This window comes from Solanum dulcamara, chromosome 4, assembly GCF_947179165.1.
Source record: "Solanum dulcamara chromosome 4, daSolDulc1.2, whole genome shotgun sequence".
In the NCBI taxonomy this organism is placed as follows: Eukaryota; Viridiplantae; Streptophyta; class Magnoliopsida; order Solanales; family Solanaceae; genus Solanum; species Solanum dulcamara.
The window spans coordinates 11,945,427-12,007,778 of record NC_077240.1 but is presented as its reverse complement, the minus strand read 5'-3'; the positions used below and the strand labels follow the sequence as shown (position 1 = coordinate 12,007,778).

The following is a 62,352-nucleotide window of genomic DNA, read 5'->3' as shown; positions in this document are numbered from 1 at the left end:
GGTTAAGTATATGATGGGTGCGAAAAAGATCGAAATGCCTCTCACTGAACTAAAAAACATACAATATTTTTTACACAAATGCGTCAAATGCGATTTATGTACAAAAGTCGTGCAATACATAAAACGCACTTGCCAAATGCATTTTATGAACAAGGTGAGAAAATGAACTAGGTGGGAGCAGGTCTGCGACTCGGAACTGTCGCGCACTCTTCTAATTAGGCTGCTTTTGTCCCAAAAAATTAACTTTTGACCCGATTGGTATAAAATTCAATCGAGACCACTTTTTCAAAAAAAAATTCCCAATCGATATTACGGCCTCAGATTGGCTAAAAAAATAAGGGTGATATATTGTGCGAGAATTCTTTCATTTAGGGGTATTTTGGTAATTTCTGGGGTACAACAAGGACTTACCTTTAAGTTTTGGTAGCACATTTCTATCACACAAGACTTTGGGTGTGAGTCTTAATTTCATCCACTCGACACCAATAAGATGTGTAACATTATCTCATCACTACCATGAATAATAGACCCAAGATACTTAAAACATTTTTAATTGGATGATTTGGATATCAAGCCTCACTTTCACGTCAAGATCATGTGAATCAACACTGAATTTGCAACCTAGGTATTTTATCTTAGTTATGCTCTACTTGACCCCCTTAGATTCTAAAGTTTGTTATCAAACATTAAGCTTATCGTTTACTCCGTCACGAGTCTCGCCAATCAAAATCATATCAACTACAAATAATATACAACATGATACTTCATTATGGATTTGTGGCAATAATCCATCTATTACTGAGACAAATAACAATGCATTGTGAGTTTATTCTTGATAAACCACATCTCAATTGAAAAGTATTCTAGAGTCTCCTTCCATTATTCTTATTTGTATATTGATTCTGTCGTTCATGTCTTTAACCGCCCTAGTGTATATCACATGTACATCTATAGCCTTTAGGTATCTCCATAAGACTTCACTCAAAACTTTATCGTATGTCTTTTCTAAGTTAATGAACATCATGTACAAATTTCTCTTTCTCTCCTTATGTTGCCTCGTCAATATTCTTACAAGACAAATACCTTCGATTGTTGAATACCCCTACACGAATTCTAAATGATTTTAAAAAATAAGCATACCCTCATCTTCCAAATTTTCATAGTGGAGTTTAGCATCTTAATATATATTGCAATTCTAAGTGACTCTTTGTACATATACATCAAAATCATTATACTTCACTCCATTATTAAGATATTTTATCCATCTTAAAAAAAATTAACATTAAAAAACTAATCAGTTACAAAACCTATCTTACATATTTTTTCAAAATTTCTTCGAAATTTTGTTTGGCCAAATTTTTTTACCCTACACATCCTACAAACAACATCCTTAATCTCCTCCATGTTTATGTACATATAATATTTTTCAAATTAAATTTTGTGCATCTTTATCTATTAAGCACCCTTAAAGAGAGATATCTATACAAATGATATTTTGTTTTAGGATGCAATTTATCTAGTCTAGAAGAATATATTTTGATTTATTAAAATGCAGAAATGTAAGCTTTAGATATAGATTCAACGTAACCCAATGGGTAGTATTCTTTTTTTTTTCCGAATTTTGTTCACATCTTAGATCTATAAATCGACTCATCTCCATAAAGGAATCGAAGTGCATATATAGCATATTTGAGGACAGTTATTTTATGCACTATCGAAGTTCATCGATTTTTTTATGTTTAATTGTTTTAAAATCAACTCCAAATTCACATGTCTGGAATTTTAATCAAATTTAAATATATGAATTTAAAGTTAAATTTGTTAAAGTCTAACTCCATTATATACACGAATCCAATATTTTAATGTGTCATATTTGCATAGAGAACGAAGTCGACATGAATCAATATCTTCAACGTATATTGATGGATCAAATTTTTTCCTTCCCCTTTGTGAGGACATGCTAAATTTGTATAAGCTGCAAAAAAAATATAATGATTTTTTTATTAGCTTTTCACAAGTTTAATATATATTATTATATGGGATTATGTGAAAGTACAACCCACAACATTACATTGCACATACGTAATCAAGTTTCCACTTACATAATCCACTATTATTCAATAAAAGTGTTTAAGAACTCATATAATATTATACACTCGATATATAATACTATACATATTTTTTTATAATAAATATTTAACAACTTAGTATGTAATGTTATACAAAAATTTATTTTATTTTATAATAAATATTTAAAAACTTAATATATAATATTATATATCCAATATACAACACTATACAAAATTATAAAAAGTGTTTATACATCCTTATTACAATATTATACAAGAAGTGACTTTATTTTTTTCTCTGAGCCACTTATAAAATTTTACTCGAATTTACTCCATGTCACTTAAAATTTTGTTTCCAATTGACGTGTATATTCAATTGGAACAACACTAAATCCAAATAAATAACAAACTCAAAAAAAATCATATATAAAATTTAACTCAAATCTAATTTAGATCTACTCCAAATTACTTCACGTTTAAATTTTAAACTCCTCTGAAATATGTAACTTGTTGTAGGCAATAACGAGGAGCAACAATAACAACTACACTAATACTACTATTTGTATCGACGTTCATGGTAAGATTTCTAAAATTTCACTTCACAACAAGCTTAGCAAACAGGAAAGGCCCATATGAATTAATTTTAGTAGCATTTTGAAACGTGGGTCAATTTTAATAGCATTGATATTTTAATTATATTTATTTGTAATTCTGTTTTATTATATTCTTGTGTTCTACATAAAAATATTTTAAGTTAGTCTGTTTAGTTTCGAAATTCTAAAGTATAAAATTAAAAAAAAAAGTATATAACATTGACTATAAATTAAATACTTGAAGAAAAGATCTGTGTCCGTTTGAATTGGCTTATTTTAGATTTTTTAAGTCAAAATAACTTTTAAGCAATTTTGAAGTATTTGGGTAAAATTAAAAATACTTATAATCACTTGATTTTAAGCCAAAATAACAAAAATAAGCCAAAAGTCAATCCAAACAGACTCTTAATATGACTTAAATTGGGAGAAATACACATATAACTGATCTCATAACCTCTTTTAAGGCATAAATTAAAATTTATAATTTTTTGCAAGTTTAATCAAAGTCTATCTCTAAGAATATATACAAAACATTCAACCATCCTAATCCGTTCTACCCCAAAAAATAGACTCCACTGTATTACTTGAGTTCTTTTTTTTTTTTGCTACTTTGTTAGTTATCTAACACACTAACTATAATTTTGAATATTAGCATATTTTTTTTTTTGAATATTAGAAAAAAACTTTATAGTCATGAGTTGAAAATAATTATGAGGAATTATCCCTACCCTTAAACCTTCCCTGTAGGTTGCTTCTCAAAGTTTTAGGTTTTGATTTTATTTATTTCTTTGCCAATTTTATTAATTAACATAATATCATTGTCTAATAGCATGACCCATCACATTTGTTGCTGGTTAAGCAAATATAGGCTCAAGGCAGATCACTCGTTCATAATCAATTCATTGGTCTTCCTAATTATTACTATTAGTTTCATGGTACTTTCATTGTATCTTGTATCACAAATATATATTTTTTAAAAATCATATACAATATTTTTTTTTAAAAAATGTGTCTTGGGTTAAAAATAAAATAAATATTATAAATTTCTAATAACAATGAATATTGATCTTGTTTAGCTACTTTTATAAGAAAAGAAATATTGCCTCAAAAAAGTCTTTATATGCCTTATTGAAAATTCTAATGTATAAGATTTTGCATTGGTTTAGAAGTCCAACGAAAAAAGCACAACATTTTAAAATGATTTCACTCATGATAATATTCATTCCGTTTATGACTTTTAGATTTCTTTTAAAAAAACAATTATAAATGATAAGTTTGAATGTTGTTAGTTATTACAAAAATAAAAAATAGAAACAAAAAGAAATCATCACAATTATAAGGTTACTATAAGGTCTTATGATATGCCTTGATTTTACTTATCATTCATTAAAAGTAACTTTATTATTTTGTCTTTTCTTTCGTATTGGTGGTCTATAGAATTGAAAAATATGGTTATTGATTTATTTTTAAGAGTACATCACAATTCATATTTTAATATGTTTGATTTTCGAACAAGTATTTAATTACTTTAAATCTTAATTTAATAATAGAGTTAAAGACAATCTAAAGATTTTGTCTAATGGGCTATCCAAATAACTTACAAATACAAATTCAAACTATAATAGAACTTTCCAAATTTTATTGAAAAGTACTCATTGCAACAAAAAAATAGAAGATATTAGTATATCATTTTTATTGAAAGAAGTATTTTTATTTATATAAGTGAATTAAAAATTCGAAAGCAGTATATATAAATTCCGAGGAAAAGGACTTTTCATTTGTGTGTAATTAATTTTTGAAAACAATATATTCTAATTTTACTAAACGAATCTTACTTATTTTATTAGAAGAAAAAAAAAATTAAAGGGGAACAAAAGAGAATTGTAAAATATGGGAGGACCTGAGTAAACAATTCAAACCAAAGCAGAAAGAAAGAAATTATATTATAAAAAGTGAAATATTGGTCCCCAAAATTCTGAAAATCTTTCATTTCTCGGTTTTTCCCCCACTTACTCCACCGACCACCATTGCATTCACTTTCCTCTCTCTGTCCCTCTCCCCTGTAACCCCTAAAGGCAAGTAACTGACATCTCTGCTAATAAACCCTTTTCAAGGTTTCTTCTTCTTCAATCCCTTTTCAAGTATAACTTCAAGAATCTATTGAAGCATTAAAATTTTAAGAAGATGGAGGAACATGGGGCAGCAAGCAATGTAGCTCGTGCAATAGTGGCTGCCCTTGATTGGAACTCTTCTCCTGATGAACGTAAAGCCGCTTATGCCTATTTAGAATCTGTAAGCATCACATAGGTCATATTTATCTTTTTTTTTGTCCCTTACCCACAGCCCACTTTGTTGTATTTCCAATTCTTGAAAGTACTTATGAGAAAGGAGAAAGGAAGAAAGTAATGTTTTTTTTTTTGCTCCATTTTGAATTAGGTTTAGAAAAAGTTTGAATTTTTAATGGAAAATTTATGTACGTGACTTGATTTTTGAGTCGTATGGTTCTGTTAAAGGTAGGAAAACTGTGATTCTTGATCGCCATATTTGTGTTGCATGAAGGATTCTGTAAGAGTTGGGGTGTTTACTTGCTAAATGTTTATATGTGTGTGTGGTTTGTAGCTTCACCCAATGGGAGTTGAAGTTGATTTTTTTTTCTTGGCATTTTCTTGAAGAAAAGGTATTATAGGGGTTTTTGTTGAATGTCTGGTTTAAATTGAATATAAAGAAGTTGCTATATGATATATGGGAGTTCTGCTGATAGAAATTGCTTGGGGTATAATAATTTTAATTGGATCAGTGGATTCTTGTAAGGTATTCGAAGTAACAGTTTGCTCTTTGAATCATAGGGTTTGGTTGAGGGGTTTAGGTTCACGTGGTAGCTAAAGGGTGGTTTTTTATCACATTTCTTTTTCTATCCGTATTCTTATTTGAGTTGTTGGTAGGTTTCTGATGTAGTTGGGGTATTGTAACTGCATATTTTTATTGCAGATAAAAGCAGGGGATGTACGTGTCCTGGTGAGCACATCATTTCTTTTAGTAAGGAAAGAATGGTCTTCAGAAATACGACTGCAAGCCTACAAGATGCTTCAGGTTACATTATGATAACTCTGCATTTAGTTCTTATCTTTTAATCCTTAGCTAGGCCACCCAAATTTTTTTTTAGAGTTTTCAACTGTTTCTTTGGTGGAGATTCAACAAGTAGAACTTATTTTTCTACCAATTGCATTGTTCAGTAAGGGCTTCATTCAAAACTGGATGCAAAGTTACAAAGGTACAATTTCAAATTTCTATTGTTCAAGGAAAGAGAAAAAGACACTGGTAATTAGCTTTTGTCTTCAGTACAGAAGTGAATAATTAAGGTTTTTAAGCTCCACTATGCCCTCTGGCCTCTACCCCCACTTTGTACTCTATGATGTCCTTCTCCAAGAAGATTTGAGCCAACCTGTCTGTAGAAAGATAACAAAAATTAACTGCTGGGGAAAACAGTGCCCTGTCCTAAATGGGCATAAAGTACTTGACAACAAAACACCAAAATATGTTAGAAAATGGCTGAGCTTCTTTGCTTCAATATTTTTTGTGGTTGAATTTTGCAAAGAAGGTATGACACTTATTTGAAATTTGGACCCAAGTGTCCTTTACCCTCATCTTTTTGAAATTTCATACAATTCCACTCTGTGATGTTAATGTCCCAATATTGTCTGAATGACATAAATGTTGAGCTCCTTCTATCCGTTTCTCAAGTTTTATTAACTTTATAGCATTTGGTGCGGTTGCGATGGGATGAATTAAACCCTGATGAGCGAAGGAACTTTGCAAGTGTAGCTGTTGATTTGATGTCTGAAATTACTAATTCCAGTGAAGAATGGGCTTTGAAAAGTCAGACATCAGCTCTTGTTGCTGAGGTATTTCTGTGTTTCTTCGTCTTCTTTTTTTTTTCTTTTTGAAAAAAGTTTTGCTCATTTCATTTGATGTATTTATAGTTCTTAGGACCACACAATTATATATGTTTCAGATAGCTAGGAGAGAAGGTTTAAGTTTGTGGCAGGAGCTTTTTCCATCTCTAGTAGCTCTTTCTAATAAGGGTCCTGCACAAGTAAGTTTCGTCTTTCTCCTATTTGGTTCTGTAGTGTTTCTTTTCTACACTTATTTGAGGTCTGCATCAGTTAATGCAGCTGGGTTTTCTTTCTCATTGCAGGCAGAACTGGTCTCAATGATGCTAAGGTGGCTTCCTGAAGATATAACTGTCCATAATGAAGATTTGGAAGGTTTGTGGTTAAAATACACTGATTAATCAGTGCTATTCTGTAAACTGGATTACGCGTTGACCAACTTATTTTATTGCAAGAAAAAGAAATAATAGTACTATTATTTCTTTGATTGAGGTGCTTAGGTGAGAGAGGCACATGATTCAGTGTTTTAGAATATTGTTGTAACTCAACTCAACTCAGCTGCGTGCCAATACCCAAATTAGTGTCGGCTATATGAATCTTTTGTATCCATTCTACTCCTTATTCTATGCATCCACTTTGTATTAAAAAGATTGATCATAGTTTGATGCTTTTTATATTGACAAATAACCTACAGTAACCTTTCTCCTTTACTCGAGCTTGGGACTGGCTATGCTTTTCATATTGGCAGAGTTTAGAATGTTATAAAATTTAACATAATTTGTGTGTGTTTTCGTGCTGGAAAAAAAACTTGATTCTAATTATTTCTATTTTCTTATTACCTGGTGCCTTTTTTGTTGATTCAGGTGATCGCCGTAGGCTATTGTTACGTGGACTTACCGACTCTTTGCCTGAGATTTTTCCCTTACTGTACAGTGTAAGTTTTTGGTTGTGAGTACTTTTGTAGCTGGGATATTTTTGCATCAGTCTGAGTCTTACTCTCATAGCCAGTTACTAGAAAGGCACTTTGGAGCTGCACTAACTGAAGCAGGAAGACAACAATTAGAAGTTGCAAGACAGCATGCAGCAGCTGTAACTGCCACTCTAAATGCTGTTAATGCATACGCTGAATGGGCTCCCTTGCCAGATCTTGCAAAATATGGAATAATATATGGGTATGCTCTCTGTACTTGCAAGTGTATAATATGAGTTTGGTATAGTGTATTTATTCCTCTTTTGCAAATAGTTGTGGCTTCTTGCTCTCCTCTCCGGACTTTCGTCTTCATGCATGTGAGTTCTTCAAGCTTGTCTCCCTGAGGTATGTTGCACCAATGATATCTGTTAATGTAAACATTACATACTTAGGTCAAGAAATTTTTAAGTCATTCCTGAAAAACTACTTTCAGGAAAAGATCAACTGATGCTGCTGTTGAGTTTGATTCTGCAATGAGTAACATTTTTCAGATTTTGATGAAAGTCTCTGGAGACTTCTTGCAAAAATCTGACTCTGGTGCAGTCATTGATGAGAATGAATTTGAGTTTGCTGAGTACATATGTGAGAGCATGGTTGCTTTGGGTTCTTCAAACTTGCAATGTATTGCTGGTGATAATTCAGTTCTATCATTTTACCTTCAACAGGTGATTAGTTGTTCCTTTTATTTTACTCTCACAACAGCATATTTTGAACTCAATTTCTTTTGAGAATAAGCATGTGTTTGGACATGCATTTCCATATCATGATTTGAAATTATGATTTCAAATCAGCGTTTGGACATCCTATTTGAAATCATGATTTTATATCCCAAATTCTCCAAAAAGCATGATTTCAAGTTTTTTAAATGTAAAACTTCACCCACAACTCTATATTTTGCAAAAAAAAAAGACCCATCATTTTAAATTTTGCGAAAAAGGCTCATGCTCGGCGGCTTGAAGAGATTATTTGTACCATGTGAAAGGATTATATTAAATAACAACTATTTACTTCTATTGTTGACAGGTGGATTTTTATAAAATTATTTGTATTTGGAAGTTTGTAACCGCTAACATCTATTTATAAAAGGAATATGGAGATATGCAATTTCTTAATGTTGTGCCTTAGAATATTCCGATATCTTGTTTTCGTGAACTATGGTTTGTTCATTGGTAAGATTATATAAAAAATGGGGAAATTTTGATAATTTTTACAAATTGTGGGGTTTTCATGTTTATATTGTCCATACCAAGTGAAATAATTATATTAAAGAATAACTACTTACTACTATTATTGACTAGTAGATCTTTATAAAATTATGTGTATTTGAAAGTTTGTAATCAATCGCAAACATTTATTTATAAAAGGAACATGGAGATATGCATTTTATCAATGTGGTGCCTTAGGATATTCTGGTATTTGTTTTTATGAACTATGGTTTGCTCATTTGGTAAGGTTGTATAAGAATTGGGGAAATATTGATAGTTTTTACAATTTGTGGGGTTTTCATGGTTATGAAATAAAATACAACTTAAAAAATCCAAATTGCATGTCCAAACAAAACTTCAACTTCAAATCAATCAGATTTCAAATCATTATTCCATATCGCATTTCCAAACATGCCCTAAGAAAGTTCAAGTGTGAGACCTCAATCATTTATTCTCTTAATTTTCTTTTGATTCGCGGGGGTTAGAGTTGGGGTTGAACTTTGTTTGGCTTCCTAATTTTGGATCATCTTTTGAGTGTTGGAATTTAGAAATGGGCTTGAGCTTGGATCGCTCAGGGGTGAGGTTAACTTGGAGGATAATTTTTCGAGGCAATGGAGGATAGGGTTGCTATGGAATATCAATAATGTCTTTTAACGTTATTTAGAGGGAAATTGTATCTTTGAATTTCTTTAGCATAATAGGGATTTGTAGAGAGATTCTTGCCTTCGATGATTGGAATGCCAGGTATCAATTATATTGAATAGAGTCTATAAGTCTTTTAGATGGTGAAGAATTATCTTTTTATCTTCCTGCAGAATGATACTAGGTTCTCGTGCAACAAATTAGTCGGATAGATTAAGGATATGATGCAAGGTGGTAAGGCCGTAGGTTTACTTCAGGGTTACCATTTGTCACTCTTGATAGTGAGATCTAAAGATATTTGATATTTATGCAACTTTCTACATGAATTACAATTACCTTCTTTCCTATATCATACAAAAAGAGTGGGAATGGCGGATTGTTTGTACTTTATAGAGTCTTAAGAGATTCAAGTATGGTGGATTTATCTTTGTTTATGTTATTTGGTAGCTAGACGCGTGTAGTGGAAAATTTTGAGATGGCTTGTGCTGGTCAATGATGGGGTCGAGTGTTGGCAAGTCAAGAACTCCTATGTTGAGAAGATGCAAGTGTGGAAATAAGGATGTTGAGATAAATGCCTGGACATACTAGGAGTGATAGAATTAGGAATGAGGATATCCAGGACAAAGTGGGAATGGCCGCCGTGGTGGAGAAGATGAGGTAAGAGAGATTGAGATTGTTTGGGAATGTGAACTGGAGATGTGCAGATGCCGTTGTGAAGAGGTGTGAGAGGTTGGATATAGCGGGGGTCGAGGAGAGGCAGAGGCCGAAGAAATATTGGGGAGGGGTGATTAGACAAACTATGGCACAACTTTCCGAGGACATGACTTTAGATATGAGATGTGGAGGTCACAGATAAGGGTAAAAGATTAGCACGTAGTTGAGCGTTGTTTTAGTATTAACCTATTCATATAGTCTTTAGTTCGTTAGTAGTCTAGATCACCTTATTTGTCGTATTAGCCTATTCATGTAGTCTTTGGTTTTTAGGATCTCTTATCCTCTGTTGTTTACTATGCTTAGCTGATCACACCTTATTGTTGATGTTACGGTTTCTTGCATATATGATGCTCCGCATTGCTTTCCTGTTAGTTGTCATGTTTTTCTTCATTGTCGTTTTTTCTCTTTGTTACTACTTTGATTTGCTTCACTTGATCTGAGGATTTTTCGAAAACAACCAGAGGTAGAGGTAAGGCCTGCGTACACTCCACCCTCCCCAGAATCTACTTTGTGGGATTTCACTACTTTGTGGGATTCCACTGTGTATGCTTTTGTTGTTGTTGTGCTAGGCAATGTGGGACCATGAAGGAGGCACTGTTTAGCTGCATTTTTAGATAAACTTTATGCAGTTGAGGATTAACCTCTTATCCCTTATATATTCTTTGGTCACCCATTCCAATTTATGTAAAAGAGGGGCGTCCTTCCTAGAGAATCATATGTTTTTGTAGATCTTGTACTTTTTGGTGTACCAATTGTGAATGGGAGATCTCCCCATCTTTAGTAGAATTCATTTAAAAAAGGAGACTCAACTATGATTGGTAGACTGATTTCTAGGAAATGTCTTCTGCTGCTATTAAACGTCATTTAAGGCACTGATAATGTAGCATGTTTGAGTCTTTGGTACATCATCTAGCATTCGATAAAGAGTCTGAGTGTATATGCCCAGTCTAAACTAGTTTGATATTTGCTTTTGACCATTGGTATGTGCATGGTTCTATGAGCGCTGGTTTATTTGAATAACTTAATGTTGCAGGCCTTTGTTCATTTTGTTAGGTGAGGTGAATACTTGAGGTGTCCACGACTTCAAGTATTTAAATTTGAATGATTTGGTTTTCTGCATCACTTGACTTTGCATGCTTATCTCAGCTCATTTTAATAATTTATTTGCTTAAAATATCTGAATCTTGATTCAGTACTAAAAGCTAACTTCTTCTGTACTTTTCAGATGCTCGGATTCTTCAAGCACCATAAGCTTGCTCTTCATTATCAATCTCTACTGTTTTGGCTGGTGGGTACCATAAGTGTATTTGTCACTGATGTGTATGAAATCTTTGTACAACTTATATTTCTCTGACCTTTCACATTTCATTTCCTCGGTAGACGCTTATGAGAGATTTATTGTCAAAGCCAAAGATTGTTGTGTCTGGGGAAAAGTCAGCTACCAATCTTGCAGTGGGATCAGGACAAGATACAGAGAAAAACAAAATATTGGCTTTTGTAAATGATGATATCTGCAGTTCTATATTGGATGTATCTTTCCAGCGATTACTGAAGAAGGAAAAACTCAATCCTGGAACATCGCTTTCTGTTGGGACATTAGAGTTGTGGAGTGATGATTTTGAGGGTAAAGGAGATTTTGGCCAGTACCGTTCAAGGCTGGTATATTCCTGTGGCTCATTTCAATTTTTCACTGTCTATGTTTTTTACCCCTGATAAAGTACAAAATTATCACTGTTTTATGTTTCCAAATGAGTACAAGCTTTTGATATCAAAAGGGAAGAAAATTTAGGAATGGTGATACTTTTCCTTTCCACAGTTTCTCCTTTCTAAAAAGGGTAGAAACTGATATGTAGCATGCATGAAGGTTACAATGAATTACTTAAGCTAATGCTTAAAAACTATGACTATCGTTATTCTGCTCATGAATCGGTAAACAATACACCTACAGCTTGTTTGAAGAGATGCCCATCTTTCTTCCTTTTGGAGTTAAAAATGCTTCAGTTGAGAAAGGAGTTTTTGTCTACTCCACTAGTGGGCTTTTAGAATATGGACTGGATTCTGGATGACTATAATTGCATGTAGTAAAAATGGGATAATGATGGATTACTTGGGATTATAGTACAGGGCTATAAATGTTACTTTCTCAATGATAATAATAATAATAATAATAATACAGGATTATAGAATTTGGTTAAAATACAGTTTGATTAATGAAGGATTATGATTGGATTATAATACTTATTAGGGATTTAATAAGGTAGGGGTTTATTGGAAACAACGTCTCTATCTTCACAAGATAGGGGTGGGCTGTGTACACACAACCCTAATGCTCGAGAAAAATGTGTAGATGAATATGCCCAACTCCTCTTTTTTTCCAGCTTTAATTGTCCGGACTCTGGTATTATGCTTGTCTTGGCAGATCCTTCATGCTGTGATGCCAAATCCTCGACTACCCATCAATATAAGATCTAACAAAGTTTAATGCGGCTGCCTTGTAGCCATGAATGTAAGAAGCATTCAATCACGTGTCTTTTTTTGTTTGATAAGTTAATATTTAGCCATGTGTCCTTAAAGTTGCTCTCACTTTATTGTGTATTGAAGAGGGTTGGACTCTTTCTCATGACTTGTCTTCTTCTCTTGTATTGTGCTTATTCTATTCTTCATAAAAAGAGGAGATCTTTTCCATTGAAGGGTTTGGATAATCCCTTGGTCTAACACCCTTAACCTTCATGTGCTAATGTTTTCCTTTCATAGTTGCTCTATCCTCATAACTTGAAGAATACAACTTTTGGGATTCAAAATATAACTGACTATTTTTAAATTTCTTGAGAGCATCAGTGGTGAGAAATTTTATTGTCTTCTGAAACACAATAATGGAATTAAATATCGATAAAACTATTTTGTTGGGTGATTATTCAACTTATGGATCTTGAGAAACAAAGTTAGTTGAATGGTTTGCTATGTATGTTGCTATAAACACAATTGCTGTAAGTTTCGGTCCAATCCCTTGATGGGATGACATCTAGCCAATAGACTAAAATACTTTAGCCCTACCACCAGTTTTTTTTTCCGATTTTTTTGGGAACAGGTAACATTTTTGTGTATTAATAACAAACTACACAAAAGGTGTGTAGTCCCCCATATTTACATCCTGATGAGCAAAAAAATAAAGTTCCTAGTCCTTAATCTTCTCATAGGGAATCTATTACATCATAAATTGATTCTAACTCTTCCATTAAGCTATGTTTACACAAAAAAAGAAAAGCCCTAAACATTTCATCTTTAGTTTTTGTATACTAATGGCCTTTCTTCAAAACAAACTTGGTTTCTTTCTCCCCACACAGTCCACGAAATGCAAGCTGGGACAATTTTCCATCTCTCTTTTTGATTGGAGGGATTGGTATCACTGTTTCAGTATTTCATTACGTCAGATACTCTTCCTGGCATAGTCAAGCTAATGCCCCATCAGTTGTAAAATTGCATTTAGACCCCATAATCACTCGCTAGATAACACTCCTTAGACTATTGATAAAGTTTTTCCATGTAAAACTACCTAAGATGTGCAAGTTATCAACATTTTTTTTGTTTGCCTACTATTCATTTATTTAATATTCTAGTTATCTAACACATCATTACTGTTTACTTACCAAATGACCCATCATAACTAGTTAAAGTTGGTGTTTTGTATATCTTTACGTTTCAGTGGTAAATGTGCACAATATTGAGTTACTCTCTTACTCTGCTCAATCATGAACTGCAGTTGGAGTTGATCCGTTTTGTTGCAGCTGTCAAGCCTATGGTAGCTGCTGCTAAAGTTTGTGAGAGAAGTATGACTATTATTAAGAGTCTCTTCCTTGCTCCTTATCCTGCTCAGGTTGGTTCATGAACTATTGTCTTGAACTTGTAATATGAAGCAAATGACGTTCCTTGTTTTTCCCTTTCCAAATCTCTCACATCCTTCATCCTAAATTCAGGAATTGGTTATACTTGAGAGCATGCAGTTGGCTTTAGAAAATGTTGTAAACGCAGTGTTTGATGGATCAAGTGAAACTGTAAGGAGCAGTTCTGAAGTTCAACAGTCATTGTGCAGAATGTTTGAAGGTTTTGTGTGATATCCACCTCTTTTTTAGAAGTTCTTAACTTAGTTTTCTCCTTATGCTGAGAAGTCGGGTTACTGTGAACTTGAAGGTCTGCTTCAACAACTTCTTCCTTTGAAATGGACTGAACCGGCGCTTGTAGAAGTTCTCGGTCATTACTTAGACGCACTAGGACCCTTTCTGAAGTATAATCCAGATGTTGTTGGCAGTGTCGTTAATAAGTTGTTCGAGCTACTGACCTCACAACCCTTTGTTGTCAAGGTCAACTACTGAATGCCATTCTACTTATTTAATCGTGTGATCTTATTTCCCATCCAAAACAACCACCATGATAATTTTGAGTAAAATTGGCAGGATCCTGCTACAAGTGCTTCTCGACATGCGAGATTACAGATTTGCACATCATTCATCCGAATTGCAAAGGCTGCAGACCAGAGCATTTTGCCTCACATGAAAGTATATTACATCTTTCTCATTAGTTGGTCATGACACTGGATTTAGCCTGCATTTGCAAGTCAATTGCATTAATAGTAGCGTGTGAATTGTGTCTTATGACTTTAACAAGTCTCGAATTTTGTGCACTGATATTTTATGATCGAGGGAGAAGGAAATATGTAGAGTAATTACATACTTTTCACAAAGGGACTAGGTAGGGTATCTCAGTTTTCTCAAAATGCCCCTTGAAGTATGTCACTTGAATGCCAAAATCACATCTTGATCTTGCATTTTTATATGGAATATTTTAGATTCTGTAGATATACAGTCATCTCGGTGACAAATGGAGTTTGTCCGTTTTTGTTTTGTGGAAACAGTATGGAAATCCATTACAATTGAAAAAGAGAGCCTTGAATATTTCATTAGTTATTATCTTAGTTGATCTGACTGTTGATGATACAATCTTCATTTTTCATAATGGAACAGGTTCTAGGAAGTACAGAATGCCACATCAATTTCTATTCCTGCTTTTTTGTAATTATGTCCTTTGGCTTTTCAGAAGCTATTTTGTTTCAATGACATATTACTGATCGAGTTCTGAGATATTCTAGATACTAGAATCTATCTGCTCTATTTATCGTTGAAATTGTGTCTCTTCTGATGTTATATTTCTAAGGCAGTATATGCGATAGTTGCTCACCCTGTGGATAATGAAAATATGGGTGAGTGGAATATTTTTACTTGGCACCGAAAATTTTAGCAACACATGATTACTCTATGATTGTATCAGTCATTATTTTGATGTGAGAGATGTTGTTTTTTACATTGGACATGAGTTTGTTTGGTTGCCTTGTAAAGTGACTGCATTGTCTCTTGCATTTCAGGGAATTGCTGACACTATGGCACTTCTACAAAAAGATGGTCGTCTACTTCGTGGGGAGCACAATCTCTTGGGTGAAGCATTCCTCATTATGGCTTCTGCTGCCGGGTAGCTACTGGTCTTAATGAGTTTCTGTTGTATTCCTAGTTATCATGACCTTTGACCTTTATGTGTTCTCAAAACTGGTTCAGAGTTCAGCAGCAGCTAGAAGTTTTGGCCTGGTTACTTGAACCATTGAGCAAACAGTGGACACAGCTTGACTGGCAAGATACATATCTCTCTGATCCAACAGGTTTGATTCGACTGTGTGCTGATACACCATTTATGTGGTCCATTTTCCACACAGTTACGTTCTTTGAGAAGGCTCTTAAACGGAGTGGTCTAAGGAAAGGCAATATTAGTGTACAAGCCATACCTACATCTGACAGTTTACACCCAATGGCATCTCATGTCTCGTGGATGCTTCCTCCTCTTCTTAAAGTAAGGAGGTTCTTAGGAACAGTTTTGGTTAATAATCACTCGTTTCCTTAGTTAAGAGTTGTTAAAAGATGTAAATGTCTTCATTTTGTCAGCTACTCCGTGCCATACATTCTCTTTGGTCTCCAGCTGTTAGTCAAGCATTACCTGGAGAGATAAAAGCTGCAATGGCTATGAGTGATGTTGAAAGGGCCAGTCTTTTCGGGGGAGGTAATGTTAAATTGCCTAAAGGTACTCTAAGTTTTACTGATGGATCTCCATTCGATATGAATAGAGAAGCTTATGCGGAGCCAAATGAAGCTGATATCCGCAACTGGCTGAAAGGTATCAGAGATAGTGGGTATGTTGCTGTTATTCTGAATCTCTAAAACAGACAATCAAAATAATGTCTTTTCAAAAGCTGGTTCTACCTTAGGTGACATGGCAATTCCCATTTAAATCTTTGTGGACATGCAGACTGGAATCAACCTTCCTAGGTTCTTCCTGCCTGCATCTCTTTTTCTGATCTTATGATAAGAGAGGGAGAACCAGGAAATGCATCACGCTCCAGTCCCTCTCTCCATATTAGTTGGAAAAAAAGGATGTGAAAGAACACTTGAGACAAAGATTAACCTTGCAAGTTCTGTTAACTTCTTCTTATGTTTAAAAGGAGGAGACTGCATTCTTATCTATGGACTATATTAAGCCAATCTCTAATCATTTTACATTGTATTGATGCTATATGATCTTTTGCTAGCAGATTAAAATTGATGTCTTGAATTGCACTAGCATCTGTACTATCTAAAATATTGAAGTGTCTTGTTTCCAGAATTCTCCTTTCTTTATTTAAATTTATCTCTTAATTCTCTGTGAAGTGCCTATAAGATCTATCATAAACAATCTCCGATCTCTAGTGTGTGAATATTAAAACTATCGATCTGCCTCTCTCTCTCTCTTTCTCTCTGTTATACACCTTTACTCCATGCTCTTGGGAATTAGTTTCATGTTTCCATTTGTTGAAATGTGTCACTATCTCATCTAAAAGCTTAAGCTGGTAAAGATAACACACTTTTAGTTGCTTTTATATTCTCAACACGTCCCTCACGTGTGGCCTGATTCTTTGTTCATGGGTCAAGTACGTGGGGAGACTCGATCCCAGGACCCTGCCTGCTTTGGTATCGTGTTCAAATGTGTGACGGTGTCATCTAAATGCTTAAGTTGTTAAAGAAATCATACTTTTATCAACTTGATTATATTCTCCACTCCATTTACTAGTCTGGTTTTGGTAATGCATTTTTTTTGGCTTTAGGTACAATGTACTGGGTTTATCAGCAACCATTGGGGATCCTTTGTTCAAATGCTTAGACTCTCAGTCTGTTATTATAGCCTTGATGGAGAACATACAACATATGGAGTTCAGGCACTTAAGGCTGCTTGTTCATTTAGTGTTGATCCCCTTGATTAAAAATTGCCCTTCTGATATGTGGGAGTCATGGCTGGAAAAGCTCTTGCACCCATTACTTGTCCATTCTCAGCAAGCTCTTAGCTATTCGTGGTCTAGTCTCTTACAGGAAGGTAGAGCAAAGGTTCCTGATCTGCATGGCTTAGTCGATGGCTCAGACTTGAAAGTGGAAGTAATGGAGGAAAAGCTCCTGCGAGATCTAACTCGCGAAACGTGTTCAATCCTCTCAGTTTTTGCTTCACCCATACTCAATGCTGGACTTCCTTCATTGGAGTCATCTGGCCATGTGAGCCGAGTGGATGAGTCATCACTTAAAGACTTGGCTGCATTTGCCACAAGCTCCATGGTTGGGTATGTGGAAGTTGTCAATTTTAAGTTGCTTAGTTTGTGGAAGTAGTTCTCTAGTCTATATTCTTCTGTTGTTCTCTGTCTTGACCTTTGTGATGTATGCACAGATTTGTATTGATGCATAAAAGCGTAGCACTTCCAGCCTTGCAGATCAGTTTAGAGGCTCTAAGATGGACAGATGGTGAAGCTGTAACTAAAGTTTCTTCATTTTGTGGAGCTGTAATCCTCTTGGCTATTTCAACAACTAATATGGAGCTTCGGGACTTCGTTTGTAAAGATCTGTTCCCTGCAACAATACAGGCTCTGGCTCTGGAGTCAAATGCTTTCATCAGTGCTGATTTAGTTGCGCTTTGTCGTGAGATTTTCATTTATCTTGCTGATAAACACCCAGCACCGCGACAGGTTAGTTAGATCTCACACTTTTCAGTTGCTTATAGTGTCACCCTATGTTCACTGCAATTTTTCTTTCAAGATAGAATTCTTGCAATTGTGCTTATCCACTTGCATTTATTCTCTCCTATATTCATTAAACTAGTCTCTGGGAACATTCGTTGCACGTTTATCCCGAATTATTGTTATATAACTTATTTATATTTAAAATTGTGTCAAAAAATAGAAAATGCTTAAATTAACAATAATAATTTTACCAATTACATTGTATTTATTTAATAAAATTCATAAAAACGGATAGTGCATTTGCCATCAAACAAGAAATATGTGAAGTTAATTAAAGATAATATAGTCTCTTAATTGTGTGTGTGTTTTATGATCTAATATAATTGGAAATAATTTTTTGTACTCGTGGATGGAGAAAAACAATCACACACACCTATTGAAAAGATTGTCTATTTTTATTTTAATGAGAAACAGAGCTTGAAACATTTGTATTGTTTAGCTATATTTTTAGAATTAAAAGGCTAACTAAATAATACATGAAGATATACTTTAAAAAGTTCATAAAATTAAAAGGCAAATTACATCCAAAATATAAAAGTGACAGAAGAAGAATGACACCTTTGCACTAAAATAGGAACGTGGAATCTATTCATCTAGTCTAGTTTTAATAGAGATTGGAGGAGCACTAAAATTGGAATGCAGGTAAACTTACAAATAGGGCTGCTAAAAATCTTATTTAATCACCCTAAGGTGTGTAATTAAGTCTTGAAATAATTAAAATTTTAGATTAAGCCTTGAGATAATTGAATTTTTCTATTTATTATCTTCTTAATTAGACGTTTGATTTAGTGTAGGGGTAAAATGGTAATCCAACTTTTCACTATGGAGCTTCCCACTTTTAATCATATATATATATGATGATGATGATGATTGTGAAAAGGCTATATATATATATATATATATATATATATATATATATATAATGATGATGATTGCGAAAAGGCTATAAACTTTTGGATATGTCAAATTGTTTTGTTACAGTTGCCATAAATTATGGCAATAGTCAAAAGTTAGCAGTTCCCATGCAAATTTTACCCCTTGTATATTAAGAACAAAAACACATTTTTCAATTTTTGTTAACCAGATATATTTCCAGGAGTTCTTAAAATTGCATCTTATTTTCTCTTTTTGTGTTGATATACTGGAATTGTGTGTCTGAGTATACCCATTAACCGAAAAACCATACATCAGTATGGGATACATGCTCATAGACGCCGTGCCGCATGGTAAAAGTCAACAAAAAAGAAAGAGATCTAATTCTTAGTTTTGAAGTGTTTTTGCTAGCTTCAATAGCAAGCATAATGAAGTTTTCCTTGCTGAAAGCATACCTATCTTTTGTCTACTATTCAATATAATTCATAAAAAAATTTGCCTGCAGATTTTACTATCTCTCCCTTGCATTACATCCCAAGATCTCCTTGCCTTTGAGGAAGCGTTGACCAAGACTGCTAGTCCTAAGGAGCAGAAACAGCACATGAAGAGCTTCCTGATGTTAGCAACAGGAAACAAATTAAAAGCTCTCGCTGCACAAAAAAGCGTTAATGTCATCACAAATGTTTCAAGTGAGTACACTTCAATCTAATGCCTTGTTTTTCTCGTGTCTTGTTCATATAAACCAAGAATTTTAGTTTTTGAAGATGCTAATTTACTTGTGATTCCGACTCATTCTTCAGCAAAACCTCGTAATGTAACTCCTGCTTTGGAATCCAATATCGATGAAGGAGATGCTATTGGATTAGCGGGAATCGTGTAAGGAAGTTTGTTTAGCATATCAATGATCATCTAATATAATCGAGTTTATTACCGAAAAGGTCCCTAATATCCCAATGTAATGGCTTAGTCCTCTATGTCGATGTCATTCTTATTCTGCCCCAATCAAGAATACTGGTTCTTAAGTAGTCCTTTAACCTTATTGCTGGTGAAATTCAATGGCAATTTCCTACCTCTTTTGACAGGTAGATTGCACAATATACAAAAGAAAGTATACTAACAGAAGAAAGTCTCTTGTTTTGAGTTAGATGTTAATCAAAATATTTGGCCAGTCGTACCGGAAATTGCCCTTTTCCATTACCAGTTGAGGTTGGAAGATTTGAAAACAATCATCAACTATTGAGGATGTAGTAAATATGAAATGAATGAGGACTCTACAGATGAAGATTACAAAAGTCACATGAGTTGCAACGAGAGGCCATCTTTTTAGCTGAATGGTTTGTTTGGAAGGCATTATTGATCTCATTTTGATATCATAGTTTCTTGACTCTGTAAAGTTGCTCTTTCTTCTGTATTAGTCATGGCTATGAGTTGGTGTTCCATGTACATTCTGCCTTCTTTTGGGTCCTGCCTTTTGACTTTGTGAATCTGAACCATAGTCAAGTATGCTTTTCGAGTTATTGAGTATTGGCCTGATGCAATGAAATACATGTCCTGTAATAAACCTATATAAGAATGGTTGAGGCTTTCAGATTATTTTGTTTGTACCTCACAGCTGCTTAACTCTAATAACCATAGATTGAGACTACATTACTTTTTTTTGTTCCCTTCAGCTCCCAATGTTCTTTGTTTGAAAAAAAAAAAGAAGAGAACGGAAGGAAAGTCAGGGGTAAAGAGTTCTATTTCCCTGTTCTCTCTTTCGTGCTAAAACCCAATTCAATTTGTATTTGCTCGTAAAACTCAACAGTTCATAATATTGTCGGATATGTATTTAATAACGTAAACAGCTGAAAGGGTAAATTGTGCATATTTGTCCCATCTTGGTCCTGATATTTCATTAAAGATGCGTCATTTCTTTTTCAAAAAATAGCTTAATGAATACAAATTCGCTTACATGCCAAATAATACTAACATGAGGAGGCCAAAGAAAAAAAAACAAAGACATCTCCAGATGATAGAGATACATATGAAAAGAGTAGTACCTAAAACTCAAGAAACATTTGTTCAGTTACAATGTCCTAACCTGTTCCTTCAAATGTTAGAATTCCCCAAGGTAGTAAATTGTGTATCAAACGGAAAAATAGAATACACGAAAACGGTGTACTATATATTTTCTTTCAGGGCAATTATATCGGCTAACGTTCCTTGAGACTTCCATATTCAGAAGCGATGACAGCAAATGTTGTTGTCGGGGACACCAAAAATGACGAAGCCATTTATAGATCTCTAATACTTTAGTTGAAGCTCGTTGCTATGTTCTGAAATTGGCATTTTATAGCCAGTTCAGAAAATTTATCGATCATATTGCTAATTGTGTTGTCTGCCCTGGTGCAGACTTGTAATCTTTTTAGATGCTTTTAGAAACTACTCATTTTGTTGGCCAACACACCAATAAAAAAAAATATGCTTCAACTTCTATACATCGATTGCGTAAAAGTTTCTACAGAGACGAGTCACCTGAAAATAAGACTAGTGATAATCTTTAACAGCAAGTTAAATTGCACTGATTATGTGGACACATTTACACTGCCACTGGGAAAAAACAATAAAATCATTAAATGAATCTGTTCCAAACAACTTAACAGTCTATTTTAGCAGGGTAATGAGGATTTCAGAAAAGAAAAATTGAGAAACTATAAACAGAGAAGGAAAAGGTTAATAATATACAACAGCAATAACATAAAGCAAGCTCTTGTGAGATACTCAAGAAGACACCAAAGGGTATCATAGTTACAACAAAGCGGTTCTTACCGTTTCAGTGAAAAAATCAATATATAGAAGCTCAAAAGTTGTTTTACAGTATAGAACTGCCAATTACCTAGTAGGAAACAATGTCTCCCTCCAAAATCTTAAGCTTCATTGCAACTAATCCTTCACTACTTGACATTTCCGCACACAGTTGACATGTCGAAGTTTCCTCAAAACAAAATTCTATTGAAACAAAACTGGCCTCTCCAATTGCTAAAGACGAGACTACAGGACTAAATGGGACCTCAGTTTCACTAGAGATGAATTATTTGATGATTATACAAGTGATGAAAAAGGTATAAATGACACATTTTAGGTTATGCAACGGACAAAGAGGTTAAGGTTTGATTCTCAGCCGTGTCAGGTTTCTGAGCAGTCGGTACCATGTTCATCAAAGGGCAAACTGTGAGGTAGCTGTAGGTAGTTGGAACAGCTTTAAATTTACAGTCTCTATTACTGTGTCAATCCTCGTTCTCTTCTTCAGATGCTTCTTTGAGCCACTGCAAAAAAAAATCAGAGTTCATAATGTGCATGCATGATTCAAGTAGTAAAGCAGGCAATATTGAAAAGACAACTTTGCTTTTCTTCCTTTGTTTTTCAATTTACAAGTTAGTATATTACTTGTTCATTTTTCCTGAGCATTGGGGTTCAGGGAGTGGGGTGGGGAGAGGCTGGGATGGAAAGACAAGATAGGTTAAGTAGACCAATCATCGCAAATAGACCAATGAATCTTTGAGGTTACTGTGCAATACCGGCAGGTCATCATATGCAAAGTTATAAGTGCTGTAACTACAAACCTGGATAAATTTTTCTGATTGCTTGACAAAAACCTTATCTGACTCCTCTGCTCCTTCCTTTTCAGAAGCCCAGTCAAGTATTGCCTCTTCTTGTATAATGTCCTGATCGTACAGATGATGCAAAATCTGCGGAGGGATAAAATAGAGTAATGGTATATAGGTTAGATTGAATACGGGGTATTTAAGTAGGTCAGATGCAGTATACATGATCAAACAAGAGAAGTTGTGTGATAGCACAAAAAGCATTTGAATAAGGGAAAGGTTTTCTGATTCTCGCTTTTCCGGCAAGACTGACTGAATTTGGTGGGCCTTCCCATTCATCTCTGGTCTGTTGATTTATTCAAGAAAGTTCGAGATTCCTGTGGGGGGGGGGGGGGGGGGGGGGTTGTGAATGTCATATGCAGACTACATGATATGTCTAGAGTAAGGATTCTGGTGAGGAAAGGAGGACGGGTTCATGTATCTATTATGGTGGATAGTGTTATGGGATGAAGAATATGGCTGTCTATTAAATTTTGTCCTGTGATGTTGCCACTAGAGAAGGTGAAAAATGAGGGAGCTGCAAGGAGGGGTGGCTAAGAAGCGTGTTTCAGGGCTGCTGGAATCCATGGACAGGAACTCTGTAACCGATAGAAGAAAGAGAGACCACAGAAATTTTGAATTCTGGGAAGGGAGAAAAGACCTTAGAAAAGGGAAAAGACTTCATTGCCCTTGGATTAGTGAACCAGGTAGGGGGTTTACCAAAAAGGGCTGAACCATCTTCGATCAAAAGAGCCGACCGGTTCTAAGCCAGTAACACCACTGTTTCAAATAACGTCGATACGATTAATGCATCGAATGCTGAACAGGCAAGAAGCGTCAATCTGGGCTCGCCAATGAACTGTGTGGCCGGAAACACTGTTCCAGTATTGTGCAATCTGAAGCAGCAGTGAAGATAAGAGATCGCAACTCCACCGGAAGAGCAGAATGTGAGAAAAGGGCAGAGGCGACCCTACGAAGCTGTTCGCATTCCAATTCTCCCTCCACCAGTGTCACAGGCGTAGGAAAGTGGATGGAAACTGGTTAACACCGAGACCGGGAATGGACAGAAATTTGAGGAAGTCAGAAGAACGAGGGTCTATGCTACTGCGACGGGTGTTCCACTGATTGCAGAGCTGGAGCTACTCCGGCGACTGCCTCACGCCGGAAAATGCACTGGATATTGTCGGAAATGATCAGTTAGTTCCATTTGTTCCAGAAACTAGTATCTGGGAAGTGGTCGGGGACTTTTTTTTGATAATGGTAACATCTATGTATTAAAAGCTATACTAATACAAACTGTGTGGTCCCCCAGAAAAGACATTACAAAATAGAGAAAGCTTTCTATCTATTTTCCTTCTTACATATTGACTAAAACATAAAAAAAAATCTTCAATTTCTACTAAACATTCCTGTTTACACCAAAAATAATAAAGGTTCAACTTCTGGATATTGCATTGCTGATAAGGGGATCCTTAACCTCCTATGTTATTCATCTTGATAATGGAAGCTTTGAGCAAAATGATGGTTAGGGTGGTCTTTGGAGACCTTTTGAAGGGCTTTGATGCTTCTTTCAGAGGGCATAGCAATGTGGCAGTTGCACATCTTTTATTCGCAAATGACACATTGGTCTTCTGTGATGCAGAGGTGTCCCAGCCAGATCATTTGCGACAGATTCTGATTTGGTTCCAGGTTAAGTCAGGCCTTGATATCAACCTCAAAAAATGTGAAATCACACCGGTTGGAGCAGCGGATAATATTGAGGAGATGGCGCAGGTGCTGAATTGCAAAGTGGGTACTCTACCTACTACCTATCTGGGATTACCATTGGGTGCCTCAAGCAAAGATCTGGCAGTGTGTAATCCATTGTTTGAGAGAGTGGAGAAGCGGCTTGCGGGTATAGCAAAAGAGGTACTTGCCGAACAAGTTTTGATCAAAAGTACTCGTTCTAGCATACCTACATATTTCATGTCACTTTTGCAAGCCCCTGGCAAAGTGACAGGTTGGAAAGACTAATGTAATTTTTTATGAGACACGGCAGAAGTTGATAGGAAGCTTCATCTAGTGAATTGGAGAGTTGTCACCTATAGTGGATGTACTCAGCCCGTTTGGGCCATATTGTTGTTTTTCCTCTTGCAGGCGCAGATGGAAAATTAGGGGAAGCAGATTGGGTTGGCATTCGACTCCTCCGGCATTGTATAATAAGCCTTGTTATCATACCCATATCTACTTGTATAATAAGCCTTCCCCGGACCCCGCGCATAGCGGGAGCTTTAGTGCACCGGGCTGCCCTTTTATTATATAAACCTTGTCATTAGAAGTTCCAAATTAATTGAGGGTTGTGTAATTATGTTCAAATTGTATCATGTGTATTTCATGGATTAGTATAAAAGTTCTAAATGATTTTAAGGCTAACGAGACCCAATTTTTCATGAATTCAGGTTCTAATATTTGTGTTATCATGATGCATAGCACTGTCTAAGCCTAAGCATAAAATGAATGTTGGTTTGCTTGATGGTAAGGTAAAGGCATTGGGTGTCGGTCACATTATCCAGATTTGGGGTGTGACATCAACCGCATATCTTCGTAGCCACTAACCCATCATTGGCCCTTGTTTCTCTTATTTAATTAATAGTGTGGGAAGGCAGTTAATTGCAAATGTATACTAAGGTGCAACGAGTTGTCGGCAAGGGGACAAAGGCAAGGGAACTTCAACTCTTTCCTTGACAACATTTTCAACTCTTCTCAATAATAGTCCAAATAAAACAAGGACACTCAGCTAGCAGTGGAGTATAAGGCTCTTTAGAACACCACACATCATGCCAACGTAGCAAAAGCAAATGTATTATCAGAATTTGTGACAGCAAATTGTGAAATAAAAAATTTAAAATATTCATATGGTGTTCCTTTATAAGTATTGTTCATACAGATTATCTTTATCACTAATAACAACCTCCAAAATGAATTGCTTCTTACTTGGTAAGACAACAAGATTATGATAGCTTTTGCAAATGCAAGATGGCATCAACTTAAACACAAGCTACTACAATAATTCAGTGAATTAGCATTATAGATTGTGTAGATCTAACCCTTTGCTACGCACATCTAACAGACAAAAAACTGAAAAGAATAATTCAAACCTCTAATGACTAACTGCAAACCTGAAGCAACTTCTAGAACGAAACAATATACCTGTACAAATAATGGAGAATATTCCCTGGAAGACTCCAAGCACATTTCTTCAAACTTCAATATTACTTCAATCTGACAGATCCAAGTCAGAATATTCATGAGCACCAAACATAAGAAATAGTTTACCTGTTTTAGAGAGAGGGGAAGTTTCTTTACCTCTTCATCAATACTTGGCAAGTAATATTTCAGAAGCTTTTTCCATTTTCTAACCGTGGAGACAACATTCTTGTACAATTCATCTGAAAAAAGAATATTTATGTGATGAATACACAAACCATATGACATAAGCAGACAAAAAAAGGAAAAAAGACTAGACAAAAAATATAGCCACCTCCAGAAAGAAAAGGGTAAGGGAAAAAAAGACAGAAGAAAGTGCATCCAGCGAAATTCTTTATATCTTGCCAAGATATTAGTGTCTGAGATCAAGAAAGTGATGAAAATGAATACTTAAAACTCAGTATCTAAGCCATACCACATTTACAAAGCAAAATACAAACATATAAGTAGAAATGCACATGCATAGCAAACAACAGAACATCAACAAAGAGTAGAAAATTAATCTCAGAAACTGGAAATGGAAGCCAAAAGACAATACCATTTTATTGACCAAAAAAAGTGCCATTTGTAATTGGTTTATAGCTTTAAGGGAATATTGCTTCAATACTTGACATGCATATCAAATGATCTTTGAATTTAAGCAACAGATGTCCATTTGGTGGACATCCAAGTTGCCAAAGTGAATATGAATCTAAACTTTAGAAAGCTATTTCTCCTCTTTGATGAAGACAGGAAAATTCGCACCGCTCATCACAAAATGCCATAAATCCAGCAATCTGTGTCAAATTGCAATAGGAAAAGCAAACTAACAGATGATTACAACAACCTGGGATATTGTGAAACACAAAAATAGAAGGAAAACTCACTAGGTGATTCATGTGGAGCATCCAATGCCAATTTCATCACCGAATAAAATAAAGCACCAGCACAGTCTGCAGATGCCATATTGTATGACAACCTGCAATGAAATAGAACAATCTGAACACAGAATATCGCAAAATAGAATATTGTTTTTCTGCAAAACAGATAATGAGAGAGATTTAGCATTTGAATCAACTGTCTTTACATTTTCACTAAGGGGGTTATTTGGTATGATGGACAAGCATAGATAGTCCTGGGACAAAAATTTAGTACTGCCTTATCCCTTGTTTGGTTACCAACCATATACGTTCTTAACAAAAATAAAAAGACTCCTGACAAATAACAGATCGAGCAAGATCTTGCGATTTACTTCTGAATGAGGTCAGAAATTATATGCAACAGCAACAACAACCAAGCCTCAATTCACTAGTCTTTCTTCCTATGATGATATGCTTCTTCTACAAAATAAATAATGATAGTGTAGAGAGAGAGCAAATGTGAAAATATACAAGAGATAAATGCAAGTTGTTGAGGTAAAGGCAGGAGGCCACAAATTTGCTCAGCACTATCTACAACTAATCTGGAGGTTTCCATATTTATGTTTACTTAATACTTTCTAGAACTCAATCCATCCTCTTATTTACTTTCAATTGCACTCAGAAATCTTGGGTCTGAGTAAGACAAACAACATGAGACCAGAGAATTCGGTCAGAGTAAGTCTGCATATACAGTTTAGAGTACAGTAATGAAAGGAAAGGCCAAAGACTAGAAGCAGAACACTCTCTTGCAGGAGGCAGGCAACAAAGTAGGACCGCCAAATACATACTTGAAGATGGTAAGATGTACAGCAAAAAAAAGAAATAGAGGAAAGACGCTGTTTTAACCTTGCAAAGATACACTAAGCCAAGTAGCACTTCGACCCTCTTTGGTAAATAGAAGCAGAAATTAAAGAACTGTTCCAAAGGGCAAGAGATGGAACTTTTTGGTGCACACTTATTACCCTACAGAATATACAGAAAGTGGAAATCTTGTAGTAAAACTGGCATGAAATAATGCAGCAACTGGAGCCAACACGAGGGAAGAGCAAAAATTAATTCCATGTAAAAAGCTTTTCTCAAGACACCATACTCAAGAATATAAGATATTGAACGAATTTTAGTTAACATACCGCAATGAATTAACTTCTAAGATTACATGGTCGTCTGTTACATCTTCCTCTACAGCTCTTTGAAAAGTTGCTTCAACCTGTAATAACAAATGGAAAGGAGATCTTAATCTATGATACAATAGTACGAAATAATCATAAATATTCCCATCAAAACCTACTTCTCTTTCAAAAATCACAGAGTCATCTCTAATGTCTTCATCGTCCTCATTGGAATCATTAGATATAGAGTCATGTTCCAGTTTTCCAGGTGGAAGAAAAGCACCATCTTCATTTGGTAAATCCGCTTCATCATTAGTTATTTGCATGATTGCAACAAGTTTATCCACAGGAATTGGTGCAACAGAGTGTCTCCATTCTTCTTCCTGTCCAGCCTCACTCACTAGCCATACGAAACCTAGTCCTCCATCACCAACCTGGAAAATCAGGATAAAGTATAAGAAACAAACAACTAACGCATCATAACAGCTTCGGCTTTTCAAACAAGATACAGAATTTCAGACAGGTGACTTTTTTTTTAAAATAAAGAATTTCAGACAGGTGTTTTAGAGCATCTCTTTCCATTTGTTATAATGATTATAGGATAAGTAAAAGTATGAGAGAATAGTGCACCCAAGTTTAGCCTCCATAAGAAGAATAAAGTTGATGTATGATTAGACGGAGTTGTGGTTCCTGAATGCAGACAATTCAGATATCTAGGCTACAATCTTCCAGGAGAATGGCATGAAAGATGAAGATGTAACACACAAATTCTAATTAGACGGTTGAAATGGAGAGAGTTAAGAAAAAATAATTCTTAAAAGATGCTAACAAATTGAAAGTAAATTCTAAAAAACAATGGGACACCAACAATGTTATATGGGAGTGTCTATTGGACCCTAGAAGCCCAATATATCCCCAAGATGAGTGTCGTAGAAATAAATATGTTAATATGGATGTGAGGACATACAAACAAAATAAGACTATAAAACAATCACATCTGAGAGGAGTGCAAGATCACGTGCAATGTCAATGTCCTATGTTAGACCTCTAATTTGATCAAATACAAGTGATAGTATGATGACTAAAAGCCTATTTGGACAAAATTCTAAAAATTGCTTATTGAGAAGCACATTCATCAAAATAGCTTTTCAGAGAAGTAATTTTTCAAAGAAGCATTTTGTGCTTGATCAATTTATTTGAGAAGTAATTTTAGCAGCAAGCGTTAAACTCACCTCATACTCTTGTGAGTCAGGTAACTCAGTCCTCTCTTCCTCATTCAACAGGTCCAAAGTACCAGAGACAGCTGAGTTAAATCAATTTAAGGGTCGTCGTTAATTCATAAATTATAGAGAATCTTATGAAAACCATATAACAGTAATAATAACAACAAATCGAAAAAACACCAGAAGACATCATTTACCAACAAGCACAAGATGCACATTTTCGGACTCATAGTTTAATGTCTAGCAGACGGGAAATTTTTGACTCCACCAAACTGAGAACTGCGACATTTCGAATCAATTTACTCCTCCAAAACCAAAAAAGGTAGAACTTTATTTATAACGGGGCAGGCCAATAGCCCCAAGGCAGTTGGGTATCCAACGAGAAGACATTCTTCCAAGTCACACCATAAGATAAAAATATAAATATGATGAAAAATACATAATATACATCTAAAAATGTACAAAAATTTATTTATTATATCTATAAATAATAATCTCACAAATTTTTCATTATGAAAATACAATATATAGTCAAATACTCAGAAAAAAGGCTAAAAGAAAACATTCTAAAGATAAAATTGAAGGTTTTAACATGAACGGGACTCTGTTGGGACGTACATGGCAGACAATCCAAAGCCTAAAGCCTGCATGGAAAGTCTGGGGTGGCCATCTAGTCATATTTCTCCTATGTCAAATTACTTATCCAAGTTTCGCTACTATTCTGTCCTAAATTTGAGTTTTGTCAAAATTATTGGAGATTTTTAACTTCCCTATTTTGGGAAAATCTAGAATTTAGGACGGATTAGGAAAGAAACTAGGTTAAGTGATTTGGCGTAAGAGTCTATGATGTACATTTGCATAACTGAGAAACCATTCTCAAGCATAGATAATAATTGCTTTAGTCCACCGTACTTCAGATCTAAGTAACAGTTTTCAGGAATGCTGCTTTAGTCCACCGTACTTCAGATCTAAGTAACAGTTTTCAGGAATGCATATTTGTGTGGAAGTCCTCAGGGCAAATCAAAATTCAAAAAGTGCAGACGAAGAAACAAGAATGCGTAAAACGCCAACATCATTCCACCTGGGTGTCTATCATCTATGGTACAATATAGAAACATACGAGCTAAATTTATTATCTCACTGCACCAAAATACAATATTCAAAAGTCAGAAAAGTTACATGGACTTTCAGTGATCCCACTACTATTGTCAGCATATTCCAGTTCCTCATCACTATCTTGCTTTATAGGTTGCTGAAGCAAAGATACCTTGGAGTAAGCAGGTACAAGGAAATTCCTGCCAATCACAACCTGAGGAGAATAGATGCTATGATTTCGAAGTATAAAAAAGGGAAAGGCTGGAATTATTAAACAGACAAATATGTTGGCACAGCCTAAAAGAAAGGAGAACTAGGCACATGAGTGTGCGACATTGGTGTGCAACAGTTATTAAGTTCAATAAAGAACCGTTACCAGGGATAAAAAGGCAAAAGGGCAAAGGCAAATTATACAACAACATACTCAGTGTAATCCCACAAATGGGGCTCTGGGGCAAAGGCAAATTATGAGGGGAAAAGATAGGACATATTGTTGTAAGCAGAAACAATCTAAACAGTAACCAGGTAATTAAGAAACATTCGTGTCTAATCAAGAGTTCCAATTTGACATAAGATCTCTGTCTCACTATTGATTTTGCAAGGTCTAAACCCTTTAAGTTAGAAGTGCTTCCTCTATGTTCAAGTAAAATAACCCTCTACGCCACAACTCGTGGCTCAGTATATGAGGTAAGCATAAGATAGAGCCTGATCTTACGTGTCAAATTTCTGGTTTCAGTTTAATATATCCCTTTGACATTGAGGATTTTCCATGGCATTGAGGAAGGGTGGAAACCCCTGATATAATTTACCATAGATTCATTCGAACTGACCAATTTATTGACAAAGAAATGCTTAAAGAAGTGGCACCAGATCTTAGTCAAAAGCAAGAAACATATGCCATATATAGCAACCTGTCCAGAAAGAACCGCCAAGAAAGCTTAACATAAATAATCTGGTCTCCACCTCTTAAGTGATGATGTCTAGAGGCAACGTTACGATATGTGAATTGCTTAATTGAAATTCATCAAAAACAGGTCTAACTAGTACATCCAGAATGCATTATTGGTTCTTCAGTGGCACTTACCTTAAAAGACAAGACGACACCAGGCTCTAAAGCTGCTCCAGACTTCATTGTCACACCATCACAAACTATTGAGTGCTTCAATTTGCAACCATCTTCAATAGTGACATTATGCCATATATAGCAACCTTCTATAGTGACGTTTGACCCAATTGAGCAATCTTCCCCAACAACTGAATTCGAAATCTCTGTGTTGTTCCCAATACTGGTTCCAGTCCCAATGACAGTAAAGGGACCAATTTTCGATGAGCGGGATTGCTTAATTTCTAAGAAATGGCAGGTAAACAATAATGTCAAAAGAGTCCAGAAAAAATGACAAAATCTGTATCACTTATACCATTTTCACAAAAAGGTAGCATAAATTATCACGTGTGGACAAATATCAATCAGAAATAATGTCCACATGAGTGGACACAACTAAAAGTTTTATAATTAATACCTTTGTCTCTAGTAACGCACCTATTCTAGCTTGCTTTATTATATAGCATGTGTTCTAGCAGCAAAACCTCGCAACTTACAAGGACATCAGATGCTATAAAGAAAACTACTAGACCTCAATCTCAAACTAGATGGGGTCAGATATACGAATCCTCAACAACAAGCACATCAGATACTAAAGCAATAAAAGTTAAATCGTGTGAACAGCAAAACCTGTTAGATTACCACATTTTTGAAGCCATTACATGTCCTTTAAATTTCCATCCATCAGTCTTTCTTGCTCAGTAGCTAAGTTAACCGCAGATTTGAAATTGATATTCAATATTTCTTTTGATAAGGTAAATAATTTTATTAATGTGGGAAAAAACTCATTTATACAATCCATCTACCAAAAGTAGAGAATACCATAAATTGTAATTCAATATTTCCCTCTTCAAAATGTCAATCCTAAGTTAATCCATTAGCAAAATGTTCTAGAAAGCGAGAAGATAAAAAGATGGAATTGGCCCTTACCAGGTGCTCGATACATCCCCTGCCTTTCCAATTTAGTAGCAGAATTTCCAAAAAACTGGACATCAGGCACCAAGGGATATGTCCACCGCTGAATAATGTCCTTGCTAATGGTGTCGTAACTTCTATAATTGTCAATTCTAGCCGCATAACTTGAATGAATTTCATGAGTGTAGATTTTATAACCCATTATCTGAATAAGAAGTATGTTGAGAATAAAAATATGGATATAGGAAGCAAGAAGAGATGCTCAGCCACGCAAACAGGAGATAGATTTCAATACATATATTCATAGCTAAAGAAACTGACTATGAAAGATGGATAGTACCATGTCACTTGAACTTGGAGGACTTCTGGTCTCCTGACTTTATTATATTTTTTGAGAAATGTAACAAATATATTCATCAGCACCAGGGCGGTACTGGCACTTCAGTCTCCGGATTTTAGCACACTTTATTTTATTGTTTCCTAAATTTAGCACCCTTTTGATTCTCCATTAACACAATTTTCTTTTTCAATTAAAGGAGATTGTATACCACAAAGGTTCTATTTTTTGCCTTTTAATTAAACGACAGCATGCACAATATGTATCTAATGCTTAATACATAGAAATTACACACATTTAGACTTTACCAAAATAAAAAGGCAAGAGAAATTTAGGTGTATGAGAAGGAAAAATTGAGCATCCATGAGTCTCCAATTTCCAACGGACTTCATAGTTCACACGCCAAAAGACAATCAAATCATGTTTTCAGGTCCAACATAAGATATGCTAAAACCACAATGTTTTCTGCCAATTGTGATCCTTGAGAGGGGCAGAGATATTCTGCATGCGAGGGAAATATATCTATTTTTTTTAAACTGCTAACTTTTGTATTCCTCGGCATTAAGGGCTATGCTGGCCACCTCCACCCTTCTGGGATTCTCCTCTTGAGCAATATTTCTCCTTGAAATACCTTGTATAATGTCTCATGATTTAGACATATAACTCTATTTTTAGATATTTGAATTATTTTAACCGAATCCCCGCACTCCTATTTGTACCTAAATATGTACTCCCGAATCTTAAATTATAGATCGCGAAGGATCCAACCTCTAGATCTACACCTATATCGGATACCCGCACCAAAGTGACCGAGTCCAAGCAACTTAGGCCGGAAGAGTGGAGCTAGAAGAAGTAGGCACAAGATATGGAATGTTACTCTTCTTGCTCTAATGTGGGTCATTTGGAAAGAGAGGAATATGAGCTTTTGAAGAGGCGGAGATGAGCTTTCCTCAATTGCAAAGTAATCTCCAATCCCTTATTTTCTTTTGGTGCACCCACATAGTTCCTATTTGTACGGAATATTAAATGTATTTTGAAAAGAATCATAGTTTGTATGTTTCTCCTCTTTTGGTATACTTACGGCAAAGTTGGCCTTGTTATTATCAATGAAATCTTTTACTTGATAAAAGAAATGACATCTTAAGCTAAGACTTCCAGGAGCTAAACTATATTGGATGCACTTGACTCTGTTTCCGCTTCTTTAAGTTAGGAAGAAAAAGCTACAACTAGATTCTTTAATGAGTATGCTATAGTGGGTAGTACCTAAAGCTTAAAATATTTTTAAAACTTTTATTTATCTAGTTACTTCTCCAACATGCCTCCTAACATGCAGACCAGATTCGTCTCAAATCTCAATCGTTCCATACACATGAAAGGTATCGGTGATACTCAAATACAACACCTCAACGTACTTTCATACCATGTTAAAGCATAAGAATCCAGCTAAACTTTAAGAATGGGTCATTATAGATTCCTAGCCCCCTTCCTCGTGCACGTAGAACCCAATTTTAGGATATTTTCTTTACATGAACTTAAGTGAACTTACGGGCAAGAGAACAGGTTCACCAAAATTGTAATGAAACGAACATATCTATTTACTTACTTAGGATCAATAATAACTAATTCATTCTTCTGGAATGCCCCGAAAATTTACGAATGAAGACATCGCCATACAAAAACCATTCAAAACCAGTAGCAAGATTTTGGGGTGGAACCAAACTAGGAACATTTTTTCAATGGAATTATTTTTTCGCTTGAGCTTCTCACTTTTTCTTGGGTATAAGGACAGCATTCGTCAAGAGAAATACAAAATAAAAAGGGTTAAACATACTTCATCGACGAGCAACAGCTTGACGAAATCACGCCGCAAATGTTGGTAGTCAAAATTATCAATGAAAAGACTCAAAACTTCTGGGGAGCAAATGTCAATGTAGCAATCCTGCAACCAACACTTACCAATCATTCATCACAAACATAAACAGAAAGAAATGAAAATAATCAGGAGCCTTCTCCAAAACAAGATGATGGAAGGAAGAGTAGCATCATACATGAAGAGTGAATTTAGCTACAAGAAACTAGGACTTTTCTTATTAGTTCATCTATTAATGATGGTTTTTACTAGGAAAGAAGAAACAATGGCATTTAAAAACATGAGTAAATAACAAGTTAGTGAAGTCAACAAAGGAAAGTAAATAAACCTCAACAGATGCAATACCTTAACTATGTTAAACCCTCGCCATTTGTTATTGAGGAAAAACAAACATATGAACCACAAATACTGACTATTGCAAAACATTTGCATTGAATTTGAAACAAACATTTTGTTTTAACAGATGTAATCTGTAAATAACATTGACAATAAAATAAATAACATTGTCAATAAAATCAAGCAGGAAAGGAAAAGAAAATGTAACCACTCATACAGCTCATCCAAGGACCTCATCTATCTCAAGTTATTAAAACCAGATCATGCAACACATTATCAAGAATATTGCTCAAACTAGCAGCAGTACTAGCAACACTAGAAATATTATAACAAGAGTAACCAAACAAACCTGCTTGTCATTTTGAAGGGAAATGGAAGTAATATCAGTAAGCAATGCCTTGTCAAGAGACAAATATCCTTTTAAATTATCACCCCTGTCTTCATAATACAGCAGCTGCTTCGTCTCTGGATCAATTACCATAAACAGCTCTTCAGTTCCAAGACGAGATTGGTGAGTTATAGTTGAAACCTTTGATTGTTTAATGACCATGGTCATTACAGCATTGCTATCCTTTCTCCGTCTCTCCTTATGTTCCTTAAGTGCCTGTGATAGTGACATGTTGCTCACAGTATCTCCACTGACGAGGATAAAATCACCGCGTATCTTCAAAAGCCCAAAAGTTGAGTCAACTAATCAAATTAACAAAAAATTACTCCAAATTCAACAATAATAAGGGGGTGTTTGGATTGGCTTTTTAAAAGTTGCATATAAGCTAAAAACTAAAAGCCATAAGTTCGGAACACCCAACTTTTGGCTTTTCGCTTTTTTGGGTACTTTTTCAGCCTTACAAAAGTGCTTAAAAGCACTTTTTGAGTTACCCAAACATTCCAAAACTAAAAAAGAGCTTAAAAGCTTGCCAAAAGCTACTAAAATTAAGTCAATCCAAACACCCACTAAGTCTACAAATTTAAGCACACAGAGAACAGTGAATGCAAAGAGGAGAGGAGAACATCTTCCTCATCTCCAAAAACAAACATTGACTGGCACACAATGGTCAATGTCAACTTTGATCTTTTCTCTTTTCCATAACTGTGGTGTTCTGACCAACTTGTGTGTTCCTCAAATATTTTACCAGATACCTACTACCTTCACTGGCACAAGTACCACGTAACTCTATCCACCAAGGCTAAGATAGATGGGGAAGATATCACCTTGCATTTTTTTTGCCTCAACTAAGTTTTGAACCATGATCTGCCATGGTTTCCATCCTTGTTTGATTCATTTTACAATTCTATCTACTAAGCAAACAATGTTTGCATCACGGATTGCCAATACACAACGTCATAAAGATTAATCTAGGACTCCAACCAAGTCCTGCTCAGATAAAGTCATGTTAGATTATGCATTAATACAGCTATCTTAACAGAAAACCTTTCCATATGTGTCCATCTCCAAGTAAAGGGTAAAACAACATGAAGTATATTAGTGTTTTTCTATTTCCCATTTCACAAGAAGTTATTAAAGAGGGAGTGATGGTAGAGTTTAGAGAAAATATGTTCATTACAATCTTTAAACCACTTGTATACATCAAAATGGGCACATAGAGGTTGACAAAAGTACAAAGACAGGATAATCAAGAGGAGTCTTTGATCTATGATTTGCAAAACTATTGCTGCTTGTTCCCAATGATTTAAACATCATTTGAAAAAGATACTCCCTTCATCCCAAAAGAATGGCGATATAACTAATTGGGGAGTCCAAAAAATTTTACTAAAAATTCTCACACATTTACAAGTACCTTTAACATGAAATTGTGATTTATTTTTATGTCATTTTTAAATATGTAAAAAATATTTTTTTAAGATCATGAATCAACATCCATATTCAACGAGTATTAGAAGAGTTGACCTGTGTACTCTGGACGTGGCCGATTTAGTTTTGGACGGTAGATATTCTACAATAATTACACTTGTTTTAACTTAGGCATCTTAGAACAATTACATTTACCTATGTAACATTGTGTGGAATTCGTTTTTGACAACTGGAAAGCCCCTGTGAATTAGCTGACTCAACCTAGAAGCTATTTCCTTCAGAATCTAAAGGAAATAGCTAAAGCCCCTGTGAACAAGTTCCATCCCTATGGTGTCCAGCAATCTTTGACATTAGCCTCTGGGTTGTTGCATAGCATGAACAGATCCGGAAAAGATCCCTTCGATAGGATCTGTTAATTCCAGGCATCTCCCCGGAATTTTGTTCTCCTGCCATCTCCCACTTTCATACACTGTACCAGCACTGACATTGTTGCACCAGCTTCATCTTCACCATATTTACATTTGATAAATCCTTCCATGAGCTTGCCCCTCTTCATTATATCTTCAAAGCCACTTCATCAGTAGATTGTTGTTCTGGTTCCTCAAATCTCTGATGCCCAAACCTCCCCTATCCCTACTGTTATCTCTCATTCAACCAGGTTATAGCCTTTAAAACTAGTAATAATTTTCCACACTCCCCAAATGCACAAACAATAGTAGGAACAACTTATCCCACCCTATGGCAGCTACACGGTACTAAATAATGACAAATAGGATCAGGATGCTAATTGCATGATAAAGTCCAAGGCATTAGGATCAAACTTCTTTTTAACTATTTTCTGTGCCTTTGTTGACAAAACCCCTTATTTCCATGTGATCCTAAAAAGATCTAGAAAGATCACTGGTTATATACTAAAATAGAAAACCAAAGGATAACATGTACCTTTTTTGTTCAGTGAGTATGGTAAACTGTAACATCCACTAATTGAGTTTTAATTTGAGGGGGAAATGGCAACATGATAAGCAAATGTCATTACATACCACGTGTTGCTCATAGATCAAACGCAACGCATCTCCTGCACTAGTAGCATTGTGTGATTCAATCGTTGTGACTGAAAAGTTTGGTTGGCCAAACCAATTGGACTTATCCAAATAATCAATCACTTGCTTAGAATGAGCACAACAGAAAACAAAAACTTCTTCAACACCAGCAGATTCAAGCCATGCCAATGTATAATCTATCATAGGGGCATTGACCAATGGCAGCAGTACCTGCAATGCGTAAACCATTAAACTGTATTATAAACCTATAATAATAGGTCTGCCAGTACATATACTTCGAATAGGCACATTTCAAATTTGTATTAACAATTAAGTCTTGACACTCGTACTACTTCCTGTAATATTACAATCAAGTCGAAAAAAGTGTACATGTCTGATGCAGATATAATTAGAAAATTAGAAACTACAATAAAGATACCACAAGTTTGGATTGTTCCCAATTGCTATTAAGAAAAAAAACAAAGATTCAGATTGCCTGGAACACTTGTAACAGTGGAAAGTGAGTAGCGACACCTAAAAGAAAAATCAGTTAAGGGTATTGACAGCGAGGTTACTTTAGGTCGCTCAAGAGTGATGGGTCGGAACTTTGTGGTGAAACTATCGGCCAAAATAATAGCCTGCAAAGGGGTACGAGCCAATTCTTCCTCTGCATCATCTGCTCCCCCCATTCCTCCTCTGCTTCCTCCCTTCTTTGCCACCATTCTTTAGAGGGTTTCAGAATAGTTCTTGTGGGTTTTGCGGTGTTTCTTTGAAACCCTCTCTCTCTTCAGTTGCGTAGGATTTTTCAGATGGTTCGGGTCGGGTTACCCGCCGTAAGCCATTTGGAACCGGACACCAATTTGTTTGTTTTTTGGCCCATTTACATAAATATAAGGCAAAATTACACAAAATAGACCCTTTAAATAAACTATTTATCATTCCATACCTTTTTTCTAAATAATTTCTTTATATACCTCTTTGGCCAAACTAATTACCCCTGTACCTCCTTTAATTATTTTTAAATTCACGCGCTGACGCCAGCGTTCACCCTATATGATACCGATAAGGTATCATATACCGATGGAGTATCACAGAGGATTAAGCTCAGTTCTATATGATACTGATATGGTATCAACATACCGATGAAGTATCACAAAAAATATATTTACTAATTAGTTTAATAAATAAGATTATGATTTTAATAATTTTATCTTAATTATTTTATTTTTATTTCTTAAAAAAAAGTTTAATTCTATATAATACTGATAAGGTATCAATATATTGTTATGGTATCATTGAGAATTTTAAAAGTGTCTCATTATGAATTTTTAATATTATTATAATATGTGAATACAATATGGTAGTACCATATTGTATGTTGTGATGGTATCATTTAACATTTGTATGAAAAGATCCTTAATGATTATATGAAACGATCTTTAATGATATCATGTCAGTATATGATGATTTTCATGGTGATGTGGCTGAATGATTGAAGTAGACATTCATGATACCATGACAATATATAGATATACTATGTTGGTATCATTGAGGACTAAAGCAAACTCAATGATATCATTTCAGTATATTGATACTGCGAAAGTATCTTTCTCGCGAATCTCATGCCTTAGGGGTATGATTTGTAAAGGGGTATTTGTTTGTAATTATTTCATTTTTATGGGGTATGGGCTTAATTTTCCCTAATTATAATAGTATATTATATTACATTAATTATGAATTAAGGTATAAGATATACTCTTATTAAAAATAGCATTAGTTTTGTTACCCAAAATGGGTGAAAATCATTTTCACCCCCGACTTTACTTTTAAAATCAAACTCATTTTTTAACTTTGAACAATAATCAAACTCCCCCTTTATCCTAATTAAATTTTTAAAATGTCTATTATACCCTTACATTGTCATTTTATTTACTTCTTTAAAAATCATGATATTTTCATTTTTTTAATTTAATATAACATTTTTTCATAAAAGCATAAACATTATCTTTTTGGACAAAAAAGTGAATACTAAATAAGTATACAAGTTAATAATGTTCTATAATAAAGTAAATTAGCATGATGAGAAAAATAATTTTATTAATAATAATCAAAACTTTAATATTTATTTATACAAGTGAAAATAGCAGAGAATAATAACTACACAAATATATTTCAATGTAAGAAATACTAATAATTAATTTAATTAAGGACAATTTTTTAAAGATTGTATTATTTAGATTTTTAAATTATTTTAGATTTTAATTTATGTAATACTCCATCAATGTCAATCAAAACTTGTTTATTTATATAGAAGAGAATACCCACCACCATTTATATTACTTGACTCTCATTCTAAAAATAGTTGTTGTAATTTACTTGTCCAATTTATGAAATTTAAGAAATTTTTAATCTTTTCTTATTTCTATCCTTATTATTAAATAACTACATAAAGTAGTAATAGTAAAATTTAGGGAAAATTACACCTAATAAACCAATTGTGAAACTATTTATCCAAATTGGACTCAACCCAAACTATTTACCCTTAATAGACTCATTACCCAAAATATTTACCCTCTTATCCCACTTTTTTTAATTGTTTGCATGACATTATGCTGACGTCAGCATTACTACTTCCCTTTGATACCATCAAAGTATAAATATACTCTCATGGTATCAAACGTGTATTTATGCTACTGTCCCTTCCCCTGTTCCTCTTTGATACCATCAGAATATATTATACTTTGATGGTATCAAACAATTTATCAAACAGTTTCTTCTTGATACCATGAGAGTATATATAATATTCTGATGGTATCAAGAATGAAGAGGCAATGCTTCAGCAAAATGCTTGATACCATGAGAGTATATTATATACTCTCATGGTATCAAATGCGTAAAATAGCACAAAATAAGGGGTATAAAAGTAATGGGGTATCCAATGGTAAATAGTTTCCTTTTGAGGGTATACAATAATTATCCTTAAAATTTAAGGTTTCAAAATATTATTAATAATGTTAATTTAGTAAAATACGCCTCTAATTAGTTTTTAAGTGGTGACATGTATATCAAGAAGAGTCAAATAATATAAAACGCATGGAGAAAAGAAAAATATATGTATACATACATATACACACATTTAATACATATTATATTGAAATGACGTTCATAAGAATAATATTAAATTTTGTGATAAATTCTTAAAATATTATTCTACCTATAATGTTAAAGAACTTAAAGAAAAAATTATAAATATATATGTTAAAAAGTAAATTATATATAATATAAAGAGATATTAAATAGATATGATACAATAAGGATAAAATGGATAATGCATTGAATAAATGAGAGAGTTTGATTATTATTCAAAGTTAAGGGGGGTCGATTTTAAAGCAAAGTTGGGGTGAAAATAATTTTCACCCTACCCGAAATAGCAAAAGATAAAAAATACACTCTTTCTCTTTTATTTCTCTAGCCTTCTTCTTTTTTTATTAGTCATTTTGTCTGTTTCCTTCTTCTCTTTTCTTCAGTCATTTTCTCTCTCTTTCTCACCCTATCTCTTTTAAATTTCAATTATTTTAATATATTTTAGAATTTTTGGTAAAAAATAATATTTTTTTCTTGAAGCTATAAAAATATTTAAACAAACTGACATCATTAATAAAATAAATAAATATAAAGTTTACTTGTAATACATTTTGAATTCAATACACTGTACATATTATAAGCATTTTTCAGTATATATTGTGAATATATAACTAATATATTTTTAGTACAAATATATTTTATCATCGCTAGAGAAAAAATTAAAAATAATTATAATACATTTTGAATTCAATATATGATATATATTATATGCATGTTTCAATGCACGTAATGGATATATAATTAAAATATTTTTGATACAAATATATTACATTTCTAATATAGTTTTAATATAATAACACATAAACTAATTTGAATAATATTTAAATGTCTGAAATTCAGGTATACATATTATATGCGTGTTTCAACGCACATGATAATATATATCTCTAAAATATTTTTAATACAAATGAAGTATAAGTATTATATGTGAATTTCAAATACTCAAATACTATTTAAATAGCTTATGTTGTTAAAAAATTATTATATTTATTCTGTAATAATAACAATCGAATTCATAATAATGTATAATATCGTTTATATTTAATACAATTTTAATACAACTTTAATATAATTTTTTTAAAAGTATGTATGAATTCGATGGTTATTTTAATACAATTTTTTAGATTTTCACCTTTCTTCTCCAGTGAATCACCATTATCGGTCAGTCATTTTCAAATCACCATACAATCCAACCCACCCACAAAAAGACACCAGAATTGTAATAAAGGTATTTATGGTGAAAAATATGGATTTGAACGACCCCAGTGAAGCCATTACAGCCAACAAAAAGTCCCCCCCCCCCCCCCCCCCAATTTTTTTCATTACAAACACCACCACCTTTATCGTACACCACCCCTTTTCCATCTCCCTTGTCTATCCAGCAAACTCACAATGCCGGAGTGACCAATAAGCAATGCGACAACAATTCAGTCCATCAATGTCGACGTTCCTCATATTCGTTCACACCAAATCAAAAAATAATCGTCTAAGAAGCAGTCATCAGAGAAAGTTTTTCCTATCAGTTTTGTACATTAATCGAAAAAAATGAAAAGTAATTTTTACACTAGTTGAAAAAATGTACATTGAAGAACACATGGATCTGCAGTTGAAAACAATAGAAAAAACAGTGAACAAATCAAAATAGTTATTGTGATAAAAAAAATTTTTGTGAAAATATGGATCTGAGCAATGCCGGCAATGCCATTACTGACGAAATTGGCAAGAAAAGGAGAGATAAGTGGTTGGATGGAGAAGGAGGGATAACGGGTTGAATGGAGGAGGAAAAGGAGAGAGATGAAGAGAACAATGAGTGATTTTAAAGTAAATTATACTATATATTGTAATAAAAAAAGTATCCAAAAAGGGGTAATAATTAATGTAAAAGATTTCATTAATGTAAAAATCCTTTTTTTTATACTGGTGTTCAACTGAAGAAGAATTCTTGCTTGAGGGTGAAGCTTACACCTTGTTTGGATGATTGTTACCTATTGTATTATATTGTATTATTAGTTTAAATATAATATTTATTTTGATTATTATTTAAAATTTATTGTATCGTATCGTTTAAATCCAATATTAGGTTACGATGAAAAGTCTCATTTTGTGTAACAATCAATTTGGTGTGATCGCATCGAGACCTTAATATTTACTTCTCATTTTGTCTTTATTCATTGTTTAATAATTTTATTTTATCATCCACACTATATATTCAATTATTATTTTTTAGTTCTTCATGTTCTTAAATTAAAAGGGTTGTACATGTGAAAAACAAAACAAAAGTCATATTATGTGTCTAAGTGGAATTGAATCTTTACTGGGGAGGACTTGAAAGCTTAATAGTCGGGGTTCTCAACTTCGAATTTTCTAGGTTTTTGAGTTTTTTGAAATTTTTTCGTGGTTCGATGTGAATGATCTTTAAGCAGTTATAGGACATCCAGATTCAAATACCTCAAGACTTATTTAACTCTTCAACAATCAATAATAATCACATGGTTCAACAAAACTGCAGAAAAAATAGTAAATTTTGATAAAGCTATTATAAGACCACTTAAGTCACCACAAATGAAACGTCAAATATTCACACCGGTATAAAATGAAATGGAAAAATCAAACTTACACTGTGCTTATCTCTATGTGATCAAGTTGGTATCCTTTTGCTTGCCACCAATTTGTTTTGGACTTACTACAGAGATGAATATTTAGGGTGTGAATTAGTTTGATTTGGACTTTATTTATCTCAATTACAAATACGTGTAGTGGACTTAAATAGCAGGCCCAGATACGATGTTAAAAACAAAAAGTGTGACAAAGTTAAACAAAAAATATATAAAATATATTATGATAACTTTTTTATGTATAAAATAATTTTACAAAATAAATATATTTAATGTTGGATTGATTTGATTTTGGGTTGATCTTTTTTAGTTAATGCTAAACCAAACGCTCGATTTTAATTTTTTTTCAAAAATTAAATTAAATCAAATCAAACCACTAATTATCTTCTTTTTTTTCGATTTGGCGTGGTTTCATTTTGTTCACCCCTTGAGATGTGTTGCATGTTGCATCATGTGTTGTACAATTGGATGATCGGACAAGAGCTTTTGTCTTTGCATTGACAATGTTATATGTTTGTTTTAAGTGTTCTATTCTTCAAGAGTTAGAATACTGAGCTGCTCTATCTCTTTGTTCATTCCTTTTAATTTTATTTTCTTAATTTCTATCGTGGAGATGACTTTGCACCTTTGAAATTTTGTCATTTGAATATTGAACTATGATAAAATCTAGATATATTATTCTCGTATTGTGCTTAAAAGTTGTGCAACTATTTCATAAGGGTAAGCTATTGAAGATACATATTTCTAATTATTTGATTGCACTATAAGTGTTATTTTAATTTTGTGCATGAAATTATTGCTGAGCTATTCATATTAAGGTCAAAAACATGAAAGTAAAACATAGTACGTCATATCAATACTCTCGAAAGAAAGACTAGGGGTCATTTAGATAAGTCATACTAAAACTAATTATGTTGATATTAATTATATTGATATTAATAGTAATAAAACATGAATAATTTTTTATCCCGAAATAGTAACAATAACTTACTTCATAATTAACAACTAAATAAGGAATAAAGTAATACTAAGTCTTTATTTCAAAAATATATATGCATGTCCATCATACCCACGCAATCCCCTAAGACTCGTTTTGTATGAGAGGTAAGAGATGACTAATTTCGAAAATAATTTTAGAATAAGCTTAATTAATATTTGGTTGGGTTAAAATCGCAGAATAACTTATCTCATAATTAATTTATCTCTAGATTATAATATTATTTATATTTCACATTAAGAATGTAATAATAATACAGAAATAACTAATTCCAAAATAACTTGTCCCCCAACCAAACGTGCCCTTAGAAACCTAGAGTCATACTAACAATAAGACGTGCCTTAAAAAAGCTTAAGTTTCACTGATTTAGTATATTGTGCACATATACGATATTAATTTGCGTATTCCTATGAAATTGTGTAATTGTGAATGAACTCATGTGTCAATAATTTATAAAACGGAAAAGGGCCAAAATTACCCTTCAACTATTTGAAATAGAGCACATGTATCCTTAAACTATATTATGACTTAAAAATACCCTTCACGTCATACTATTGGCTCACTTCTACCCCTTTGTTTGACGGAATGAAATGTGGCATCATGTATATTAATTTACGCCACGTAAGATCTCCTCATAAGCACCCCACCCATCAATTAAAAGACCCAAATCCATCCATTAAAAAACCCAAATTCATCATTGACTCTCGTAGTTACGATTTTCTTGACTCCAGTAGTTGTGTCTGCCACAGTTAATTTGCAGCAGTTTTTAAGCAAACTATTAATTGACTATTTAATTTGCTAAACTATAGTTTTCATCTAGTAAACATAGCTAACAAAGGGTGATAGGTTTAATTTCCAAAATGGTAATTAAGCAAATGTGCTACCTGATTAATTAGATGTTTTTCTAGGAAGAAGATGGGTGCGGTGTTATATCCCGTACTTTTGTACATTGGAATATTTTTAAGCTAATCGCGATAAGTTTAAGGGCAAGACTATTTTTATCTTTGATTTTTATTAATGCACAATTATTTATAAATTTTAATTGGTATGGAAATATTAATGGAGATTAGGAATTAATTAACCATGATTAGATTATTAAGTGGGGATTAAGATTAAAAAATTCATTAATTGGACAATAGTGGGATGTTTGGACTCCACCCATGGCATGGCCAAATTTGATTGGCTCAAGCCATGAGTGGGACACGGGGCCAACTTCTAGGCAGCATATTTAAACCAAATTTGATGACTAAGAGCTCATTTTTCATCTTCAACCTTAAGAAAATATAGTGATAGAGGGAGAAATGGCTCTCGGCCATAGCTGAGCAGTGAGCTCACAAATTATTGATCCAAATTAATTATCTTGGTGTCTCTAATCAAATGAAGGTCATGGGAACAAAGATTAATTATTGAAGGACAACAAGTATCCTTGTCTTTTAATTTACAAATTCCAGTCGTTGGAGGGTCAAGTGTTAAGGTAAAAGTTGATCATTTTCTATACTTTTTAGGATGAGTTTGGATGTGTTGTGAGTGTGTAACTGTGAATTGGATGTATGAAATCATGTGTGTTGATGCTGAAATATTGTTGAAGCAGTAGGGGTTGTTTTATGTAAAAATGGTGAACTGATTTGACTTAGTATTTGGATTCGTTGTTATGGATTTTATGATGAGAGTGGAGGTATTTAATGGTTAAAGTTGAAGTTAAATTTGTTTGTGGGCTGTTGTAAGAATTATAGTGATATTAATATAGTTTTCTTGCCTTTAAATATATGATGGTGTTGCTGTGTAGTTGCTGGTGTAACTCATGAATTTGGAGAAAAAGAAAGTGTTAAGTAATGTATAATAAACATGGATGGTTTGATTGGCGTGTTCGTAGGTGTCCGTGAGATTATCAGACATCTTTTTATGCTGTTAGTTAAAGGCTGTCTTGATATGTTGTTGTTGTTCTTGTTGAGCTTAGAAGATTAATGATAATTAAGATTATGCGTTGTGTTGTATGTTGGTTGGGCTGTTATAGGGTTGTTTAGATAAAAACGTTAAGGCTACGGATTATTAGGGATAACTTGAAGATGTAGTAGTCGTATGTGGATTGTTATCAAATGTTGTGAATGTGAGCTGCTTGGAATATTGTGTGGATTGTTTGGAGTGTTCTCGAATTTGCCTTGAATAGCTTCGGTATAATACTTGAACGTACAATTATTGGTGTTGGTTTGACTATTATGTAATTGGTTTGAATGTAAGGAAGCCATCGTCTAAATTATCTGGAAAAGAGTTGCTAATGTTGGGATACATTTTGAATCTCCCCGTAGCTTAATTATAGTTCTTAACGTCTTAATATAGGTTGAGATACTACTGGGCAGCGTATACATGTTGTGTTGCGAATAAGCGCTAAAGGTATGTAAAACTATCCCTTATTTCTTTTGACATGCCTTAGATTTAAGTGCTGAATGATATGAGCTCTCGGGTAATTCCGTTCATAAGTTCCGAATATAATTCATGATTCTTATTCACTCCTTGATGTTAAAACTCTTGGAATAGTCGAGCTACTGCCATCGAGTCTTCTATATGATTGGATAGTAAATGATACAAAAAACTTTCTATTTTTTAAAGGCTTTATAATGACTAACGTCCTTAACTATCATAAGCTGTCTCGTATTAATTTGATATATGTCTATGATCCTTGAGACTTTTACTTAATATAGTTCATAATGATAGTTAGAGAGAACTTAACATAACTATCATTTTGATACTCGAGTGCTAGCTTATTTTACTCGTTCTATTGAGTCTCAGATGATAGTTACACATGGTTGCTAATGATACCCTATTCGTGCATATTGTTATTGTATTATCCACCAGTTTCGGGCCGGATATGTTATCATGTATGATTCCACTAAATTATTCACCGAGTCCCTCACTAGAGGGCCGGGTACGTGATATGATAATACGATGATATGATTATGACACCGAGTTCCATGATGGGTCTGGTACGATATACATGTACACGACTTTATTCATTGGTATACAGTATGATGGGCCAGATACATCATATGACAATGATATGTATGATTTCATTTATAAAATACAGGTACAATGATTTCTTGATTATCATACTTGTCTCCTGAATCTCTACTTCAGATGTGATCTCCTTTATAGTATTTTATGCTTTATATACTCAGTACATATTTCGTACTGACCCCATCTTTTTGGAGGGGGGGAGGCTGCATTTCATGCCCGCAGGTACAGATACTAGTTCAGAGATCCGCCAACTTAGGATTTCCATTCAGTTGTTTTGGAGTGCTCCATTGTCCCGGAGCCTAGACTTTTGGTACAAATTATTTTGATGTATATATTTGTTTATCCAGGAGTACGTCGGGCCCTGTCCCGTCATATGTTACTGTTAATACTCTTAGTGGTTTGTAGATATATATGCGGATTGTATATAGATGTTGTCCAGCTGTGCTAGTATGACTTATGTTTTGGGACGTTCCCATTCGTAGTGGCAACCTTGTTGACTTGCGTATATATATATATAGTGGGACGTTTCCATATGTTATGACAGTCTCGTCGGCTTATGTACTGTGTTACCTATTGATAGTTGCGACTCCTCAGGAGACAGGTTGCCTGATATATATATTTATACGACAGTTCTGAGACTAGGTTTTGGTCTTTATAGGTTCCATATTATGTTTAGTTGTGGATTGATCATCTAGCTAACAGGTGTATATATACAAGTGTCCAGCTCGGACACCAATCACGGCCTACGGGGTTGGGTCGTGACATGCGGTCAGGCCTGGAGTGAGCTATAGAGCAATATAATCGTATGTTCAACGTGATCCAAATGTTTGAGAAGTAGCTAAAGTGTTTTTCCTTAAGTCAGGTCAACAAGCAGGGGTGTCTGACTGCCGCAAATTATTACGAGAGTTGCTTAAAACTGCTGCAAATTAATTGTGGCAATCATAACTACGGAAGTCAAGGAAACAATAACTATGGGAGTCAAGAATGAGTTTGGATTTTAATGGGCGGATTTGAGTCTTTTAATTGATGTGGTGTGGGGTGCTTATGTAGAGATCCTATGTGGCGTAAATTAATACACATGAGATGTCACATTTCATTTCATCAAATAGAGGGGTAGAAATGAGCCAATAGTATGACGTGAAAGATATTTTTGAGCCAATAGTATGACGTGGAGGGTATTTTTGAGCCAGAATATAATTTAAGGGTATATGTGTTCTATTTTGAATAGTTAAAGGATAGTTTTGATCCTTTTCCGTTTATAAAATGATGCAATGACTAGTCTATTTCGAACATTTCAAAGAAATACATTTACAGATTTATGTCTCCACTTGTCAATATATTTTGAATATTATTTTATTTTATTTTAATATTAAAGTTGAAGATGAAATTATTTTTGATTATTGTTTTCGTAAAAAATATTTGTAATGATATTCATAGTTAAATGTATTAATACAATTTTAAAAGTGAAAAGTGAATTAAAAAACAAGTTATAAAGTATTTTTCAATTTTGAATTATAATTTACAAATTGAATATGTAATTTTCATGACCAAATTTTTAAATAAAACGAAAAACTATTCCATAATAAATAAATAATTGTCATGTTAGTTTCTTAGCTAGCAAAATAGTACTATGGGATCAAGGATGTGCTCCATATGACGAATCTACATCACTTGATAACCATCACTTTTTAATATTTTTTTTATTTTCATAATAATCTGATTAAATTTAAATTTGCGTTATTTAGGATGCTACATCATTTGACAACCATCACATCAATTACTAGTACTCGTCAAATAATTGTGGCTCTGGCCAACCCAAATTCTACACGCAGCCATGGGGTGAGTCATATTATTGTCCAAATAAACCACTCAATTTAATTTGAGAGTTAAAGTTTTTAAATTTATCGTAAATTTAGATATAATTTTTTTTAAAAAAAATATTTTAATTATGATTAAAGAAAAAATTATTTGAATTTATAATCTAAAAGATACCACATAAATTAGGACCAAAAAGATATTATCTATTCTACCCATAGTTTTGCGAGTTTGGACATTTTGAAGTTTTCTATAATTTTTTCACTCGGACATGGCTTGAACTTGAAGTTGCATTTTATTAGATAGATAAAATTCAATTAAACATTGTATTAATTTGAGCTCATTAAGTGGTGTTATTTTGCGAAATACAATTAGATGATATGAGCAAACAACCGTACTAATAAATTAAATTACTTAATTACTCCGTACTTGATCTTAGTGTCGTACTTAATCAAATGAAAGTTGAGGAAAAATAAGTCAGGTTCATTGAACCATATTTTGTTGGTGAACATGATGAGATCGATGAGTCGCTGGTACATCAATTTTTCTTGTGAATTTCACAAGAATCTGACTGAGGAAGCAAAAATGAAAAGGGTAACAGAAATTTCATCCAAAACTTCAAAAGTTACGTTTCCAATTGGATCACCTAACATATATATAGAGAAGATACTTTTAAAGGAACCTAGTACTAATAAATTGATTTAGTTGAAGTGGTTATATTAAAAAATTGAGAAAAATATTGAAAATACTCCTGAACTCAACATAAATTATTAGTTTCATTCTTAAATTATTGATAGTCTTAAAAACACTTTTTTACTTGGTTGACTACATAAATACACTCTCTATCTTGGAACATGGATAAAATTCACCCATAAATTCTCGCTAAGATTAGGGATGTTTTCAACACTTTTATCAATTTTTTATATTAAGAGCCTATACATGCTCCTACAAGAGTTTAAGACAATTGCTATGTCATGTGACATACCAAAGGTGTATCTAAATTTAGTTAGTCAAGTAAAGTGATGTTTTTAAGCATGTCAATCGCTCGAGAATAAAACTAATAATTTGCGGCAAGTTTTGAAGCATTTTGAATCCTTCTCCCTCAAGAAAACAATCATTTTAGGGAGGGAGTGGAACGGAGCTTAGAACAATTTGGAGAATCCATAGAAATCTCTGAGTGGGAGTAAGGAGAAGGAATTACAAGGTGGAAAAATTAAACTTTAATCAAAATAAAAATATATGTAGTTAATCAATTGAGTTACTATAATTTCCTGAAGGGTACTATATAAACTATCACTACAATATTCATTGTCGTAAAAATATTTAACGATAATTAAGTTTAATGTCATTGCATCTAAAATCGTCAAGAACTTTATCAAGAGTTATATAGATTGTTGGTTCCAGTGGCGGACTCAGAAATTTTATGAAGGGGGTTCAAAAAAAATTAAACACACTAATCAGAAAAAAAATGTGTTTATTCGGATTCGAACCCGCAAGTTGAGACAAGCTAAGGTGAAATATTGAACCTCATTTGCCACTGAGTTAGTCCTTTGGCTTATGCTTAGGGGGTTCAATGTTAAATATATATACACATAAATTAAAAAAATTATCTTATATATATAATGTAATTTTTTAACGGTTCGGATGAATCCCTCAACTACACGTGGGTCCGCCCCTGATTGGTTATAAATATTCATATTTATTATTATTATTAAATTTAATATAATGATAGTTATATTGTCAATCCTAAATAATTGCCTCATTTTTTTTTTAATTTGTCGTAGTGTATGAGATTAAATGTAAAAACAAAAACAATTAAATAATTATGTACGGCAAAGAATTCCACAGGTGCCCCGTGAATTTTGATGCATTAATCCACGTGAATACTCCAACTAATAGCAGATTGTAGTTGCAACTTGCAAGTTACAAGGTTGTTATTCATTACTCTAATTCATTTTAATTTGTTTGATATTTTTTTGTTAATTCATTTTAAAATGAATGATTTTTTTTTGTTATGATGGAAGGACGCAAATTCGAAAACATAAAAAATAAATAACACTAAATTTAATGTGGGAAAAACCCTTCAAATCAAAGGTAACAACTACGAGATTTTCGAAATCCGAATTGCTCCACTATGACAATAAGAGAGTTACAAATATTCTCCTAAATGGCTACACAATAATTGCCAAGCAAGGAGAAGCCATAGCTATACCAACCAAAATAATAGGAAGAAAATTACCCAAAATAGAGCTACTGTTTGGATTCTAAATTGAGATATTTCTGACTTCCAAATCCGATCTTCACCATTCAAATCAAACACTAAAATGTTAGGAACACTCAGTAAAAATTTCAGGACGATCCAACGGTTAATGGATCAAAAAACGCAATTTGAACGTTTCTGATCGGAGAGGCAAAATTGTTGCGAAAACACCATTTTCTTCTCTCGTTTCTCTTGTTGAAAGCTCTCTCAGAAACCTCTCTTATGTGCCTAATGTCTCTCAAAGACACTACCAATGAAAAATTGCATAGTTCTCTCAAATTATCCTATTTATAGAGTGGTACTTTTTTCTAAAGCCAAAAGCAACTCCAAATAGGATTATAATTCTAATCTTTTTCCAAATAAAATTGGGAACCAAATTAGGAGAATTATTTCAATCCTTTTACAAACAGGATTAGGCCATGAGCCTTTGGCGGGAACATGTGCCATATCCCAACATTTTTCTCTAGTAAATTTTTAATTTCAAGTTTTATATGACATATTTAAGATCATAATATTATAGAATGTGTTTGGTAGGGAGGAAAACATTCAATTTTTTTTTTTATGTTTGGTTGGTCAAAATATTTGAAAAATATTTTCTCTAGAAAAACAAGTTTTTTAAAAATGAAAAAAATGATTTTTCTAATGAAAGTAGGAAAAACAAGTTCCACAAGTTGATATTCCAAATTTATTATTTACTCCCATTCACCCAATCCCCCCAACCCCCAATCCTTGACCATTCCATCCACCTGCCGAATGCCCATTCTCCATCCCATTCCGCCTCCATAGTTTTGTTAGATAATATATAAATGCTTTTGAGATAATATATTTTTTGCTTACTTATCAAATAATAGAAAATAAATAAGAAACACACTCATTATTGATTTTTTTTTTTTTAAAAATACATTATGTGGAAAATATTTTCTTCATTTTTTAAACTCCATCAAAATAGATCAAATATATTGAAAAGGGGGGAATACTATTCTTTTTTGTTCTGCTCTCTTATCTTACTAATAAAACTAATTTAATATGGAAAGCTGTATTATCTTCAAGTACATTAGAAAAAAAAAACAGTTGTCTGATAATCACAATAAAATTGACATTTACTAGGTTTATGTCGGCAGCTATCTTAGGAAAACGTCAAGAGACATTTTGTCACAACGTCAGCAAATATACCACAGATGATGAAAGTCGTCTGAATGTCAATTTTATAAGTCTTTAATTTGCATTATTATGAAAACCTTTTAAACATGCATATGATATGAGATAATACGAAATAAAAATTTGCTCACTTATAATGCCTATACTGAGGTATCATTTAGCTCCAAGTAATTTTTGAGAAAAAATTTAAAAATATTTAAGAATTTATGTTTGTCCATAAAATTTATTATTACTTGTTTGATCAGGAATAAATAAGTATTTTTCAGAATCTCTGAGTAGGGCCAGCCTTATCTGCTGCAAAGTGATAAGCTAAATAATAATAACGGACAGAGTTGATAAGACAATACGACAATTAGAATTGTTACATTTGTGATGAAAAGACATATATCAATAGAGCATATCGATAAGAGCAAGTACATTTCGTGTTGATTCCTACAACAATAATACAATCATCCGTCTAATTTTATTTGATACTATTTAACTTAATATGATACTAAATAAAAATGGAAAAAAAATTGAAACTTGTGATGTAAATTAATCTTTAGATATTCGTATAACTGAAAATTATTTCATTAAAACTAAAAAAGAAATTTGAAAATTAAATTATTTTTAATTATAATAAAATAACATTCTTTTTAGATAGATGCATTCCGAGTAAGACGATAAAATTGTGTGTAAATGAACATTCTGCAGGCATTGAATTTTTTTACATCATTTATTTAGAAAATTAGAATTCCTAAAAATGAAGGAACTACATAGTTTATTCTATTTGATCAAGAAAATTATTCATTTTTGTTCGGAATAACTTTCACTTTATTTCAAATTTGAAAAATTATTTCAAATCTGTTTTTTTTATCCTATATCTTCATAAAATTTTAAATAAAGTGTTTTTTTCTTTCCTTTACAAAAATTATTATAACAAAACATAAAAATTGATTGAGATATCATTGCTCATCTGAGTTGCTATCATATACGTAATGTTTTGTTTTTCATTACAGATTATCTTCCACGTTTCAAAATAAATTTTAGAGGAACCAGAATAAAAATTCTTTTATTTTAAAGTACTATATGAATTATAGAATTTAACAATTTGACTTGAGATAAAGACGCCACTCTATACAATATATGCCATACTACTTTAACATTATTTTAGAAGAAGAATATGACGCGTAACATCACGGGTCAATTGCCGTCCTTTACAAATTCCTTATTTTTTTTTATTATTCTTATAGTAATATTTTTTATTTCACACGTAAAATATCTGAAAAAAATATTTTCTTTTTATTGAAAATACAAGCTATTATAAACTATTACTATCTCCGACACATTTTAAAATAAAGTAACATTTAAGGGGTAAGATCAATTATTGAATTCATTTGGGCTCAATATCTTGAATTTTGTTCTTAATTAAAGTCAAATTGTTTTATTACTTTTATCTGATAAAATATTATTTCTTATACTACTATCAAAATTATTTTTTAAATTAAATGCCCTCCTTAAAGACCTTTTAGCAGTCATCACAACAAGGGTCGTTTGGTACTTGGTAGAGTTTATTGTAAAATATAATATATATGTATTAATTTTGTGCATTGTGATTTGTGTTTGGTACATTTTTGTACCCATGAATAACTAATATATTTGTATTAGTTACACATTTTATGTGGTATTAAAATAGTATATAATAAAAATATATAGTATTAGTAATGCAAGATATTTTAATACATGCATTAATATGGTAAAAGACATATTATATTTATGACGAATATTTTTTAAAATTTTTTCATAAAATTATACAGAATATATTATTTTTAATACATCAAACAATATATAAACAACAACAACAATAACAACCACCCAGTAAAATCACACAATGTGGGGTCTGGAGAAAGAAAATTTATGTCTACGTCTGTCGGGAGTCGAACCCGGATCTATTAAACATTATTTTTATACATTTTGTCAAATGATCCCTAAGAGAGAGTTGTCTAGATGTAAACATCTTTTTATATCAAACCATAAAATTATGGATTCGAGTCATCGCGGAAAAAAAAGCCGTGAGCTACTCAGACAGGTAATATAAATTCAGGCATTTTCCAAAAATACAATAAAATTATACACTCGTTATGGTGTATATATATATATAGAAAGAGAAAAAAGGAAAAGGAAAAGTCACGTTATTCCCGGAGTTTTCTATTTCTGTTTCTAGAAATTTCGCGCTTCTCCTCTAATCATTTTCTCCAGCAATTTCACGACGAAAATTCGAAGCACACAAAATTCAACTTTATTTTCCCACTTCTGTTTACGAGTTTTTATTTATTTATTTCTGGTTTCAGAAGGTGTTGAGGATTTGTAAAAAAAAATTCTGCTCTGTTTCTGGCGCCTTTCAGAATGCAATTGCATTGGTAAGTATATCCAAAAAAACTGAGGATTGAACTTCTATTTCTCTGAAAATATTTGTGAAACCCTTTAATTTTATGGAAAATGATAAATACTTAACTTTTTTCGCTACAAATGATCATTCCATATTTGAAGATTATTGGGTTAGAATATTAAATGATCATACCCTTATTATTTGACAGACAAAATTAAAAAAATCATGAATTTTTTTTTGGTTACAAACAGTAGGAAACTATTGAAAACATGATTATTATTTTTTGGGTGAGAATCTTGATTTTGTAGAAAAGAATTGATTTTTATTTTTATTTAATCTTTGTTTGCTTAGAAAATCAGAAAAAATTTGGAAATTAAACTGCGCAGACTTGTCAGAAACATGAATGTTTTGTTCTTAAGTTAAATTGGTTGGTTTCTAATAGAAGCTTTTTCATTTCTTTTTCTTTGTAATTATAGGTGAAAGACACTGGAAGCTTCTGTTTGCATTGGTGAGAATCTTTATGATGTAGAAAATGATCTTGTTTTCTGTTTGGGGTTCAGTAGATTGGGAAAACAATTGAGGAAAAACTGGGAGATTAGAAATGCAGAATTTTAAATTACATTCTCTTCTGCTTGGCTTCTTAGATTTTGATTTTTGTGGGATATTTTGTTTCATGGAATATAGTATTATGCAGAAGTTTGACATGACGGGAGCAAATCGCAATGAAAACTTGGCTGAGTTGAAACAAAGTTGGTGAACTGTGGTTGTAATAAGAAGTGGCAAAAAGATGGCTTCTGTGCTGGCTAATCTGTTTCCAAAACTGGGCTCTTTGGGTACTTCAGATCATGCTTCTGTTGTATCTATTAACCTTTTTGTAGCACTCCTTTGTGCTTGCATCATAATTGGTCATCTCTTGGAGGAGAACCGCTGGGTAAATGAGTCCATTACTGCCCTCATAATTGTGAGTATCACTCCTTTTATTCTACATATGGGTTTCCCTTGGAAGACATGTAATGCAGATTGTGTAAAAATAAATAAAATTGAAGTGAAGGACCCATCTCGCCTTTGAATGTGATTTTACTTTGAATTTGATCCAAATTGCCAGTTTGCTATTTATATTTATTACATTCTCTGATTTGTTTATAATGCTTACATTTATTTTCATGTTTGATAGGGTTTGGGTACGGGAGTGGTTATCTTACTCATAAGTGGGGGAAAGAGCTCACACCTTCTGGTGTTCAGTGAAGATCTATTTTTCATATATCTACTTCCTCCAATCATATTTAATGCAGGGTAAAGATATCACTATCTTCTCTTGTTACTTTTTTTTTTGGTGTTTCATTGCATATTTAGAAGGTTTGTCAAGAGCTTTCTTAAGTTTTCCTTCTGGATGTTATGTTTACCCACAAGGAAGCATTCAAAAATATTTATTCCATCTCACTGTTATAGAGTATGATCTGATGATATATAACTATCCAAATAGATATCCCGTTTTATAAGCAATAGGGAACGATGCCATTTAGGTCAGTTAGGTTATCACAGTAAAACAGTAAAGATTGGCAATACAGTGTAAAGTACTAGCACCATATTATTATCAATAATGACTTTGATGGTGAGGAAGCTGAACACTGCTTCATTGAGGGAAGATGGCGAAATAATGGAATCAAAAACATTTAAGCGGTATGCAACATTCATTGAAGCAGTTCCTGGAAATCATGTAGGAGCTTATTGATTTTCCATCTAGTATGCGTAGCCTCGGGTCTTTCCGCTAAGCTATGGTTTCCTTGGATTATGTTTGATGAATCCAGGTGTGTCCCATTATTTTGTGCTGATAAAGTCATTAATTGTGACATGATAAATTTTGTTCTGTCATTCTTAAAAGAAACACAGATAAGGGGGGAATACCCATAATGAGATGAGAATCCTCTTATCCTTTCATTTTGCATATCAAAGGAATGTGTCTGCAGAGTACAATCTGTAGATTTATACTTGCAGCTTTTGGTTAGTATTGTAAACAAGAATAATCAGGAGGATTATTCGATCATGTTCCATAACTCTGTTGTTGATGTTCGATGAGCCTACATGGTAATGTAGTCTGATAGATATTTTCTCAAAAGTTTTGGTAGACATCTCTTCCATCAGTCCTACTTGAAAGCTATCACCAAATTGGAGAGTTGCTGTGACAACTTGTTGATCTTGCTCTTTAATATGTAGTTGTAGAAGTTCTCATATAAGGAGTCATGGAGACAGACTGAAAAAGATTGGAGTGGCGTTATGGGATCTCATGGATTATTAAATCATGAATGGTCATAAAAATGGAAGCAGGAGGTCGAATTTAGAAAACCCTATAGGAAAAGTAATCTAGAGAGCATTGAAATGTTAGCACCCAAGGGCGTGGTCCAGTGGTCAATGAAGTGGGATGGAAACTGTGAGGTCTTATTTTCAAATTTCAGCATAGGCAAAAAACCAGGATTTCTTTCCATCCATTCAAGCCCTGATAGATAGACTTACCTGATACCTGTGTTGGTGGGAGGTAGAAGGTACCTTGTGGGGTTAATCAAGGTGTGTACAAGCTAGTCTGGACACCATGGTTGACAAAAAGCATTGAAATATTAGTAAGGGTCTGGAGTTTTCTGTTGCATTGATCTCCTTATTGACCACGTTTGTTAATGTTTTTTTGTTCTCTTGCGTATGGAAATCTCATACCAACATCTGTTTGACTGCTAGTATTGTTCCCACAAAATTTGATCCTTACATATGTTACTCTCCTCTCTTACAGGTTTCAGGTAAAAAAGAAGCAATTTTTCGTGAACTTCATTACTATAATGATGTTTGGAGCCATTGGTACACTGGTCTCATGTGCCATTATATCATTAGGTATTATTCAAATCATTATTTCCATTACATGCTTAAACATTATTGGAAAAGCTCATTTTGTAAGTTTTATTGGTTAGAGAGGTCCTCCGCCAGAGAATTATTCTGCAACTGGGGTACCTAGTGAAGAGATTGATGCTTGTTGTGGTTTTATCATAGCTACTGAAGGTACTTAGTTTAAAGAGTAGAAATTACACCCCGGCCAAATTTATCTCCCATACTAGTCATGAAAATTATGATGGATGGAGCTGTAATGAGTGTATTGATTTGTAGTGGATTTTCTTCTTGCTAAAACATGTTCATTAGTCAATGTGCCTGTTCCTCAAAGAGAAATTTTTCTTAATTTATTTTCATATGCTTTTCCACATATCAAGCCGCCTATTGGCGTGCATGATGTCGTGTCCATGGCCTTGATAATGATAGTGAACAAACTATTATATTCCAGATGTTACACTGATGGTAAGGAAGGAGGAGGTTATTTCAAGATGTCTTGAATTTGCTTACCTTCTATCCATCAAGCAATGTTTCAAAGCTTCTCTGTTACTAGGGTAGATGTGTTTGATACCTGAAGTTTTGAGCATTTTAGTACATTCACCTAAAGTTTTTGCCGTGGACATGCTACTATGTCCTTGTTTTTTGGTAATGAAAACATCCCTGTTTTATCCTGATCTTTGAATTGACTTTCAATACAGTAGTATGCGTGGGTTTCTCACAAGTTTTGTTAATTAGTGTTCTCTGATATTTTTTCTGTCATGTGAAGGTGCCATTCAAACTTTCAAGAAGTTTGACATTAGATTTCTAGACATTGGGGATTATCTTGGTATTTTTCGAAACCATTGTTGTGTTTGTTCGTTGGTTGCTTGTGTTTCTACCTCTGACCGCTCTTATTTCTCTCTCTCCACTTGTTAGCAATTGGAGCAATATTTGCTGCCACAGATTCCGTCTGCACATTGCAGGTACAGAAGTAGTGACCTCATCACATGGCCGATGCTAGTGACCCAATATAATGCCCTGAAGTACATGTTTTTTCTGCTGCAGGTCCTTCATCAGGATGAGACACCCCTCCTTTACAGTCTTGTATTTGGAGAAGGAGTTGTAAATGATGCTACATCGGTGGTGCTTTTCAATGCTATTCAAAACTTTGACCTTACGAGCGTGAATCTCAGTATAGCCCTCAGTTTCCTTGGCAACTTCTTCTATCTGTTCCTTGCTAGCACTTTACTGGGAGCAGCAGTAAGCTTCACTCTGTGTGCGTGTGTGGAAAATGATGTGTCCATGATACATCATTAGTTAAAATCTTTGATATTGACTTCTAGTTAGGCTTTCCCCCTCCAGTTGACATTTTTTTCCTACTGCAGACGGGTCTTCTTAGTGCTTACATTATCAAGAAGCTGTATTTTGGCAGGTAATGCCTCAATTAAGGAGTTTGTGGTTGCACACAATTCGGGTTTTCCAGCTGCAATGATGTTATAGATGTGCTTTGATTACAATGAATTCAGTCCTTAATTTGTGAAGTTGCCTCTACTTCGCAAAAACATTTTTTCGTAACTGATAAATGTGGTCTTCTTGCAAGCTGTACATTTGATTATAATGAATTCACTCCTTAATTTGTGAAGTTGCCTCTACTTCGCAAAAACTTTTTTTTTGCAACTGATAACCCTTGGAAACAGCCTCTGGCAGAAATGCAAGGCAAGGCTGCGTACAATAGACCCTTGTGGTCAGGCCCTTCCCCGGATCCCGCGCATAGCGGGAGCTTTAGTGCACCGGGCTGCCCCTTTTTTATAAATGTGGTCTTCTTGCAGGCTTGATTGTACAGCTATGATACTTTTCCGTAGAATGTTGCTCGACTCTATATCAGTACTTAAATTCTCTGCTATAGTTGATAGGTTATACCTACTTTATATAGTGGAGTTCTACAATCATGGTCTGTTAGAAATGTATTTTCCTGATTGTTTTGCTCTAGTTAGATGTGGGATTTCTGGCCTCATTTTCAGTTATATCTTTTGTCGCTTATAGCAAACTAATAGAAACTTTCGGAAGTTTGAGATTGTGTTTCTGAAGAAGCTTGAGAGAACCACGACAGTTTTTTTAATAAAACTGTAATCATGGTTCATGTAAAAGCTTGTCATGCTAAAGTCTGTCATGTTTCATTACAGTTTCTTATCTAGTGAAACTTTGCCTAGTTCCTCTCAAACTTGGCAGAAAAACTTCTTGATCCATCTTTCTTACTTCGCTATCTTTTCTTGTTGCAATAATAGTAATGAGAAGTTACTTTTACCGTCTCCAGGCACTCCACAGATCGTGAGGTTGCTCTTATGATGCTCATGGCTTACTTATCATACATGTTGGCTGAAGTAAGATCTTCATTTTAGCGCATTGGCACTTGTATTAAATAAATAAATGTTTATGATACTAGTGACATAATTGGTCATCCTTTGCAGCTATTCTATTTGAGTGGGATTCTCACTGTATTTTTCTGTGGTATTGTAATGTCTCATTACACTTGGCACAATGTGACCGAGAGTTCAAGAGTCACTACAAGGTACAATTTCCTACTTTTATGCCATGAGGTTTTCCAATTTATTTTGCCTCATCACCCTAGATTTGTGCATCTTTTGTTAAAAAAAATTTCATCTGCAACCTGTTATTTAAGGTCATAAGCGCCGAAGCCTTTCAGCAACTAAAAGTAATAGCTGATCTGATTAGCTTTGACAAATAGACAAACTCATTTGTGTAGCTTATCCAAATAATCATTTATATAAATGATCACGTGTCAGCTATTACTTGTGGTAAAGAAGTGACATATATGTCCACATATTTCGACTAAATGTTATTGTGCTATGTTTCTGTAGGCACGCTTTTGCAACTCTGTCATTTCTTGCTGAGACTTTCCTCTTCCTGTATGTCGGTATGGATGCGTTGGATATCGAGAAGTGGAAATTTGTTAGTGACAGGTATTACTTTTTTTCTTAATATTCTTGAAATGGTTGTTAGTGATATTGTGAAAGGAGGACTTTATATGCAAATTAGGAGAGAGATTAGTATTAACTCTTACATGGTTAACCTTCCTCCCTTTTGACTTCTTGTCATACAGTCTAGTCTTTATCAGGTGGTTCTTTTATTTCTTGCAGTCCTGGATTATCAATTGCTGTGAGTTCGATACTGATGGGACTAATCTTGCTGGGGAGAGCTGCCTTTGTTTTTCCATTATCATTCTTATCAAACTTAATGAAGAAATCCTCGGAGGAAAAAATTACCTTTAGGCAGCAAGTGAGCAGTGGCTTGATCAAATTCTCTCTTATTATCCATCTCATATGGATATCAGTACTAACTTTGTTTTGTAGGTGATAATATGGTGGGCGGGTTTGATGAGAGGTGCAGTGTCCATGGCACTGGCATATAATAAGGTAAAAGTGCTAATCATATATTAAGCCGGTTCTGCTGACATTGTGGGAATATCAGCCTTTATATGCACACTTCATTTTACTTATTTTCACATGCAGTTCACTCGTTCTGGACACACTCAATTGCAAGACAATGCAATAATGATTACCAGCACTATAACGATTGTTCTTTTCAGCACAATGGTATATACCTCCTGCCTCTGCCTTGATAAGTTTTGTCGGTTGAACCTTGTTCGTACATCATTATCCAACTATCCATTCATGCGCGAAATCCAGAATGTGTAAACTTGTTTGTTTTTTTTCTTTTCAGTTATTCGGTTTATTGACAAAACCTCTTATAAGTCTCCTGCTGCCACCACAGAGGCAGTTGAGTACAGTGTCATCAGATGCAAATACTCCAAAGTCTCTAACAGCCCCACTCTTAGGCAGTCGAGAGGGCTCTGATGTCGATCTAAATGGTCAAGATCTTCCTCACCCACCAAGTTTGAGGATGCTACTTACCGCACCAAGTCATAAAGTGCACAGGTACTGGCGCACGTTTGATGATACATTCATGCGCCCTATGTTTGGTGGTCGGGGATTTGCTCCTCCTGCCCCTGGTTCTCCAACAGAGCCGGGTCCATGATGATGTGCACAGAGAGAAATGAAATTGATGTAAACGAAATGAGCCAAGGGACTTCCGATGGGTCCTTAAACATTGTGTACACATATGCTGACAGCATTATGAGCTTCACCCAGGTCCTTCAACATTTGGTACTGCTCACTTATATTTATTTAGCAAATTCTATAACAGATTAAATGTTCATAAATTCAAAGATACACAGCATAATCCTTTCGTTTGCATTGGAGGGTTTAGAAACGGTGAAGCTCTGGCTGACCACGCCGAGTGTGTGTGTAAGTTAATCCTGAAAATGCAGTCCTGGATGGCAATATTGTAAATTTCGGCTACTGAATGTTGCTATCTTCTTTTTGCTTTGGTGCAATTTCCTGTGGTATTATATATCCCA

The 62,352-nt window shown here is 33.8% G+C and overlaps 3 protein-coding genes across 6 annotated transcripts in view; 2 read left to right on the top strand and 1 right to left on the bottom strand.

Moving 5' to 3' along the window:
• Window positions 1-4,652: 4,652 nt before the first annotated feature.
• Window positions 4,653-20,740, top strand: LOC129886267 (protein HASTY 1). Its single transcript, XM_055960872.1, has 22 exons — window positions 4,653-4,954; window positions 5,651-5,752; window positions 6,421-6,564; window positions 6,675-6,755; window positions 6,858-6,927; window positions 7,416-7,486; window positions 7,561-7,724; window positions 7,796-7,867; window positions 7,956-8,187; window positions 11,309-11,371; window positions 11,464-11,742; window positions 13,844-13,957; window positions 14,058-14,184; window positions 14,272-14,441; window positions 14,535-14,636; window positions 15,500-15,603; window positions 15,687-15,975; window positions 16,068-16,312; window positions 17,261-17,764; window positions 17,869-18,163; window positions 19,596-19,779; window positions 19,891-20,740. The coding sequence occupies exons 1-22, from the start codon at window positions 4,847-4,849 to the stop codon at window positions 19,968-19,970; spliced, it is 3,600 nt and encodes a 1,199-aa protein (XP_055816847.1). The 5' UTR covers window positions 4,653-4,846; the 3' UTR covers window positions 19,971-20,740.
• Window positions 20,741-21,828: 1,088 nt separating this feature from the next.
• On the bottom strand, window positions 21,829-38,501 carry LOC129886266 (uncharacterized). The gene is made up of 15 exons (XM_055960871.1): window positions 38,274-38,501; window positions 37,699-37,929; window positions 35,195-35,509; window positions 34,471-34,578; window positions 32,318-32,507; window positions 31,370-31,632; window positions 30,370-30,499; window positions 29,200-29,270; window positions 28,147-28,401; window positions 27,989-28,065; window positions 26,826-26,917; window positions 26,059-26,141; window positions 25,903-25,974; window positions 22,693-22,818; window positions 21,829-22,395 (listed from the first exon to the last, which is right to left on the bottom strand). The coding sequence occupies exons 1-15, from the start codon at window positions 38,418-38,420 to the stop codon at window positions 22,357-22,359; spliced, it is 2,199 nt and encodes a 732-aa protein (XP_055816846.1). The 5' UTR covers window positions 38,421-38,501; the 3' UTR covers window positions 21,829-22,356.
• A 16,332-nt stretch (window positions 38,502-54,833) lies between these two features.
• LOC129886265 (sodium/hydrogen exchanger 2) overlaps window positions 54,834-62,352 on the top strand; it is a 7,598-nt gene continuing 79 nt past the window's right edge. Inside the window, exons 1-16 of one of the 4 annotated variants that reach the window (XM_055960867.1) lie at window positions 54,834-55,098; window positions 55,544-55,575; window positions 55,762-56,028; window positions 56,242-56,360; window positions 57,847-57,944; window positions 58,702-58,761; window positions 58,851-58,897; window positions 58,980-59,174; window positions 59,300-59,346; window positions 60,229-60,295; window positions 60,383-60,483; window positions 60,794-60,895; window positions 61,073-61,211; window positions 61,286-61,348; window positions 61,445-61,528; window positions 61,656-62,352. The exon at window positions 61,656-62,352 is cut by the window's right edge and continues 79 nt beyond it. In XM_055960867.1, coding sequence (XP_055816842.1) covers window positions 55,855-56,028; window positions 56,242-56,360; window positions 57,847-57,944; window positions 58,702-58,761; window positions 58,851-58,897; window positions 58,980-59,174; window positions 59,300-59,346; window positions 60,229-60,295; window positions 60,383-60,483; window positions 60,794-60,895; window positions 61,073-61,211; window positions 61,286-61,348; window positions 61,445-61,528; window positions 61,656-61,970 — 1,611 coding nt within the window. In that variant the 5' untranslated portion in view covers window positions 54,834-55,098; window positions 55,544-55,575; window positions 55,762-55,854 and the 3' untranslated portion in view covers window positions 61,971-62,352. Of the gene's footprint in view, window positions 55,099-55,543; window positions 55,576-55,751; window positions 56,029-56,241; window positions 56,361-57,846; window positions 57,945-58,701; window positions 58,762-58,850; window positions 58,898-58,979; window positions 59,175-59,299; window positions 59,347-60,228; window positions 60,296-60,382; window positions 60,484-60,793; window positions 60,896-61,072; window positions 61,212-61,285; window positions 61,349-61,444; window positions 61,529-61,655 lie in introns of all 4 variants that reach the window. The other 3 variants (XM_055960868.1, XM_055960869.1, XM_055960870.1) reach the window with 3 other exon arrangements.

Coding starts and splice junctions, on each gene's coding strand:
- LOC129886267 (XM_055960872.1), top strand. CDS start 4,847: ATGGAGGAACATGGGGCAGCAAGCAATGTAGCTCGTGCAATAGTGGCT. Junction 6,756..6,857: donor CTAATAAGGGTCCTGCACAA/GTAAGTTTCGTC, acceptor TTCTCATTGCAG/GCAGAACTGGTCTCAATGAT. Junction 7,487..7,560: donor TTTTTCCCTTACTGTACAGT/GTAAGTTTTTGG, acceptor TCTCATAGCCAG/TTACTAGAAAGGCACTTTGG.
- LOC129886266 (XM_055960871.1), bottom strand. CDS start 38,420: ATGGTGGCAAAGAAGGGAGGAAGCAGAGGAGGAATGGGGGGAGCAGAT. Junction 28,402..29,199: donor CTGACTCACAAGAGTATGAG/GTGAGTTTAACG, acceptor CTGATTTTCCAG/GTTGGTGATGGAGGACTAGG. Junction 26,918..27,988: donor TTAGAAGTTAATTCATTGCG/GTATGTTAACTA, acceptor ATTTCATTGCAG/GTTGTCATACAATATGGCAT.